The sequence below is a fragment of the Capra hircus genome, chromosome 3 (assembly GCF_001704415.2).
Source record: "Capra hircus breed San Clemente chromosome 3, ASM170441v1, whole genome shotgun sequence".
Classification (NCBI taxonomy): domain Eukaryota; kingdom Metazoa; phylum Chordata; class Mammalia; order Artiodactyla; family Bovidae; genus Capra; species Capra hircus.
This window is the reverse complement of record NC_030810.1, coordinates 108639224-108711312: the sequence shown is the minus strand read 5'-3', so window position 1 is coordinate 108711312 and position 72089 is coordinate 108639224. Positions and strand designations below refer to the sequence as shown.

Sequence of the window (72089 nt, the reverse complement as noted above, 5' to 3'; positions counted from 1 at the left end):
GAGAATCCCATAGACAGTGGAACTATAGGGTTGCAGAGATTCAGACACAACTTAAGTGACACAGTACACATACATGCATACAAAATATATTAACTATAAATAATTTATATAAACATTAATAAATGACAATACATATATATGTAATAAATATAAAAATATATAATTCACCTTTGGATACTTATTAATCCTTTAGTTTCACAATCCGTATAATTTCTTTATTATATAGTTACTATTAACCATCTTAAGAATTGCTCTCTAGATTTTTCACAATGACTTAGGAATAAACAGAGGCATATTGGGACTCAGTGTGTTCTGACTGGGAGAGGAAGTCTTTTGAAACAGTTCAGAGTCCTTCAGTAAGCTGTTTATATGGGAAAGTGCTAAAATTACCTGCAAGTCTGGGATTGGATCACTAGGAGACACATATTGAGTTTGAGTACTAAGGAAGCTTGCCTAAAGCCTCATGAGAAAGCCCAAATATCATGTAGACACTGTCTCTCATAATGTATCTTTAGGCACAAAAATACCCTAATCTTTTATTTGGGAAAAAATGCTCACAAATAAGAAAGTGTGGATACAGAGAGTGAGGGAAACAGGAAAGATGAAAAGGTTCATAGACAAGATTAGGTCTTGTGATTCATATATAACTCTGAAAGAATAAAGGCTTTGTCAGGTCCAAGAGGACAAGAGAATTCATGAGATTTCAATGGACCTACAAGGCAGAGTCCGAGGTAGATTAAGTCCTGGAAATATTTTAATTTAGACCATTTACCTGCTGCCTCTCAGTCTCAGTGACCAGACTGATTCTACCCAGAGAATGATTAATCTTCACTTCATTTCAGTCCCTCAGTCGTGTTCGACCCTTTGCGACCCCATGAATCACAGCACACCAGGCCTCCCTGTCCATTACCAACTGCTGGAGTTTACTCAAACTCATGTCCATCAAGTCAGTGATGCCATCCAGCCATCTCATCCTCTGTCGTCCCCTTCTATTCCTGCCCCCTTCCAGCATCAGGGTCTTTTTCAATGAGTCAACTCTTCGCATGAGGTGGCCAAGTATTGGAGTTTCAGCTTTAGCACCAGTCCTTCCAATAAGCACTCAGGATTGATTTACTTTGGGATAGACTGGTTGGATCTCCTTGCAGTCCAAGGGACTCTCAAGAGTCTTCTCCAACACCACAGTTCAAAAGCATCAATTCTTCGGAGCTCCTCAGCTTTCTTCACAGTCGAACTGTCACATCCATACATGACCACTGGAAAAACCATAGCCTTGACTAGATGGACCTTTGTTGGCAAAGTAATGTCTATGCTTTATAATATGCTATCTGTTTTTTAAAATAAAGTTGTTTATTTTAATTGAAGGTTAATTAATTTACAATATTGTATTGGTTTTACCACACACCAACATGAATCCGCCATAGGTATACACGTTTCCCATCCTGAAGCCCTCTCCCTCCTCCCTCCCCATACTATCCCTCTGGGTCGTCTCAGTGCACCAGCCCCCAGCATCCAGTATCATGCATCGAACCTGGACTGGCTATCTAAGTTGGTCATAACTTTTCTTCCAAGGAGTAAGCATCTTTAATTTCATGGCTGGATTCACCATTTGCAGTGATTTTGGAGCCCCCCAAAATAAAGTCTGACACTGTTTCCACTGTTTCCCCATCTAGTTGTCATGAAGTGATGGGACCGGATGCCATGATCTTCATTTTCTGAATGTTGTTTTAAGTCAACTTTTTCACTCTCCTCTTTCACTTTCATCAAGAGGCTTTTTAATTCCTCTTCACTTTCTGCCATGAGGATGGTGTCATCTGTGTATCTGAGGTATTGATATTTCTCCTGGCAACCTTGATTCCAGTTTGTGCTTCCTCCAGCCCAGCACTTCTCATGATGTTCTCTGCATATAAGTTAAATAAGCAGGGTGGCAATATACAGCTTTGAAGTACTCCCTTTTCTATTTGGAACCAATCTGTTGTCCCATGTCCAGTTCTAATTGTGGCTTAATCTTCAGTTCAGTTCAGTCACTCAATCATGTCTGACACTTTGTGACCCCATGAATCGCAGTATGCCAGGCCTCCCTGTCCATCACCAACTCCTGGAGTTCACTCAAACTAATGTCCATTGAGTAGGTGATGCAATTCAGCAATCTCATCCTCTGTCGTCCCCTTTTCCTCCTGCCATAATCCCTCCCAGCATCAGAGTCCTTTCCAATGAGTCAACTCTTTGCATGAGGTGGCCAAAGTAATGGAGTTTCGGTTTTAGCATCATTCCTTCCAAAGAAAACTCAGGACTGATCTCCTTGAGAATGGACTGGTTGGATCTCCTTGCAGTTCAAGGGACTCTCAAGAGTCTTTTCCAACACCACAATTCAAAAGCATCAATTCTTCAGAGCTCAGCTTTCTTCACAGTCCATCCCTCACATCCACACATGACTACTGGAAAAATCATAGCCTTGACTAGATGGACCTTAGTTGTCAAAGTAATGTCTCTGCTTTTCAATATGCTATCTAGGTTGGTCATAACTTTCCTTCCAAGAAGTAATTTCATGGCTGCAATCACCATCTGTAGTGATTTTGGAGCCCCAAAAAATAAAGTTGGACACTGTTTCCACTGTTTCCACTGTTTCCCCATCTATTTCCCATGAAGTGATGGGATCAGTACCATGATGTTCGTTTCCTGAATGTTGAGCTTTAAGCCAAATTTTCACTCTTCTCTTTCACTTTCATCAAGAGGCTTTTTAGTTCCTCTTCACTTTCTGTCATAAGGGTGGTGTCATCTGTATTATCACCCTGAGAACTTCTGCTATCTGTCCCTGCAGATTTTAGGATTCTGCCAATCAGTCACTAGGTGTTCTGACGTTAGATAAAGTGGGAAAAGCAAGATTGACAAAGTCAACACCTATGATCACTACACTAATAGATGGTATAAAATAATTAGAGATATAAAAGTGGAAGAATTTTTCTAGGTAATGTTGTGAGGCACTGGTTTGAACCTCCCACAAGATAAACCATTTCTAATAGAAGGTACACTGTAGAGTAATAAAAAACTTATATCCATGCATATCTGAATTGGTAATCTATGTTTTTTATTTCCATGCCATATCAACTATGAAAAGTTTTTGATAACACTGTTCATAACATTTTCCTTCAATGATACTCAGATGCTAGCTTCTAAATGTATATACAAGATATTTTGGAATATTGATTCAAATAAGTAGGACAGTAGAGCCTACATGTTCTTTCCTGGGGAAATTCATATTCAGGTCTAGAAATAACCTCTTTTTTCTGCAAGATGAAAGTGTTAAATAACAAATGTTTAAAAAACAGATCATGTCCTGTTGTTGCTGGTTACAGCAATAAAAGTTGCTTTGGATTAATTCTGACAGATATACAGTGTGTAATGAAGGAAACTAGATAAAAACAATATCAAGCCCTTGTATTATCCAGAGGAAAATAAGAAATACTGTGGGAGTTATGTATCACAGTTATATAGCAAATGATCTTTCTATGAATTTCTACAAGCCTTGAGGCCTTTTGAATCTTTTTCTCAGTTCTGCTGCTAATGTGTCTGCTCATGAAGGATACAACTACTGTACTTGTGGCTTGTATACATAAAATATATGTACAGTGTTGTAATAATTTCCAAATTCCATTAATTATGGGGTTGTTATAAAGGTAAGTAAGAAATGGATGAAAATTATTAGGTGCTTACCCTGATTAAGGTTACCTCTTGCCACAACTCTAATTTCTTCTCAGGGACCATTTTTGGGACACATATGTGGGCAGAATATTTAGCCTCTACATCTGTGGTCAGTAGCTCAGTAATGTATGTTTTTTCTACTTTTTTCCCACCCCTCAGAACTGGTTTTTCAATTTAGAGAGGCTGTAAAATCTTGTACATAAATGCTAGCAACCTACCTGCTCATGGTGAGAGTAGTATCTATGATAGTAAGTCTAGACTCAAGTTCCAGGACTTGAATCTGTACTAATTATCCTGCATATATTTGACATGGTGATTGTGGTAGGGATTCCCGGTTATATATTTAGTATGCAATTTTAAGCAAGGAATAAGTATTAACTGGGAAGAAGTGGAAGTTGGAAATACTTATATCTTTAGAAGTCAAAGTTCATTTCAGTTCAGTTGCTCAGTTGTGTCCGACTCTTTGCGACCCCATGACCTGTAGCATGCCAGGCCTCCCTGTCCATCACCAACTCCTGGAGTCCACCCAAACCCATAAACAATTAATTGAATAAGAAATTTCATGGATAGAAGAAAAACTGATTTGAACTGAAAGGACTGTCTGGATGAAAATATATAGCCTTCAAAAACACATATTTGAAACATTCATTGGAAATATCATGCAAATTTCCAAATTTCCACAAAATCTTTCATGGAATAAAAAGGAGTAAACACACTCCAACTTATTTTGAGGGGTCACTGTAATTCTGATATTTTGAAATGTCTCAGGGACATAGATGTATAACACTTAGGCAAAATACAGCCAAACTTTGCTTGTATACTCAATTGGATTTAGTTCAGAAGTGCAAGGATGACATATTTGGAAGTAGTGAAATGTAATTTACTACATTATCAAAAGAAAGAATATTATTCTTGTGATTGCTGATTGATGAAAAACCTATTTTGATGAAAATAATAGTCGTTTGGATAATGAAATGTGTTATAGTATAATAATTAAAAGGAAGTTTCTCAAATTAATAAAGGTTGCCAAACTTCTTATTTAATGGTGAAACATTCAAGTCTGTCCAAGTTAAGTCAGGAACAAGACGAGAAAGGCTTCTATCATCAATTCTATTTCATATAATTCTAGACAGTCAGTGCAGTAAGGAAGCAAAAGAAATAAAAGACACTAGGATTATCAAGGAAGGCAAATGATCATTTCTCATGAAATATATGATAAATAGAATATCCAAAATAGCTACTTATAAATTCATAGAATTCATCATCAGCATACTGCAGTATACATGAGTATGAATAAATTAATTGCATTCCATTTAATTAGCAAATGTTAGACTATGAGTTTTTAAAATGTACCATATATTGAAGTTTCAAAAATATAAAAACCCTAGAAATAAAAGCATGCAAGACCTAAATAGAGAAAACTTTAAAGCATGATTAAAATATATTTTAAAAGACTATGGAAATTATGACATATGTAATATCATGGGTTAGAAGACTCAACAATTTACAGATATCAGTTCTCTCCATACAGATGTATGTTCCAAAAATATCCCAATGGAGACTCCAATTGTTTCCTTTTTTGTATGTGTAAACTATGAGGTATTAATAATTTCAAATTTATATGAATTTGAAATAGCCAAGACATTCATGAAAAACAAATTAACATGAACTGTTTTACTAAATATCGACTAATTTTACAACTAATTGTGTAAGAAGTCAAGAGATAAACTGGCAAGTTTGGCCCTGGAGTACAAAATGAAATAGGGCAAAGTCTAACAGTTTTGTCAAGAGAACACAATGGTCATAGCACACACCCTTTACAAACAACCCAAGAGAGGACTGTACACATGGACGTTACCAGATGGTCAATACAGAAATCAGATTGATTATATTCTTTGTAACAAGATAGAGAAGCTCTATACAGTCAGCAAAAACAAGACCTGAAGCTGACTGTGGCTCAGATAATCAGCTCATTATTGAAAAATTCAGGCTGAAATTGAAGAAAGCAGGGAAAACCACTAGACCATTTAGGTATGACCTAAATCAAATGCCTTATGATTATACAGTGGAGATGACAATGAAATGCAAGAAGGCAAAGTGGTTGTCTGAGGAGGCCTAACATAGCTGAGAAAAGAAAAGATGCAAAAGGCAAAGGAGAAAGGGACAGATGCACCCAACTGAATGCATATTTCCTAAGAATAGCAAAGAGAGATAAGAAAGCCTTCTTAATTGAACAATGCAAAGAAATAGAGGGTAACAGTAGAATGGAAATACTAGAGATCTCTTCAAGAAAATTAGAGATACCAAGAGAACATTTCATGCAAATATGTGCACAATAAAGGACAGAAACTGCAAGAACCTAACAAGCAGAAGAGATTACAAAGAGGTAGCAAGTAAACACAGAAGGTCTTAATGACTTGGATAACTATTATGGTGTGGTCATTCTCCTAGAGCTAGACATCCTGAAGTATGAAGTCAAGTGGCCCTTAGGAAGCATTGCTACAAACAAAGCTAATGAATATGACGGAATTCCAGTCAAACTATTTCAAATCCTGAAAGATGATGCTGTGAAAGTGCCACACTCAATATGCCAGCAAATTTGAAAAACTCAACAGTGGCCACAGGACTGGAAAAGGTCAGTTTTCATTCCAATCCCAAAGAAGGACAATGCAAAATAATGCTCAAACTACCATACAATTGCACTAATTTCATATGACAGCAAGGTTCTGGCTTAAATTCTTCAAGCTAGGCTTCAACAATATGTGAATTAAGAACTTCCAGATGTTCAAGTTGGGTTTCAAAGAGGCAGAGGAATCAAGATCAAATCACCAACATCCATTGGATCATAGAAAGTCAAGGGAATCCCAGAAAAAATAAATCTGCTTCTATTTCATTGACTATGCTAAAAACTTTGACTGTGTGGATCACAACAAACTTCGGAAAATTCTTTAGAGATGGGAGTACCAGACTACCTTACCTGTCTCCTGAGAAACCTCTATGCAGGTCAAGAAGCAATAGTTAGAAACTGACATGGAATAACTGACTGGTTCAACATTTGAAGAAGAGCTACAACAAAACTATGCATTGTCACTGCTTACTTAACTTATATGCAGATTACATCACGTTAAATATCAGGCTGGGTGAATCACAAGCTGGATTCAAGATTGCCAGGAGAAATATCTCCCACCTCACATATGCAGATTATACCATCCTAAGTGCATAAAGTGAAAAGGAGCTAAAAAGCCTCTTGATGAGGTGAAAGAGGATAATGAAAAAGCTGGCTTGAAACTCAAGATTAAAAAAACTCAAATCATGGCATCTTGTCCCATTACTTCATGACAAATAGATGGGGAAAAGGTGAAAGCAGTGATAGGTATTATTTTCCTGGGCTCCAAAATCACTGCAGATGGTGACTGCAGCAATGAAATTAAAAGACACTTGCTCCTTGGAAAGAAAGAGATGACAAACCTAAATAGCTTATTAAAAAGTAGAGATACCATTGTGCTGGCAAAGATCCATTATAGTGAAAGCTATGGTTTTTTCAGTAATCATTAACAGAGGAGAGTTGAATCATAAAGAAGTCTGAGCACCAAAGAACTGATGCTTTTGAATTGCGGTCTTGGAGAAGACTCTTGAGACTCTCTTGGACTGTAAGGAAATCAAACCAATCAATTCTAAGGGAAATCAAATCTGAATATTCATTGGAAGGACTGATGCTGAAGCTGAAGGTTCAATACTTTGGCCACCTGATGTGAAGAGCTAGCCAATTCATTGGAAAGCATCTTAATCCTGGGAAAAAGGAAGACAAAGGAGAAGGAGGCAGCAGAGGATGAGATGGTTAGAAAGCATCACCGACTCAATGGATTTAACTTTGAACAAACTTTGCATGATAGTAGAGGTCAGAGGAACCTGGCATGTTGCAGTCCACAAGGTTGGAAAGAGTCAGGCATGACTTAATCAGCCTGAACAGCAAGAATTATGCAACTGCTGACCCAGGTGACAAACAAATCAAAAGACAGGAAGGGAGAGCTGCTGAACATGCACACCTGAAAACTTGCTTGAACAAATATAACTTTGTATAGCAATGAGAAAATAGCAACTTTTCAAAAACTTATTCTAGGAAAATAGAATACTCATATACAAAAAAAGAAAGCCTATACATACACAGCAAAAAATCACTTCTGAGTATCAAAGCTTAAATTTCAAGTGCAAACAATGAATTTCTTAAAGGATGATGTAAAAATATACCATCACAATAACATTAGATTAAGAAAAGTTTGCTTAAACTAGACAAAATATTCTTATTTGGAAATGAAAGAAATTACATTGAACTTGAGAAATTTTGTTCATCTAAAAAGCACCATTCAGCAAAAAGATAGGTAAGACTCATAAAACTAAAAAGAAATTAAAGAAACTAATTAATGTAAACTTGGGAGTAGTGGTTACTTTTGGAGGATGGGGGACTGTGATACAGAGGGATACCTGGAGGGATTCCTGGCTAGAAAAGTTTCTTTTCTTGTTCTGAGTTCTATTTATAGAGATGTTTGCCTCACAAAAATTCCCTAAGTTATGGACTTCCCTTGTGGCTCAGAAGGTAAATAGTCTGCCTACAATGCAAGAGACCTGGGTTCAATCCCTGGGTCAGGAAGTTCCCCTAGAGAAGGAAATGGTACCCCACTCCAGTACTCTTGCCTGGAAAATCCCATGGACGGAGGAGCCCGGTAGGCTACAATCCATGGGGTCACAAAGAGTCGGACACGACTGAGAGACTTCATTTCACTATGGATTTTTTGGTTGATGTTCTGTATCGATGTTTTATTTTACAATATGACAAGTAAATAAATAAATCCATAGAATGAGAGAAAATGGATGCCTCATCTATTATTGGGAAAAGGCTCTTACATAGTGTATACAAAAATCACTAGCAAAACTAAAACAATCGACAATCCAGTCAATAGTAAAAATGGTTAAGACTTATAAATAGATCCTTCATAAAAGAAAATACTGCAATGTCCAATAAACCTGTGAATATGTGTTTAATCTCATTAGCAAGGATGATAATGAACATTAAAATCCCCATGAAATACCACAACACAGCCTCTTATTTGTTTTATTTTTTTTATTTTTATTTTTTTTAATTTTTTATTTTTTTTAAATTTTAAAATCTTTAATTCTTACATGCGTTCCCAAAGACAGACATATAGATCAATGGAACAAAATAGAAAGCCCAGAGATAAATCCACACACATATGGACATCTTATCTTTGACAAAGGAGGCAAGAATATACAATGGAGTAAAGACAATCTCTTTAACAAGTGGTGCTGGGAAAACTGGTCAACCACTTGTAAAAGAATGAAACTAGATCACTTTCTATCACCGTACACAAAAATAAACTCAAAATGGATTAAAGATCTAAATGTAAGATCAGAAACTATAAAACTCCTAGAGGAGAACATAGGCAAAACACTCTCAGACATAAATCACAGCAGGATCCTCTATGATCCACCTCCCAGAATTCTGGAAATAAAAGCAAAAATAAACAAATGGGATCTAATTAAAATTAAAAGCTTCTGTACAACAAAGGAAAATATAAGCAAGGTGAAAAGACAGCCTTCTGAATGGGAGAAAATAATAGGAAATGAAACAACTGACAAACAACTAATCTCAAAAATATACAAGCAACTTCTGCAGCTCTTATTTGTTTTAAATTTCAAGAATGGATTCACAGGTGAATGAAGCTGCTGACTAACAAGAACTCTTTTATGGTTCTGGTGACAAGGTATACTGATCCAGGTACTTTAGAATGCACTATGCTATTATACACTTATTTTGTAGATACTCTTACCTCATAGCCCAGTTTTCTACTCTTAGGTATACCTTCTAGGTAATTGTATGCACAAGTGTACCATGAGACATGTATTATAGTGTTCATAGAAGGAATATTTGCAATAATTCAAATCTGAGAATTACTTAAATATTCACTAATAGTGCAATAGATAGATAGATTGCAGAATCTTCAAACAGAGTATTAGCATATGGCAATTAAATGAATAACTGTAACTCCATACTTCAGAATACATGTGAAACTCACCGTTTCCCCTTTAGACTATATGTTCCTTCAACAACCTAAGAGATGGGTTAAGATTAAAAGACTTTTTTTGGCCCTGTTTCTAATTAGACATTTCAAATTTTTCTTACTAGGAAAATCTTAATGGGAAACTGTTAGATATATACTCCTGTCAATAAAGTATTAAAATAAGGAATCAGTAAAGGGATAAAACAGAAGATAAGTGGCTTCTGTTCTCCACCTAATGCAAAAAGTGGCCATTTCTTTTTTCTCTAGATATTTAGAATTAAGTATTCAAGAATGTGCTGTACCATGGTGAAAACAAAAACACAAAATATAAAGATTTTACTCTTAAGAAACTCATATTCTTCTTGTGTAGGGACAGACAATTATGATATAACACAGATTAAATTTTTCACAGATCTATGAGAGCACAGAGGAGACTCTGAACTGATAAAAGACTGCTGGAAGTTTCAGTCATATTGTTGGTCAATGTCCCCAGATGTCTGCTCTACCTCAATGTCTCGGCCTCATCCAAGGAGCTATCTATATAAGGGAAAGAGACAGGCAGCTGGAGTCCTCCCTGGGTCAGAATAAATCTCAAACACTGATCTCAGGATCTATTCCCCCAAAGGGGGCAGAATTTGTTTTATTCTTTTATGGGGCAAATTATATTACAGGATAAAGTTGAAGAAATAAAGCAATCATCAAGTTAGTAGGTGTATATGGCTGGGAAAAAGACATTCAAAGTGAGTGTTATTAAAACCACTTTCATCCGAGGTGATCATGAGCTTTACCAAACTGTGTCCCTGAAGAATAACATCAGAGACCTAACACTTTAGGAGGGGCTATAATTTGATAAAATAATCAGGTCAGTCACTAACCAGATATAAAAGTGAATAACAGAAGAAAGGTGAAGTGTTTGTGTGTGTTTGAAGAAGGAGGACCAAAAACCAGAGTTTCTAAGATGTATTATCTAAAATTTTCAGTTTTCATCATCAACAACAACAACAAAAATAGGAGACATGGAAAGAAATAGGAAGATATTGCCCATTATCAGAAAAACAAATAAGATAAAAATAAAAACTGTCCATGAGTATGACTATATTTTAAAGTCAAAAACTTCCAAGTATCTATTATAAATACACTCAAATAACTTTAAAAAAGCTAAACAAAAACATAATTAAGGAAGTAAAGTAAGATACCATGACAATTTTGATAAACTACAGAATACCAATTAAAAAACTACAATAACAAAAAAGGAATAAATGGAAACACTGGACTTGAAAATTATAAGAACTGAAAATTAAATTAAAAATCATTTAGACATGCTAAACACTAGAGATGAACTGGTTGAAGAATTAGTGAACCTGGAGTTAGACTGATAGAAATTATGAACACCAACAATTACAGAGAAAAACAAATGAAGATATATGTAGAGACTCTCAGAGAAATGTAAGACACTGTTAAACATACCAAAATAAGACTATTGAGAGTATCAGAGGAGAGAAAAGAGATAAAGCTGAAGAAAAAGTTAAAGAAATATGGCTGAAATTTTCCCAAAATTTATTGAAAAAAAAAAAAACTGTACACATCTTGAAAGATCAACAAATTCAAGTAGGGTAAATATAAAGAGAACTAGGGAATTTCATGGCAGTCCATTGGTGTGGATTCCACAATTTCACTGCTGTGAAATCAGGTTTGATCCCTGGTTGGGGAACTAAGATGCCTTCAAGTCATGCCACATGGTCATATATATGTATGTACAAATATATGTATATATGCATTTATGTATATACATATGTGTGTGTGTATATATATATATAAACAGATACATCCGTAAGACAAAAAAAAAAGTATAAAAACATCTCATTCCATTTCATTTCATTACTGAAGTACTTTCTCTTGTTTCTCACCATCCTCTCCTTTCTGAAAATTTCTAACGCCTTGTTTGCTGTTTAGTCGCTCAGTCGTGTCCGACTCTTTACAATGCCATAGACTGCAGCACTGCAGACTTCCCTGTCATTCACCATCTCCCAGAGCTTGCTCAAGCTCATTAACATTGAATTCGTGATGCCATCCAACCGCCTCATCCTCTGTTGTCCCCTTATCCTCCTGCCTTCAGTCTTGACCAGCATCAATGTCTTTTCTAATGAGACAACTCTCTGCATCAGGTGGCCAATGTATTGGAGTTTCAGTTTCAGGATCAGTCTTTCCAATGTATAGTCAGGGTTGATTTCCTTTAGGATTGACTGATTTGATTTCCTTGCAGTCCAAGAGACTCTCAAGAGTTTCTCCAAATCCACAGTTCAAGAGCATCATTTCTTCAGTGCTCAGCCTTCTTCATGGTCCAACTCTCACATCCATACGTGACTACTGTAAAATCCATAGCTTTGACTAAATGGACCTTTATCATCAAAGTAATGTCCCTGTTTTTTAATATGCTTTCTAGGGTTTTCATAGCTTTTCTGCCAAGGAACAATCATCTTTTAATTTCATGGCTGCGGTCACCAGCTACAGTGAATTTGGAGCCCAAGAAAATAAAGTCTGTTACTGTTAGCATTATTTCCCCATCCATTTGCCATGAAGTGATGGGATCGGATGCCATGATTTTAGATTTTTGGATATTGAGTTTTAAGCCACTTTTTTCACTGTCTTTCACCTTCATCAGGAGGCTCTTTAGTTCCTCTTCTGCTCAAGAACACACTACTCTGTGATTCTCTTCCTGGCCATTCCCCCCCTCCCCCACCCTGCCACTTCTTTTCTTCACCAATGGACATTTCTCAAGCTCTTGTTTATCTTCTTTTCTTTTTATAGATTATATTCTTCTTGTTAAATCTATCATGTGCTCCTATTATATTTACTAATTTACTATATTTACTAATTTACTCCTAGTATATTTACTATATTTACTTCAGAGTTTGTAAACTGAAGATGGCTATAGAACCCAAGGCAGTATTTCTAACTTACTGCTGCAAATGTCTGCTTCTTCTTTGAGCTTGGTGTGTCAAGACTTAACTTGTCACTGATTTTCTCATGTTGGTTCACCTTTCATGTTTCCTAAGAATTAGTATCTCCTCACTCCTTCAGGCTAAAAGCTCAGGAATAACTAATTCTTTTACTCCTATAGTAACATCTAACCTGTTGCAAACACTATCGTTTAAAGCCTGTTATTTTTCAGTAACAACAATCTTTATTACAGAGAATACTGAACATTATTATTACAGTTCTTTTCCACACCAATATTTCATCCACCACGGGATATTAGTGACTTCTCCTTGAACATTCCAATTGATAAGCATAGCTTATGGTGAATGGTGCTGGATTAATGGTCTCCAGTGGAGAAGAATTTCTCTGGAACAAAATATGCCATGTCAGTCACTCAGAGAGTTGTGAAGCAGAGATTTTATTAAAATAAAAAGGTAGCAAAAGCTTCCAGCAAAAAATACTGGAAGGGGATAGGAGAATACCTGCCTCACTAGTTTAAGCAAGGCATTATATACTTTTCAACTGACTGCTGAGAATAGATAAAAAAGAATGCCTAAAGATTATGAAAGTTTTGCCAGATCTCTTTTCCCACAATATGCATCTTAAGCTTAATAAAAGGATGTCCTTGAGCAAGAGATATTGCTTGTAAGACCTATGTGACTAAGGCAAAAGAATGTGAGAAAGAAAGAATGTTCACCTCCTCATTAAAGGGCCCTTGGAATCCCTATCGGCCTGCCTAAGTTAAATCTCTCAATAAGAAGATTAACACATATCCCAGGAGATAACTTACTCCATTTGAGACAGCTCTAGTAGACTGAGAATAAAAGGGGTTGACTGTACGTGAATGGCAGTCAGGACACCCAAATTTATAAGTGAAGAAAAATAGATAATTTTCAAAATAAAGGTTCAGGTTTGTACCAGGAGACAAGAATCTTAAATTACTTCTCTCCCTATCTTCAACCAACTATCCTGAGTTCTTTCCTCCATGTTCTTTGAGCCCAAATCTATTCACAAAAGGATATTAAAAGAGTCAAACAATAAAAGATGTTTTCCTCACTGGAGCTTGTAGACTTATGCATGGGAAATAAAGTAGCTCTCCCTCACACATAAACAAAGACAGTGATATAAATGCAAAGGTTAACAGAGTCTGACAAATAATATTTTCTCAACAACATTTAGTAGCCTAAAGAGTCTGCAGAATTAACTTATCCATAACTCTCTTGTTTATTAATTTTTAAATTTTCTAAAATGAATTTTAGACTTGAAATATCTTTATATCTATCTGCCATTGGGCTTCTCAGGTGGTAAAATGGTAAAGAATTCATCTTCCAATGTAGGAGATGCAAGAGAGGCATGTTCATCCTTGGATTAGGAAGTTCTCTGGGAGTCAGAAGTGACAACCCACTCCAGTATTATTTCCTGGAAAATTCCATGGGCAGAAGAGCCTGGTGGACTACAGTCCATGGGGTCACAAAGAGTCAAACATGACTGGCACACACACATATATAAACAAAAAACTACTGTGCAGAAAATAGCCTCTTTGACACCTCTGAAAATAGGATTTTCAGAAGACTCTGACAATGAACTCCAGGACATTAATCTGCATCCTTTCAAAGTTTTGTCCGTCCAGATAATGGTCTTTCAATGTATCATGTATGCCATGGAACAAATAGTCCCTAAATTTCCTTGGACACAGTCTTGTTGGGTAGAGGTAAATCACCATGACAATGTGTCCTAAGGGGTAATATCCTAATGATGAGGTGACAGAGGCTGACTACTGCTGCTCCTGGGTGCTTAAGGGCCCATTTGCCAACCCCCTTTCCTGCTAGTTCAGTTCAGTTCAGTTCAGTTCAGTTCAGTTCAGTTCAGTTCAGTAGCTCAGTCATGTTCAACTCTTTGCAACCCCATGGAAAGCAGCACACCAGGCTTCCCTGTCCATCACCAACTCCTGGAGGTTACTCCGACTCATGTCAGTGATGCCATCAACCATCTCATCCTCTGTCATTCCCTTCTCCTCCTACCTTCAATCATTCCCAGCATCAGTGTCTTTTCAAATGAGTCAGTTCTTCATATTAGGGGTCCAAAGTATTGGATTTTCAGCTTCAGCATTAGTCCTTACAATGAGTACTCAGGACTGATTTCCTTTAAGATAGACTGGTTGGATCTCCTTGCTGCCCAAGGGACTCTCAAGAGTCTTCTCCAACATCACAGTTCAAAAGCATCAATTCTTTGGTGCTCGGCTTTCTTTATAGTCCCTCACATCCATACATGACTACTGAAAAAACCAAAGCTTTGACTAGACAGACTTTTGCTGGCAAAGTAATGTCTCTGCTTTTAAATATACTGTCTATGTTGGTCATAACTTTTCTTCCAAAGAGCAAGCATGTTTTAATTTCATGGCAGCAGTCACCATCTGCAGTGATTTTGGAGACAAAATATATAAAGGGGACTGGAATGTAAAAGTAGGAAGTCAAGAAATACCTGGAGTAACAGGCAAATTTGGCCTTCGAGTACAGAATGAAGCAGGGCAAAGGCTAATACAGTTTTCTGCAAGGCCACATATTTATTACTCAGAGACCAATATGAAACATAATATTTACAGAAGAATGGCTCGTGCTGGCCACACTTGCCCAAAAGCAAAAGGTTATTACTAAGCATCCAAAGACAAGGTATGTGAGTGAATGCAGAGGACTGGCGATCAAAAAACTGGTGACACTCTATGAAAACATTTTCATTACATAGGTTAGATACCTTCAGATCCTTCATCAATTCCCTTTGTTTACCTGATCTCTCATAATTTGGGGATTCAGAGAGCAGAGGTTGATGGCAGGAGAGTCAGGGGCCATACTTGATATGTTCAGAGAGTACCACGCCCTTGCCCTCAGATCAAGCCTCAAACCTAACCTAGCACATTAAGTCATTATCTGCAGAGGCCAAATTTAAATGAAATTTTAAAGAATTATTGATTGAACTTGGCTACCATTTACAGATGAGCTAAAAACAAAACAAAATGAACAAATCTCTATATTTACATAAGGGATTATACCTGTTTTTTTCCTTGAATGTTCTTATTTCCTTGGAGGAGGAGGTCTTAGAAATATTAGAAGAATTACCAAGTTTTCTGTCATTTCTCCTTGGCCAGGTTAGTTGAGTTTATATAGCTCTATAATTTCATATATATGTAATCTTTGGGGAAAAAAAATCATTCATCTCTCTTTGTCATTTATACAGAAAAAGATGCTTAACCTCATTAAGTTCTTTTGAGGATTAAGCCAGCATATGAAAAACACTCAGTCATTCTAATATAAATCACCAGTTGGGGTAATTCAAGTCACCCTATGCAATGGTGAAGTATAGGTCTTAGGCTCATATTTTGTCTGATGGCAAATAGTAACTAGATTTATTATGGTGATCATTTGAAATTGAAAATAATAAAATACTTAGGAATAAACCTACCTAAAGAAACAAAAGACCTATATATAGAAAACTATAAAACACTAATAAAAGAAATCAAAGATGACACAAATAGATGGGGAAATATACCATCTTCATGGATACGAAGAATCAATATAGTGAAAATGAGTATACTACCCAAAGCAATCTATAGATTCAATGCAATCTCTACCAAACTACCAAGGGTATTTTTCAGAGATTTAGAACAAATAATTTCACAATTTGTATGGAATTACAAAAAACCTCGAATAGCCAAAGCAATCTTGAGAAAAGAATGGAACTGGAGGAATCAACCTGCCTGACTTCAGGCTCTACTACAAAACTACAGTCATCAAGACAGCATGGTCCTGGCACAAAGACAGAAACATAGATCAATGGAACATAATAGAAAGCCCAGAGATAAATCCACACACCTATGGAGACTTTATCTTTGACAAAAGAGGCAAGAATATATAATGAAGAAAAGACAAAAGACAATCTCTTTAACAAGCGGTGTTGGGAAAACTGGTCAACCACTTGTAAAAGAATGAAACTAGAACACTTTCTAACACCATACACAAAAATAAACTCAAAATGAATTAAAGATCTAAATGTAAGACAATAAACTATACAAGTCCTAGAGGAAAACATAGGCAAAACACTCTCTGACATAAATCATAGCAGGATTCTCTATGACCCACCTCCCAGAGTAATGGAAATAAAAGCAAAAATTAGCAAATGGGACCTACTTTAACTTAAAAGCTTTTGCACAATGAAGGAAACTATAAGCAAGGTGAAAAGACAGCCTTCAGAATGGGAGAAAATAATAGCAAAGGAAGCAATGGACAAGGAATTAATCTCAAAAATATACAAGCAACACCTGCAGCTCAATTCCAGAAAAATAAATGACCCAATCAAAGAATGGGCCAAAGAATTAAACAGACATTTCTCCAAAGAAGACATACAGATGGCAAACACATGAAAAGACGCTCAACATCATTCATTATCAGAGAAATGCAAATCAAAACCACAATGAGGTGCCATCTCATGGCAGTCAGAATGGCTGCTGTCAAAAAGTCTAGAAACAATAAATGCTGGAGAAGGTGCAGAGAAAAAGGAACCATCTTATACTGTTGGTGGGAATGTAAACTAGTACAGCCACTATGGAGAATAATGTGAAAATTCCTTAAAAAACTGGAAATAGAACTGCCATATTACCCAGCAATCCCACTTCTGGGCATACACACCGAGGAAACCAGAATTAAAAGAGACCCGTGTACCCCAACGTTCATCACAAGCACTGTTTGCAATAGCCAGGGCATGGAAGCAACCTAGATGTCCATCAGCAGATGAATGGATAGGAAAGCTGTGGTACATATACACAATGGAATATTACTCAGCTATTTAAAGGAATGCATTTTAATCAGTTCTAATGAGGTGGATGAAACTGGAGCCCATTATACAGAGCGAAGTAAGTCAGAAAGAAAAACACCAATATAGCATATTAATGTATATATATGGAATTTAGAAAGGTGTTAATGATGACCCTATATGACAGACAGCAAAAGAGACACAGCTGTAAAGAACAGTCTTTTGAACCCTGTGGGAGAAGGCGAGGGTGGGATGATTTGAGAGAATAGCATTGAAACATGTATATCATATGTGAAATAGATCAAAAGTCCAGGTTCAATGCATGAAATTATATGGAATTTAGAAATATGGTAATGATAACCCTATATGCAAGACAGCAAAAGAGACGCACATGTACAGAACAGACTTTTTGACTCTGTGGGAGAGGGAGAAGGCAGGGTGATTTGGGAGAAACCTGTAAAATACCATATAAGAAACGAATCGCCAGTCTAGGTTCGATGCAGGATACAGGGCCTGGTGCACTGGGATAACCCAGAGGGATGGTATGGGGAGGGAGGTGGGAGGGGGATTCAGGAGTGGGAACTTATGTACACCCGTGGCAGATCCATGTTGATGTGCGGCAAAATCAATACAGTATTGTAAAGTAAAAAATTTTAAAAAAAATATAAGTACATATGTAAAATAAAAATATGTTTATAGTTTATACATATACATATACCAACAAAGTTCGTAGAGCAAATAAAGGACAAGTTTTAAATGTAAAAATGCAAGGAAACAAATTACTTCTGCATTTAAATTCCATTAAATATTTTTATATGAGCTACAGAAGTATATAAAATATCAATATATGCAATATAAAAAAATTCACACGAAGAGATTATTTACCTACTTTTACAAAGAATGGGTGACTCTCAATATAAAGGGCATTTCCCCAAGAGATATTTTAAATGACCTCAGACAGTGGGGAAAGGAGACTAGTTTGGCATTTTTATGACAACTTGAGGGAATACAAAATGAGTATTATCCATGCAGAAGATTTCACGGTTGGATCACTGGACTTTTTTTATCAGTTTTCCCAGATGTGTGGCAGAAGGAGAAGAGGAAGGAATGTAAAGGCTATGAACAACCAGAAAGCCAAAATATCTAAAATATGGAGTCAGAGTCTTTAATTAATTCTGCCAATAGCATTGTGTCTTGAATAAGTAGCTATACAGTAGGTGTTAGTATTGGATGCGGTGACTACTTTCCTTTTATTCTTCTTTTTCAAGTTATTGTAGATGTTCAAGGACTTATGACTTTCAATGTGAATTATAGAATAAATTTTATCTTTCTCTCAAAGAAAACTTATCTGGGAATTTTGAAAAGCATTGCATTAAATCTATAATGAAGTTGGGAATCAATTTTACTCTTTTCCTAGTTTCTGGACATAGAACTAGTGAGGGATAAAATATTAATAAAATATTTGGGGACTCATTGTGGTACCTTCAAGTCCTGAAGTCCCTAGCCAATTCATATTCTCCTTTTCACTTTTCAGAATCATTTATAGTTATCTGTTGAATTATTCCCAAGTTATTTGGTTGTATTTAGAGGGGAAAATAAATATATAACATTTACTCTAAGATGTGAGTAAACTGAACTTTTTAAAAATTTGTCAATATGTTCACCAAAATTCCTGTATATTTTGTCATTTTTATATTGATAACAGAAGTCGAGTTACAGCTTTTTCAAATCGTCACTAATACTAGTATGACCAATCATTTTTTAAAGACATTCTAATAGTTTTGTAGTAGAATTGCAATGTGCTTTTAATTCGTGTTTTCTAAAAACTCATAAAGCTTAGTATATTTTCAAATGATCCTTGATCCTCCATATGTATTCTTTAAAGGTTTTAAAAATCTCTGTGTCACTATATCAATATATATACATAGCCATACAACTTTGGAAATATGATTATTTGACCAACTTTATGTAGTTATAACACCAGTGGAAGTGTTGGACTACAAAAATATACTTTATTCCATCATGAATTAGAATACCAGCATTGCTTATTTTGCAAGTGTTCTCAACACTTCTCCATGGCACCTTCTCCAGTCACTCTGGTACATCTTCTCTTATTTTGTCTGACCACTGTTTGAGTCCTCAGCATACTGCAGCATAATTCACTCATGTTGGCTCTACCTTCATTCTAAGAATGAATCCCCCTAAAACCAAGTTCCTCTGCCAATTTATATTAACATCTCTATCCATACTTTTATTCTCTTTCTTGCCCTGTGTTTGTTTTCCTGAAGACTGGGGAATATCAAAGAAACTGGAAGATTGTAATCAAGCAGGACCATACAGGGCTTTCCCTCCCAGCATGTCCTCTGACTGCTTCTTATATGTAGGAAAGCTTCCCCGAGTTACAAAAGATGGCTCAATTGTTAATAATTGGAATAATATGAACATGTAATACCAAAAATAACAATTATGTCAGGAGAACTCATAATAATTTAAACAATATACTAGCCACATGGCAGAGTCAGAGATTATTTACTCGCTCCCTGAAGGACATAGATAACAGTGTCTGACATGTATTCCTGAGTTGTTTTACAGATATTAAAACTCCCACAATGTGGAAGAAGTTAATTGCATGGTGACCATAAGCATGTAACTCCCAAACTGAATGGAGCCTGAGGATTAATTATGTTAACTTTCATGATATCACCCTGTCATCTCACCATCAAAAAACCAGAGAATTGTTCATGAGCTGATCACATCCTCTGCAACCCTCTCCCTCAATTTGGCTTTAAAAATTCTTATCTGAAATCCGTTGGGGAGTTCAGGTTTTTAAGCACAGCCACCCACACTCCTTGCTTGGCTTTGCAATAAATGCTGCACTTTCCTTCATCACACTAAAAGTCAGTCCACTGGCTTTACTGGGAATGGGTGAGCAGATTCAATTTGAGTATATAACATTTCTCACACCAAGGTATAAATCCTTGTAAGAGAATACTATTCCTTCTAATTTTCTAAGTTTTCCTATAGTACAGTTTTTAAACACTGTAAGCTCTTAGTCAATACTCCAGGAAGAAGTCAATGACTAGAAGAAAAACATTAGAAAAACATCTACTTATGTTTTATGGACTATGCCAAAGCCTTTGACTGTTTGGATCACAACAGACTGGAAAATTCTTCAAGAGATGGGACTACAAGACCACCTTACCCACCTCCTGAGAAATCTGTAAGCAAGTCAAGAAGCAACAGTTAGAACTGGACATGGAACAATGGAAAGGTTCCAAATTGGGACAGGAGTACATTAAGGATGTATATTATCACCCTGCTTATTTTATATACATAGTACATCATGCGAGATGCCAAACTGGATGAAGCACAGGCTGGGATCAAGATTGCTGGGAGAGATAACAATAACCTCAGATATGCAGATGACACCACCATTATGGCAGAAAGTGAAGAACTAAAGAGCCTCTTGATGAAAGTGTAACGGGAAAGTGAAAAAGCTGGCTTAAAACTCAGCTTTCAAAAAGCGAAGATCATGGAATCTGATCCCATCACTTCATGGCAAATAGACGGGAAAACAATGGAAACAGTGACAGACTTTATTTTCTTGGGCCCCAAATCACTGCAGATCATGAGTATAGCCATGAAATTAAAAGACACTTGCTTCCTGGAAGAAAAGCTATGAGCGACACAGACAGTGTAAGAAAGCAGAGACACTACTTTGCCAACAAAGTTCCGTCGAGTCAAAGCTATGGTTTTTCCAGTAGTCATGTGTGGATGTGAGAGTTGGACCCTAAAAAAAGCTGAGCCCTGAAGAAGATGTTTTTAAACTACGGTTTTGGAGAAAACTCTTGAGAGTCCCTTGGAGAGCAAGGAGATCAAATCAGTTAATCCTAAAGAAAGTTAGTTAGTTCAGTAACTCAGTCGTGCCCAACTCTTTGCGACCCCATGAATCGCAGCACGCCAGGCCTCCCTGTCCATCATCAACTCCCGGAGTTCACTCAAACTCATCCATCGAGTCAGTGATGCCATCCAGCCTCTGTCGTCCCCTTCTCCTCCTGTCCCCAATCCCTCCCAGCATCAGAATCTTTTCCAATGAGTCAACTCTTCGCATGAGGTAGCCAAAGTATTGGAGTTTCAGCTTTAGCATCAGTCCTTCCAGTGAACACCCAGGACTGATCTCCTTTAGGATGAACTGGTTGGATCTCCTTACAGTCCAAGGGACTCGCAAGAGTCTTCTTCAACACCACAATTCAAAGCATCAATTCTTCAGTGCTCAGCTTTCTTCACAGTCCAACTCTCATTTCCATACATGACCACTGGAAAAACCATAGCCTTGACCAGACGTACCTTTGTTGGCAAAGTATTATTTCTGCTTTTTAATATGCTATCTAGGTTGGTCATAACTTTCCTTCCAAGGAGTAAGTGTCTTTTAATTTCATGACTGCAATCACCATCTGCAGTGATTTTTGATCCCAAAAAAGTAAAGTCTGACATTGTTTCCAGTGTTTCCCCATCTATTTCCCATGAAGTGATGGGACCAGATGCCATGATCCTCATTTTCTGAATGTTAAGCTTCAAGCCAACTTTTTCACTCTCCTCTTTCACTTTCATCAAGAGGCTTTTGAGTTGCTCTTCACTCTCTGCCATAAGGGTGGTGTCATTTATATATCTAAGATTATTGATATTTCTCCCAGCAATCTTGATTCCAGCTTGTGCTTCTTTCAGTCCAGCATTTCTCATGATGTACTCTGCATATAAGTTAAATAAACAGGGTGACAATATACAGCCTTGACATACTCCTTTTCCTATTTGGAACCAGTCTGTCTTTCCATGTCCAGTTCTAACTTTGCTTCCTGACCTGCATATAGGTTTCTCAAGAGGCAGGTCAGGTGGTCTGGTATTCCCATCTCTTTCAGAATTTTCCACAGTTTGTTGTGATCCACGCAGTCAAAGGCTTTGGCATAATCAATAAAACAGAAATAGATGTTTTTCTGGAACTCTTTTCCTTTTTCCATGATCCAGCAGATGTTGGCAATTTGATCTCTGGTTCCTCTGCCTTTTCTAAAACCGGCTTGATCATCTGGAAGTTCACGGTTCACCTATTGCTGAAGTCTGGCTTGAAGAATTTAGAGCATTACTTTACCAGCATTACTTTAATTTACTAGTGTGTGAGATGAGTGCAATTATCCGGTAGTTTGAGCATTCTTTGGCATTGCCCTTCTTTGGGATTGGAAGGAAAACTGAACTTTTTCATTCCTGTGGCCACTGCTGAGTTTTCCAAATTTGCTGGCATATTGAGTGCAGTGCTTTCACAGCATCATCTTTCATATTTTGAAATAGCTCCACTGGAATTCCATCACTAGCTTTGTTCATAGTGATGCTTTCTAAGGCCCACTTCACTTCACATTCCAGGATGTCTGGCTGTAGATGAGAGACCACACCATAGTGAATATCTGGCTCGTGAAGGTCTTTTTTTGCACAGTTCTTCTGTGTATTCTTGCCACCTCTTCTTAATATCTTCTGCTTCTGTTAGGTCCATACTATTTCTGTCCTTTATTGAGCCCATCTTTGCATGAAATGTCCCTGTGGTATCTCTAATTTTCTTGAAGAGATCTCTAGTCTTTCCCATTCTGTTCTTTTCCTCTATTTCTTTGCCTTGATCACTGAGGAAGGCTTTCTTATCTCTTCTTGGTATTCTTTGGAACTCTGCATTCAGATGCTTATATCTTTCCTTTTCTCCTTTGCTTTTCGTTTCTCTTCTTTTCACAGCTTTTTGTAAGGCCTCCTCAGACAGCCATTTTGCTTTTTTGCATTTCTCTTCCATGGGGATTGTATTGATCCCTGTCTCCTGTACAATGTCACAAACCTCTGTCCATAGTTCATTAGGCACTCTGTCTATCAGATCTAATCTCTTAAATCTATTTCTCACTTTCACTGTATAATTATAAGGGATTTGATTTAGGTCATACCTGAATGGTCTAGTGGTTTTCCTCACTTTCTTCATTCAATTCTGAATTTGGCAATAAGGAGTTCATGATCTGAGCCACAGTCAACTTCCGGTCTTGTTTTTGCTGACTGTATAGAGCTTCTCCATCTTTGGCTGCAAAGAATATAATCAATCTGATTTCGGTGTTGACCATCTGCTGATGTCCATGTGTATAGACTTCTCTTGTGTTGTTGAAATAGTGTGTTTGCTATGACCAGTGCGTTCTCTTGGGAAAACTCTATTAGCCTTTGCCTTGCTTCATTCCATACTCCAAGGACAAATTTGCCTATTCCTCCAGGTGTTTCTCTACTTCCTACTTTGTCATTCCAGTCCCATATAATGAAAAGGACATCTTTTCTGGGTGTTAGTTCTAAAAGGTTTTGTAGGTCTTCATAGGACCATTCAACTTCAGCTTCTTCAGTGTTACTGGTTAAGGCATAGACTTGGATTACTGTGATATTGAATGATTTGCCTTGGAAATGAACAGAGATCATTCTGTCATTTTTGAGATTGCATCCAAGTAATGCATTTTGGGCTCTTTTGTTGACCATGATGGCTACTCCATTTCTTCTAAGGGATTTCTGCCCACAGAAGTAGATATAATGGTCATCTGAGTTAAATTCACCCATTCCAGTCCATTTTAATTCATTGATTTCTAGAATGTTGATGTTCATTCTTGCCATCTCCTGTTTGACCACTTCCAATTTGCCTTGATTCATGACCCTAACATTCCAGGTTCCTATGCAATATTGCTCTTTACAGCATTGGACCTTGCTTCTATCACCAGTCACATCCACAACTGGGTATTGTTTTTGCTTTGGCTCCATCTCTTCATTCTTAATGAAGTTATTTCTCTACTGATCTCCAGTAGCATATTGGACATCTACCGACCCAGGGAGTTCCCCTTTCAGTATCCTATCATTTTGCCTTTTCATACTGTTCATGGGGTTCTCAAGGAAAGAATACTGAAGTGGTCTGCCATTCCCTTCTCCAGTGGGCCACATTCTGTAAGACACCTCCACCATAACCCTCCCATCTTGGATGGCCCCAAATGGCATGGCTTAGTTTCATTGGGTTAGATAAGGCTGTGGTCTGTGTGATCAGATTGGCTAGTTTTCTGTGACTATGGTTTCAGTGTGTCTGTCCTCCTATGCCCTCTCCCAACACCTACCATCTTACTTGGGTTTCTCTTACCTGGACAAGGGGTATCTCCTCACGGCTGCCTCTTCTGACCTGGAACTTGGAGTAGCTCCTCCTAGCTTTCCTGCTCCCGTGCAGCGGCTGCTCCTTGGATGTGGGGTTGCTCCTCTCGGCCGCCTCCCCTGATGTTGAAGCTGACGCCTGATGTGAAGAACTGACTCATTAGAAAAGACGCTGATGCTGGGAGGGATTAAGGGCAGTAGGAGAATGGGATGACAGAGGGTGAAATGGTTGAATGGTACTACGATTTGATGGACATGAGTTTGAGCAAGGGCTGAGAGTTGATGAAGTACAGGGAAGCCTGGCGTGCTAAAGTCCATGGGGTCACAAAGAGTTGGACAGGACTGAGCAACTGGACTGAACTAATTTGGGATAGACATGTACACTCTGTTATATTTAAAATGGATAGCCACGAAGGACCTCTTGTATAGCACATGGAACTCTGATGAATATGATGTGACAGCCTGAATAGGAGGGGAGTTTTGGGGAGAATGTATGACAGAATCCCCTTGCTGTCCACCCAAAACTGTCACAACATTGCAAACTGGTCATGCCCAAATACAAAATTATAAGTTTACATAACGAAAAAGAAGGAAAATATTATGGTGAGTGAAAAAGTGAATTGAATGAGCATTAAGGATGCAGTTTACTCCCCTCCTGCCAAAATAAAACTTATAAAGTTGCAGGAAGCTTTGGTTATGGGCAAAATATGAACTCTGCGAGCTTTAAATTTCCAAAGATTCCTAGAAGTGCTCAAGTCACATGTTATACAAAGCCTTGTAACTAATGAGAACAAATTACAAAGTTGAGAAAGTTCTCTCTCTCTCTCTCTCATGAAAGAAGAGAAAATCCCTCATGGTCTCAACCTTAATTGAACCTCTAGAGCTGAGGAACCTCAAGCCGTCATAATTATTAGACAATATTTCTAAAGAGATAGAAAGAAAGACTCTAAACTATTGCAATTTAGTGAGTGTGAGAAACTGATCATAGCACACATGGCCTAGCCTCACAACTCTTGTCAAAAAAACACAGAATAATAGAGAACTGAAGTGCACAAATCCAGGAACTCTTTTTTTACCTCCTAGGTGGGGAAACTCAGACCCGGAAGGCACAGGGACTTTCCTGAGGTCACTAAACTATCAGTGATAAAGTCAAGAATCCAGTGTTTGACAGTGATTTTCAAAATAAGCTGATCTTTGCTTCTTTTTGAGTGATGAACAAAGTACGTTTATATCAATGTAACGACTATCTTAGAAGAATGTAACTGTATCTCTGAATTGGCTTTGGAATTTGATAAAATAAACAAGGTAGGAAACTATTCTAGATGGTTTGACTCTCTTTTCATTGTAATTAATTGTCACTACATTTTCTTTAAATTATTTCTCTTAACCTCAGAAAGAGCACATATTTCTCTTGTCAGTGGATCCACATCCTAAATTAAATTAGAAAATAATGGATGTAATGACAACTTCAGAGATAGCTGAGGGTAAGGTGAGGTGTATGCAATATAATAAGTGCATACTGGATTCATGTTGATCTATGGTAAAACCAATACAATATTGTAATGTAATAAATAAATAAATAAAATCTGAAAAAAAATAAAAATAAAAGAGAACAGAGACAATGTCTATGATATAAAATATTAAAAAAAAAAGACTGATGATGGGAAAGATTTAAGGTAAAAGCAGAAGAGGGCAGCAGAAGATGAGATAGTTAGATAGCATCACCATCTTAATGGACATGAGTTTGAGCAAACTCTGGGAGATAGTGAAGGACTGGGAAGCTTGATGTGCTGCAGTCCATGGGGTTGCAAAGAATAGGACATGACTGAGTGACTGAACAAGAACAACAAAATTCTTTTCATGATTACATGTAATAAATGTAAATATATACATAAATTTTATATGTATATGTGTGTGTGTGTGTGTGTGTATATATCTATAAAATATGTGTGTGTATGTATTTTCCCATTTGGTGGTACTTAGTTAATCCTTCAGCGATTAACTAAATAATCTGAATAATTGCATTATTACATATTTACTGTGAATAGTCATGAGAATTTAAGAACCTTTGTATGTAGATTGCTCTACTGATGGAATTTTTCACAATGGCCTAGGGAGAAACAGAGGAAAGTGGCATTTTCTGACAGAGAGATAAAGTTCTTTTGAAACAGTCCAGAATGCTTCAGAAAGTTATTTATAGGGAAAATTATTTGCAAGTGAAGATTTGAATACCAAGGAAACTCATGCTGTGTTTGAATACTAGGAGGCTTACCTAAAAAGCTATATTGATGTAGCCCAAGGATGAATTCAATATTCTTCAACTTAATATATGCTTAGGAAAGAAGTCAGAGAAATACTCCAGTCTTCTCTTCGGAAGAGAGTTACTCACAGATAAGAAGGTATGGATAAAACGAGAGAAGGAAACAGGAATGGGAAAAGACTTCACAGAAAAGATTAGGTAGTGTGACTCCTGTGTGACTATGAAATAATAAAATTCTTGTCAGATCTAAAAGGACAAAAGAGTCCAAGGGACCTATGAGGTAGAGTCCATAGGTTGTGAATTATTCATGGAAACATTTGTAATTTAGACCATTGTGCTACTATCTTTTCTCACTCTTAGTGACCAGAGAGATTCTCTCATGAAAATCTTTAAAATAAAAGCAAAAAACATAATTTTTATTTTATATGGAATATAGTTGATTTACAATGTTGTGTTAGTTTCAGGTGTATAGCTAAGTGATTTGTTATATATAATCCATTCCTTTTCAGATTCTTTTCCCATATAGTTATTATAGAATATAATGTTATTATAGAATACAGAGTAGAATTTCCTGTGCAATATAGTAGGCTCTTGTTGATTATCTATTTTATTTAATTAGTATACGTTAGTCTAAAATTTCTAATTTATCCCTCCTCCTTCATGCTTCCTGTTTGCTAACCATAAGCTTGTTTTCAAAGTCTGTGAGTCTGTTTAATTTTGTAAATAAGTTCATTTGAATCATTTCTCTAAGATTCCATATATAAGTGATAATATGATATTTGTATTTTTTTTTTGTATGACTTTACTCATTTTGATAATGTCTAGGTCCATCCATTTGTTACAAATGGCATTATTTCAATCTTTTTTGAGAATGAATAATATTCAATAATATTGAGTAATATTCCACATATATATACATAAACATATATATATATATACACACACACACACACACACTCTACATCTTCTTTACCCATTTCTCTGATGAAAAACATTTAATTTGGTTCAATGTCTTGGCTATTGTGAATATTGCTTTAATGAACTTTGTGGTGCATGTATCTTTTCAGATTAGGGTTTTCTCTGGATATATGCCAAAGACTGAGACTGCTAGATCATATGGAAGTTCTATTTTTAGCTTTTTTTTTTTAAAGAACATTTATACTATTTTCCACAGTGGTTGTAAGAATTTACATTCCCACCAGCAGTGTAGAAGAGTTCCCTTTTCTCCACAAGCTCTCCAGCATTTATTACTTGTAGACTTTTTGATGATGTGAGATGATCTTTTTGGATCAGTGTGAGATGCTATCTTTTTGGATCTACCTTCTAGATTAATCAAAATAAAACAAAATAAGCAAATGGGACCTAGTTAAACTCAAACAAAGGCAGCCCCAGAGCCCATAGACAAAATGAAAATACAACCCACAAAATGGGAGAAACTATTTGCAAGCAAAGCAACTGACAAGGGATTAACCTCAAAAATATACAGATATTTCATACAGCTCTATATCAAAAAGCAAGAAATCCAGTGAAAAAATGGGTGGAAGGCTTAAACAGACATTTCTCCAAAGGGGACACAGATGGCCAAAAATCACATGAAAAGATGCTCTATATAACTAATTATTAGAGAAAAGCAAATCAAAACTATACTGAGAAGTCTCCTGTGAGAGTGTTTAATCTTAGCCTGAACCAAATTTAATGAATAATGAAAAGTTTATTCATCTTAATGACCAAGATCACACATTGTATATTGCTGATAACAAAGTGAAATAGAAATTTATTATATTCAGCACTTAAAAAAACTTACTTATTCAATAATTACTGTAAATTATTTTCTTCTTAAAATGCTCTCTATTATCCTAGAAATACAGATATATATGACTCATAGTCTGTTTCCCAAGGAGAAAATATTGAAAAATAGAAAGTCAAAACAGTTTGATTCCTGTTACAAATATGATGCATCAGAGATGCAATTTTCTTTTTCCTAAAGATAAATAAAATAATCACACCTGATTTATACATTTCATAGTTGTCCTATTTTATTTATTTTGTGCTGTGAAGAATAAATTTAATGAACATATGAAAGAATTCACAAAATATGTGCTATACAATTGAGTTACTAATTATGTTGATGTGTAGTTAAGGGAAAATCACAGGTCAATACAAACAAAGATGAGGAGATATATTAAATATAAAGAAAAACATGCTGTGGAAGTTCAAGGAGGATGAGGTTAAATAAGATGTAGAATTATCAAAGAACACATAAACTCATTAACATTTACCTTGTTCATATATTGAGCTTGGCATTGAAGACATGGGTAAAATGTCAATTGTTACCTGACAATTATACATATATTCTAATTAATCAGAAGTATTGTAATGGTTTTTATATTCTATCTTCCCTCCCTGTCTTCAAAGTAGAAGGAAGGGAGCATGTTCTTTACTTTTAACATTTAAAGACTTAACTCTCTTCTCCAAGAATTGCTAATAGCTTTGAACTTCTCTTACAATCATAAGCCATCAGCCAAATGTAGTCCACAAGTTCCTAAGCAGACAAATATCAACCTTCACTCATTGGATATTTATATACAATATTATATGTGTAATTTATTGTGTTAGACTCTGACTCTATTAACTACTGAGCAGTGATTTCAGGGTTCAGAATCTGATCCAACTCTGAGTCACCTTAGGCACATGAATTTCCTTTATTTGGACATGAATCATAGAAGTTTCTGTCCTTTTTAAGTTATCAGACAAGGAAATCCTTTTAAAAATAAGCCAGAAAAAGTCATAATAAATAATTGAAATTGGTTGCTCAACAAAGAAGAAAAAAGTTAATGAAAATACACCAGGTCCATACACAGTTATTTTGCTAAACTAAATAAACCAATAAATAACCAATAAATTAGTGCAGCCACTACAGAGAACAGTATAGAGGTTCTTTAAAGAAACTAAAATTAGAGTTACTATATGATCGTGCAAGCCCTCTCCTGAGCGTATATCCAGAGAAAAAGTTAATTTGAAAAGATTAATGCACTAATTACATTAGCCAAGACATAGAAGCAGCTTAAATTTCCATCAACAGAGTAAAGGTAAAAGAGTCAGATATGAGTGAGGTGACTTAGCACAACAGAGCACGTACATATATGCAATGGAATTATTAAGCCATTAAAAAAAGTGAAATAATACCATTTGCATCATCATGGATGGACAGAGATTATCATATTAAGTGAAGTAAGTCAGACAGAAATGACAAACATACTACTACTTATATGTGGACTCTGGAAAGTGATACAAATAAACTTATTTACAAAAAAATGAAACTCACAAACTTAGAAAACAAGCTTATGATTATCAAAAGGGATAGCAGGGTGGGGAAGAGAGATAATTTGAGTCTGGGATTAACATACACCCATGGGCTTCCTTTCTGGCTCAGCTGGTAAAGAATGCACCTGCAATGTTGGAGACCTGGATTCGATCCCTGGCTTGGGAAGATCCCCTGGAAAAGGGAAAGGCTACCCATTGGCCTGGAGAATTCCATAGACTATATAGTCCATGGGATTGCAAAGAGTTGGACACAACTGAGTGACTTTCACTTTCACGATTATATGTAAAGAAAGAATAGCAACCTACTCTATAGCACAGAGAATTATACTCAACACCTTATAATAACCTATGATGGAAAAGAATCTGAATAAGATGTGTTTATATAAATATACATATGTATAAAACTGAATCACTTTGCTGTACACTTGAAACTAACATTATAAATTGATTCTTTTTTTTAATGGACATATAATTAATCTGTAATTTTAACATTAACCATTTGCCTTATTCACAGAAAGAAATGTCAACTAATAATTGAAAATATAACATTTGTTTGTTGTTTCTTTTAGATTTCAGATGTCTAAACAATGAAGATCAACCAAACAGTCCAGGAAGAGTTCATTCTTGTTGGCTTTTCTGTTTACCCACATGCACAGACATTCCTCTTTGTGGTTTTCTTTTTCCTCTACCTTCTCACCCTCACAGGTAATCTGGCCATCATGAGTCTTACTTGGGTGGACAGACATCTCCACACACCCATGTACCTCTTCTTCAGTGCACTCTCTTTCTCTGAGATCTGCTATGCATTGACTATTATCCCCAAGATGTTGACAGATCTCCTCATCAAATACAGAAATTTCAGTCATAGTTTGTGGCTTGCAAATGAGTTCCTTCTTGGGACTTGCTGGCACTAATTGTTTCATTCTCACTTTGATGGGATATGATCGCTTCCTGGCCATCTGCAACCCTCTCAGATATCCTTTGCTTATGTCCAATATGGCATGTGGAAAACCTGTGGTCTCTGATTAGGCTGCTGGCTTCTTTATCTCTGTGACAGAGCCTGGAATGATATTCAGAGGCTCTTTCTGCAGTCCCAACCTTGTCAAACACTTCTTCTGTCACATGAGGGCTGTTGTAAGGCTGTCCTGTCTAGACAGCGAACTCACAGAATTCATTGTAACAGCAATCTCAGTGTCAGGCTTGATAGGCACCTTCCTGCTTATCATACTCATTTATGTGTTCATTGTCACTACTGTTCTTAGGATCCCTTCAGCTGAGAGCAAGCAGAAGTCCTTTCTACCTGTGCCTCCCACCTCACAGTGGTCATCATCCACTTTGGTTTTGCATCTATTGTTTATCTGAAGCCAGAAGTATCAGGGGGAGATGACACACTCAGCAATCCCCTACACTGTCATTACTCCTTTCTTCAGCCCTCTCATTTTCAGCCTCAGGAATAAGGACATGAAGAATGTTTTCAGAAAGGCACTTGGAAAAACAAATTCCTTGAATAAATAATCTTGGTTTATTGCTGCATGACTGGATATTCCTAGATGTCAGTAAGGGATTTACCCTGTGATATCTGAGAAGCCTGTACCATTTGCCTTTTTCCAGGGGCTGGCATATGGAGATCAAGTGACTGAGTCTAGGATCCAAGCATTTACTTATCTCGTTAAGGAAGTTGTCTATCTCTTTTCATTCTGCATCTTCTACATCTACTGTACTCAACTCTACTTTTACTAGTACTATCAGTTCTCTACTTCTACTTTAGTATCAGTCTCTGAAGATACTAGGCTTCTACCAATCAAACTGTGGGTTTATTGTACATTTGATGAAGTGGGATTAGAAAGACTGTGGAAGGGAAAAAAAAAAAAACACCACGAGTGACCACTATATTCAGAAATGTTTAAAGATATCTAGAAATGTAAAGGTCAAATAATTTATATAGGTAATGTTGTGAGGCACTGAATTGTGTCTCCCAGGAGATAAACCACTTTAATAGGAGGTTCACTATGTAGTAACCATCATCTCTTTATTTGTGCATATCTGAATTGACAACTATATTTGTTAAGTACCATATCATACTGATCATTAAAAAGTTTTAATAACACTTTATGATGGCATTCCTTAATGATTTTCAGATGCTAGCTTCTGAATTCACAGGATGTGTTGGCATGTTGATTCAAATAAGTCAACAGGTCAGTAATGCCTACTTGGTTCATAACTGGGGGAATCTATCTTGATAGCTGGAAATAACCTCCATTTTCTTTAAGATGAAGGCACTAAACAGCAAATGTTTGAAAAACTCTCATGGTATTGATAAGTGTGACATTAAAAAGTTTTTTGGAATAATTTTTACAGACATCTTATATGTAATAAAGGAAACTAGATAAACACAGCATCAAATCTTTATATTACTTAAAAGAAAGTAAGAAATACTGTGGAGGTTATATATCACAGAAAATTAGCAAGTGGTCTTATGGAAAATTCCAGCATACAAGCCTGGGGCAATTGCTGAATCTTTTTTCAGTTCTGCTACTAACCAAATTCATGTCCTCTCATGAAAGTTATAACCACTGTTCTTATGGTTTGTAAATATAAAATGTATACAAAGTCTGGAGTAATTTCCAACCTAGATTATTTATGGGGATCATGTAAAGATAGGTAAGATGAAAATGATTATGTATTTGCAGTGATTAGGTTAATTCTTGCCATGACTCTACTTTCTTCCCTGGGACCATTTTTGCAACACATGTGCAGGCAGAATATTTACCCCTCCTTCGTCTGTGATCACTGCTTCAGTGATGAAAGTGTTCCATCCCTGAGAACTGCTTAGTCAATCCAGAGAAGTTATACATCTTGCACATAAATACTAACAATCTGCTCACTCATAGTGAGTATAGAAGATAAAATGTTAAGTATAGACTCAAGTTCCTGACTTGAATTTGGACCAGTTAACCCATATACATCTGACATGGTGACCATGGCAGGGATTGTTAGGTGCTACTTAATACAGATTGTGAAGCTAGAAAAAAACAATTTGAGTAAATTAGTAGAATATCAGTTCAGTTCAGTCACTCAGTCGTGTCCGACTCTTTGTGACCCCATGATCACAGCATGCCAGGCCTCCCTGTCCATCACGAACTCCCGGAGTTCACTCAGACTCACGTCCATTGAGTCAGTGATGTTATCCAGCCATCTCATCCTCTGTCGTCCCCTTCTCCTCTTGCCCCCAATCCCTCCCAGCATCAGAGTCTTTTCCAATGAGTCAACTTTTCACATGAGGTGGCCAAAGTGCTGGAGTTTCAGCTTTAGCATCAGTCCTTCCAAGGAAATCCCAGGGCTGATCTCCTTCAGAATGGACTGGTTGGATCTCTTTGCAGTCCAAGGGATTCTCAAGAGTCTTCTCCAACACCACAGTTCAAAAGCATCAATTCTTCAGCACTCAGCTTTCTTCACAGTCCAACTCTCACATCCATACACAACCACTGGAAAAACCATAGCCTTGACTAGATGGAACTTTGTAGGCAAAGTAACGTCTCTGCTTTTCAATATGCTTCCAAGGAGTAAGCGTCTATTAATTTCATGGCTGCAGTCACCATCTGCAGTGATTTTGGAGCCCAAAAAATAAAGTCTGATACTGTTTCCACTGTTTCCCCATCTATTTCCCATGAAGTAATGGGACCAGATGCCATGATCTTCGTTTTCTGAATGTTGAGCTTTAAGCCAACTTTTTCACTCTCTACTTTCACTTTCATCAAGAGGCTTTTTAGTTCCTCTTCATTTTCTGCCATAAGGGTGGTGTCATCTGCATATCTGAGGTTATTGATATTTCTCCCTGCAATCTTGGTTCCAGCTTGTGCTTCTTCCAGCCCAGCGTTTCTCATGATGTACTCTGCATAGAAGTTAAATAAACAGGGTGACAATATATAGCCTTGACATACTCCTTTTCCTATTTGGAACAAGTCTGTTGTTCCATGTCCAGTTCTAACTTTGCTTCCTGACCTGCATATAGGTTTCTCAAGAGGCAGGTCAGGTGGTCTGGTATTCCCATCTCATTCAAATTTTCCACAGTTTATTGTGATCCACACAGTCAAAGGTTTTGGCATAGTCAATAAAGCAGAAATAGATGTCTTCCTGGAACTCTCTTGCTTTTCCCATGATCCAGCAGATGTTGGCAATTTGATCTCTTTTTCCTCTGCTTTTCTAAAACCAGCTTGAACATCTGGAAGGTGAAATAGAATCTAGAAATACCTATATGGTTAGAAGTCAAGAAACACACTTCTAAATAAACAATGAATCAAAATAAAAAATCCTGTGGCCAATAGAAAAGAAGATTTGAACTGTAAGAATTAAAAATACTACAGGACAAACTTTTTGTATATATCTTTTCAGTGTTTGGATGAACTATGTAGTGTTCAAAATACATATTAGAAAAGTATATAGGAAGCAAATTTGGAAGATAAATATTTGTGTCAATAATTTAGTAAAGGAACAGCTAAACAGAAAGATTGTGAAGAAAAAATAAATATAAGAGCAGAGATTAAATATATATTAGCATGTGATTGTTACTGTCTAATCATTAACCCATGTCCGACTTTTGTAACCCTATGAACTGTAGCCCACTAGATGCCTCTGTACGTGGGATTTCCCAGGCAAGACTACTGAAGTGTGTTGCCATTTCATTTTCTACGGTATCTTCCTGACCCAGGGATCAAACCCATGTCTCCTGAACTTTAGGCAGATTCTTTACTGCTGAGCCATCAGGGAAGCCACCAGTGATTCAAAAAAGTCAGAGGTTGGAGTATTGAAAATATTGGTAAATTATGTTATACTTTGATGAGATTGAATAGAGAATAAAGACAGATGACACAAATAAACAACTATGGGAATGGAAATGGGATTGTTTCTCAGGTCACAGAGACATTAAAGATGAGTGAATACTGTGAATGATTTCATGAATATAGATATGAGGATTTACATAAAATTGGAAAATTCTATAAGTTACAACATAAGATACATGCTAAAACAAACACAAAAGTGAAACATTTAATTGTCAAGAAATTTAATTTTAATTATATTTCACATTGCAAAGTCTGAGTCCTTTAGTTTCTATTTTTTTCTAAATTATTTTACTAATAAAATTTTTAATGGGAAGAAGCTAGACATTTATTCCTGTCAATGAGAAATATAGTATGGAACCAATGAAGGAATAAAGTAGGAGATCAGTGGCTTCTGTTTTCCAAAATGGGAAAGATGTTCATTTTTTCCCCTTTATGTGTAATGAAAACTTCAAGGAACAAATACAATTTGTTCTCTCAGGAAATGCAGATTCTTCTTGTGGTGAGAAAGACAATTAGTAAGAGTTGGACTGTGAAGAAAGCTGAGCACCGGAGAATTGATGCTTTTGAACTGTGGTGTTGTAGAAGACTCTTGAGAGTCCCTTGGAATGCAAGGAAATCTAACCAGTCCATCCTAAAGGAGATCAGCCCTGGGTGTTCACTGGAAGGACTGATGCTAAAGCTGAAACTCCAATACTTTGGCCACCTCATGTGAAGAGTTGACTCATTGGAAAAGACCCTGGTGCTGGGAGGGATTGGGGGCAGGTGGAGAAGGGAACAAGAGAGGATGAGATGGCTGGATGGCATCACTGACTTGATGGACATGAGTTTGAGTGAACTCCGGGAGTTGGCGATGGACAGGAAGGCCTGGCATGCTGTGATTCATGGATCGCAAAGAGTTGGACACGATTGAGTGACTGAACTGAAGGTTTTCGTAGATCTATGGGCAAACTCTTGTGGCTCAGATGGTAAAGCATCTGCCTGCAATGTGAGAGATCTGGGTTTGATCCCTGGGTTGGGAAGATCTCCTGGAGAAGGAAATGGCAACCCACTCCAGTACTCTTGCCTGGAAAATCCCATGGACGGAGGAGCCTGGTAGGCTAAAGTCCATGGGGTTGCAAAGAGTCGGACATGACTGAGTGACTTCACTTTCACTTTCACATGGGCAAACTCAGAAGACAATAGACACATAAAACATTGCTGAAAATTTCAGTCATATTGTTTTTCAGTGTCCCCAGATAAGGCTGCTCTTCCTGTGTTCTCAGCCTCATCTAAGAAGCTCTCTAAACAGGGGAAGGAGACAGCCAGGAGAAGTCCTCCCCAGGTCAGAACAAACTTCAAACACTGATTTCAGAAACTATCCCTTCAAAGGAGCCTGCACTTTGTTTTATACATCTGTGGAACAATTAATATTCTAGGGCAGGATTGAAAACACTAGAGCAACAGTCAGGCTAATAATTGCATGTGGTCAGAAAAAGGACATTCAAAGTAAGGCCTATTAAATGACTGCCATTCCAGGGTTAATTGTGGGCATAACCATGACTGTGCTCATGATGAGCAGTATCAAGAGACCTAACACTCTAGTATAGTAAGGGAGGATAGAGTTCACTAAATTATTTGATCCAATCACTAACCAAACATAAAAGCAAACAACAAACAAAAAAGGTCCCCAGTGTGTGTGGGTGTGTGTCTGTGTGTGTGTGTGTGTGTCTGTGTGTGTGTCTGTGTGTGAATGGGAAGGACCAAAAACCAGAAGTTTCTACACTATATCATCTAAAATATCTAGTTTCAACAGAAACAAAGATGAGGCATGCAAAGAAACATGGTTCGGTTCAGTTCAGTCGCTCAGCCATGTCCGACACTTTGTGACACCATGGACAGCAACAGGCCAGGCTTCCCTGTCCATCACCAGAAACATGGAGATATTACCAACTACCAGAAAAAAATATTAGGCAACAGAAGCTGCCTTGTGAGTGTGACTAGATTCTGTGTTTTAAAGACAAAAACTTTATTTAAAAACCTAAAAATAGAGTTACCATATAATCCAGCAATCCCACACCTGGGCATATATCCAGAGAAAAACTCTAATTTGAGAAGATATATACACATACCCCAATGTTCTTTGCAGCAGTATTTACAAAACCAGGGTGTGGAAACAATCTAAATGCTCAGACAGTTAAATGCATAAAAAAGTGGAGGAGAATCCTCAGCCATAAAAAAGAATGAAATAATGCCATTTGCAGCAATATGGATGGACCTAGAGATTATGATCTTAAGGGAAGTAAATCAGATTGCATTCCAGTCCCCTATAACAAAAAGGACATCTTTTTTGGGTGTTAGTTCTAAAAGGTCTTGTAGGTCTTCATAAAACAGTTCAACTTCAGTTTCTTCAGCATTACTGGTAGGGGCATAGACTTGGATAACTGTGATACTGAATGGTTTGCCTTGGAGATGAACAGAGATCATTCTGTCATTTTGGGGATTGCATTCGGACTCTTTTGTTGACCATTATGGCTACTCCACTTCTTCTGAGGGATTCCTGCCTGCAGTAGTAGATATAATGGTCCTCTGAGTTAAATTCACCCATTCCAGTCCATTTCACTTATCCTAGAATGTCGATGTTCACCCTTGCCATCTCTTGTTTGACCATTTCCAATTTGCCTTGATTCATGGACCTGACATTCCAGATTCCTATGCAATATTGCTCTTTACAGCATCGGACCTTGCTTCTATCACCAGTCACATCCAGAGCTAGGTATTGTTTTTGCTTTGGCTCCATCCTTTCATTCTTTCTTGAGTTATTTCTCCACTGATCTCCAGTAACATATTGGGCACCTAATGACCTTGGGAGTTCCTCTTTTGGTATCCTATCATTTATTGTGTGAATCACAACAAACTGTGGAAAATTCTGAAAGAGATGGGAATACCAGATCACCTAACCTGCCTCTTGAGAAATCTGTATGCAGTCCAGGAAGCAACAGTTAGAACTGGACATGGAACAACAGACTATTTCCAAATAGGAAAAGGAGTACGTCAAGGCTGTATATGGTCACTCTGCTTATTTAACTTATATGCAGAATACATCATGAGAAACGCTGGGCTGGAAGAAACACAAGCAGGAATCAAGATTGCCGGGAGAAATATCAATAACCTCAGATATGCAGATGACACCACCCTTATGGTAGAAAGTGAAGAGGAGCTAAAAAGCCTCTTGATGAAAGTGAAAGAGGAGAGTGAAAAAGTTGGCTTAAAGCTCAACATTCAGAAAACGAAGATCATGGCATCTGGTCCCATCACTTCATGGGAAATAGATGGGGAAAGAGTAGAAACAGTGTCAGACTTTATTTTTTGGGGCTCCAAAATCACTGCAGATGGTGACTGCAGCCATGAAATTAAAAGACGCTTACTCTTTGGAAGAAAAGTTATGACCAACCTAGATGGCCTATTCAAAAGCAGAGACATTACTTTGCCGGCTAAGATCCGTCTAGTCAAGGCTATGGTTTTTCCAGTGGTCATGTATGGATGTGAGATTTGGACTGTGAAGAAGGCTGACTGCTGAAGAATTGATGCTTTTGAACGTGGTGTTGGAGAAGACTCTTGAGAGTCCCTTGGACAGCAAGGAGATCCAACCAATCCATTCTGAAGGAGATCAACCCTGGGATTTCTTTGGAAGAAATGATGCTAAAGCTGAAGCTCCAGTACTTTGACCACCTCATGCGAAGAGCTGACTCATTGGAAAAGACTCTGATGCTGGGAGGGATTTGGGGCAGGAGTAGAAGGGGACGACAGAGGAGGAGATTGCTGGATGGCATCACTGACTCGATGGACGTGAGTCTGAGTGAACTCCGGGAGTTGGTGATGGACAGGGAGGCCTGGCGTGCTGCAAATCATGGGGTCGCAAAGAGTCGGTCACGACTGAGTGACTGAACTGAACTGAAATCAGATTGAATAAGACAAGTATCATATATCACTTAAATGTTGAATCCAAAATGTAATTCAAATGATCTTATTTACAAAACAAAAACAGGTTCACCGAGACAAAGAAAACAAACTAACAAAATTATGGTTACCAAGGGGAATGGGGGAAGGATAAATTAGGAGTTTGGGATTAGTAGATATAAACTACTATATATAAAATGATAAACAACAAGTTCCTACTGTATAACACTGGGAACTATATTCAACATCTTGCAATAACCCTTGGTTGTAAATTATATGAATATATATATATATATATCTCTGAATAACTTTATGCAAGGATCTAACACAACATTGTAAATCAACTATATTTTAACAAAAAAGATGAAAATTCAAAGTAGCCATTAAAAATATTTTCAGATACCTAAAATTAATGATTAAAGAAATAAAGGAAGCCATCATGAAATGATAAATACAGAATATGAATAAATATACATTTTTAAAAAGAACTAAATGAAATGCTGGACTTGAAAATTACAATAACTGAAATTTTTTAAAAGTCGGCTTTGGACTCAGCAATGATAACCGTAACTTGAAGATGGCAGAACCTATTCTCCCACCTGTGACTTGTATAACCTTGTGAAGTTTAACTGTCTTGCTAGCCCCACTAATCATGAACTGCTTGTCATTGCACTTTTATGAGAGAGCAGTATACTGCTTCATTTCAGCCACTTTAATTTTGGTGTCTTGGTAGTAAAGTTCTAGCTACATTGTATTGTTTAGATAATTAAATGATATATTTATAAACTTTTTCATAATGTGTCCAGTAATTATAAGTGTTCAGTAAAAGATAATTAGAAATACTTTTCTCCATCCCCAGGGAGAAGTACATAAGTATTTCTTTCTCTATCTCTATGTCTCTCTTTCATTTCTCATCTCCCTTCCCTTTCTGAAACCATCTAGTCTTTCCCCCTCAAGAACACTGTACTCTTTTGATTCTTTTCTTGGCCAGCATTTGGTCTTTTCTTTCTTTGGTCCACCAATGGCTATTTCTCAAGCTCTTCCTGTTCATGTTCTGCTGTTTTGGCAGATTATGTTTCTCAGGTGAAATCTATCAAATCTGCCCTCATAATATTTATCAATTTTTATGACTACAAGTTTCATCATCTGAAGACAGACATAAGACCCAGGCCAACAGTTCAAATTTCTGTTGCATATATCTGCCTCTTCTTTGAGCTTAATATGTCAAGACTGATCTTGTTATTGATTTTCTCATGATAAACAACCTTCTACATTTTCTAATATTTAGCATCTCCTCACAACTTTAGGCTAAAAATGAAAACAGAACTGCAGTTCCCCTACTCCTTAGAGTATCGTCTAAATTTTTAAGGTACAGTTGCTTGTAATCCTATTATTTTCTTGCAGAGAGAATACTTCTTCTCCATGGCATCTTCTCTGACCTTTGATCCAGTTCCTCTATCTTGTCTATTCAATGTTTGGGTCTTCAGCTCACTACAGTGCAATCCCCTTTTCATCTGTACTATCTTCTCTCCTCCATCAAAATATTAATCCTTGTAAGAAGAAACTATTACTCATACTTTTCTGAATAATTCACCCACTTTAAATACAGTGAACCTTTCTTAAATGCTCAGGGTTGACTGAAAAAAAATACACAACCCAAAAACTGAGAATATGCTTATTTTGGTGAACTTTCTGAGGATAATAGCCAGGTTTACAGCTTTTTAGATAGTTTTTAGATACTGTTCTGAAGAGGTAAGGGAGGAGCCAGTATGTAGAAGCTTTGCTGAAAAAAAAATGTAGCTGAAAAATCAAAAGATACTGCTAATCACAAAGAAATCCCAGACATCTGAAATCAATTTTAATGTCTTTCTGTAAATGGGAAGATGTAAGAGCCTGAGATCAATGAAATTATTCCTTTGGTATTCATCTTAACTATCAAGGGCCAATATCCTAAATTTCTTCATTTTGAATTCCTGTCAAGGTGCACCATTTGTGGGGTGAGATTCAGTGGTTCATGACTTGATGATCTGAAGGCAAGAAACATTCCTTATTTAGCAAAAAAAAAAAAAAAAGGCAGACAATATTTTTTGTTCACACCAGGAATGGACTCTGTGACTAGAGGGACAAAGTGTGTTTATGGTGAGGGGAAGAGCAAACTGAATGAGTATTAGGGATACAGTTTATTCCACTCTTCAGCAAAACAGAACTAAGGGAGTAGCAGGAAGCCTTGGTTATGAGCAGAATATAGACTCTGCAAGTTTTAAATCCCCAGAGACTCCCAGAAGACAAGTCACATATTATACAAACCCCTGTAACTAATGAGAGCAAATTACAAAGTTAAGTGAGAAAGTTCTTTTCCTCTCTCTGATGAAGAAGAGAGAAATCCCTGAGGGTCTCTTAACCAGAAACAAACCTCTAGAGCTGAGGAACTTCAAACAGGTGATTAGCAGATAACGTCTTTAAAGTGTTAGGAAGAAAAGCTCTAAGCCATTATAATACAGTGAGTGTTGAGAACTGATCACAGCTCATGTGGCCTAACTTCACACCTCGTGTCAGAAACTCTGGAACCATAGAAAGCTGAGGGGCATAGTCAGGGCCTCTTTCTTTACTTGCCAGGTGGGGAGATTTGAAACTGGAATGTACAGGAACTTTCCCAGTGTCACTAAACTAGCAATGATGAAGTAAAAAATCTGGAGTCTTTGACCAATGATGTTCATAGTAAGTTGATATTTATCTTTTTTGAGTTATGAACAGAGCATTTTTCCAACAATGTCAAGACTATCATATAAGAATATAATTGATACTGAATTGGCTTTGGAGCTGTGATAAAATACACAAGGTAGGAAACAATCTTGATATGGTTTGACTGTTTTCTTCATGATCAATTCACTACATTTTCTTCAAATTTACTATTTCTGTTTGACTTTAAATAATAGTGTATTATTTTGTCAGTGGATCCATATTCCAAGCTAAATTTGAGACAGTTTGATTTAGCAATAACTTCAGAGAGAACTGAGGGTAAGGTAGAGTACCCTCATCCCCTTCACAAACACAAACACGCAGAATATGCCAAAAATAGGAGATTCTGATATTCCTATTCTACTGAGGATGATTCTCCTCCAAGTAGTCATTTACAACACAGTTGGGTAAAGACTGGATAAGGAAGGGGCTACTTTGAATTTGAATCACTGATTCTTTGCATTTTCAAAATTCTTCTGGATTTAACTCTGTCTGTGAAAACAAATTTGGTGGGGGGGGGGGCGCTGTCTTGGAAGAAATATGGCCTACTGTGTGAAACCAGGCTGTTCTGCAAGTAGTGAGTTAGAAAAAGCTTGGGTTTACACCATGGAGCTATTAAAACAAATTCTTTTTCTGTCAATATATTTTCCCTTTGGGGAACCTAGGTAATTTTAGTGTACAAACCATAAAACTTCCTTTGTTATACAGTTATTGTAAAGAGTTCTGAGAATTTAAGAATCTCAGCTTATAAATGGCTCTACAGGTAGAAGGATTCTTAACTTAGAGATAAACAGAAGGACATGGTCTTCACTTTTCTTTAAGATTTCAGGTCCTAACCAATTTCTCCAAGAAGGGATAATGACATTGGGATTCTCTTGTAGTTGTAAGTCATTGTCCAAATATAGTCCCAAAACAGCTAGGAAGTTAGCTATTGACATTCACCCCTTAGATAGATAGACAACATTATACATAGGAAGTTTCTGAGTCAGACAGTGACTCTGTCTATTAACTACTTGATAGGTTTTTCAGGGTTTAGAGTCAAATCCAAAGCTTAATCACCAAATTCATCTGAATTTCCTTCATCTGGATATGAATTAGAATATTTTCTGTCCTGTTAATATTATGGACCACTAAAATCATTAATAAGGGCAAGAAAGAGCCATAAAAAGTAATGAGTATTTGTTTACAGAAACAAATAATATATTGGAAAAAAACATCACCTACATACACATGGTGAATTGCCAAACTAAATGATCTATCAGAAATTGTAAACTTGGACTTCTCTGATGGTCCAGTAGTTGGGAGTCCACCTGCCAATGCAGGAGACATGCTTTGATCCCTGGTCCAGGAAGATTCCATATGCCACAGGGCAAATGAACCCATGTGCCACAACTACTGAACATATGCCCTAGATTCTGCATGCCACAACAAGACAAGGTACCACAATGAGAAGTTCATGCATGCAAATACACAGTCGTCCCTGCTCGCTGCAACTAAAAAAATCCCATGCACAAAAACGAAGAGCCAGCACAGACAAACATAAATAAATAAATAAAATGATTTTTTTAAAAGAAATTGTAAATTTCACTATTTAAACCAACATTTCAAGGAATAATAAAAATTTTAATATTTATTTGTCTTTCTTTCATATTTTAGAAAATTCAACAATGAAGATCAATCAGACAATCTTGAAAGAGTTCATTCTTGTTGGCTTTTCTGTTTACCCACATGCACAGACATTCCTCTTTGTGGTTTTCTTTTGCCTCTACCTTCTCACCCTCACAGGTAACCTGACCATCATGAGTCTTACTTGGGTGGACAGACGTCTCCACACACCCATGTACCTCTTCCTTAGTGCGCTTTCTTTCTCTGAGACCTGCTACACCCTGACCATTATCCCCAGGATGCTGGCAGATCTCCTGGCCAAGAAAAGAAGCATTTCAGTCATAGGTTGTGGCTTGCAGATGTATTTCTTCTTGGGACTTGGTGGGACTCACTGTATCATTCTCACTTTGATGGGATATGATCGCTTCATGGCCATCTGCAACCCTCTCAGATATCATTTGCTTATGACAAACATGGTGTGTGGAAAGCTTGTGGTCTCTGCTTGGGCTGCTGGCTTCTTTATTTCTGTGACAGAGATTGCATTGATATTCAGGGGCTCTTTCTGCAGTCCCAACCTTGTCAAACACTTCTTCTGTCACATGAGGGCTGTTGTGAGGCTGTCCTGTCTAGACAGTGAACTCACAGAATTCATTGTAACAGCAATCTCAGTGTCAGGCTTGATGGGTACCTTTCTGCTCATTATCCTCACTTACATTTTCATTCTTTCCACTGTTCTCAAGATCCCTTCAGCTGAGGGCAAGCAGAAGGCCTTTTCTACCTGTGCGTCCCACCTCACAGTGGTCATCATCCACTTTGGTTTTGCATCTATTGTTTATCTGAAGCCAGAAGCATCAGGGGGAGATGACACAGTGATCGCAGTTCCCTACACTGTCATCACTCCTTTCCTCAGCCCTCTCATTTTCAGCCTCAGGAATAAGGACATGAAGAATGCTTTCAGAAAGGCCCTTGGAAAGACACATTTCTTGAATAAGCAATCTTGGATTATGGAAGATAATGAGAACATACATAACTGAATGTTCTCATAAGTCAGAAGGCATTTACCCTGTGACATGTGAAATCTGTACCATTTACCTTTTTCCAGAGGTTGACATATGGGGATCAAGTGACTGAGTCTGGAACCTATGCCTTGACAAGCACTCACTTAGCCTGAAAGAAAGGTGTCCAATGACTTCTATCCTCTGTCCCTGCAGATTTTAGGCTTCTATTAATGAATCTCTGGGTGCACTTCACTTTTGATGCAGTGGGGGAAGCAAGATTATGGAAAGAAAAAAGCAAAACCTTTGACCATTTCACTAAGAAATGCTTTAAGAGAGCTAGAGATGTTCCATTTGAAGAATTTTTCTAGGTTATATTGTAAGAAACTGATTTGTTCCTTCAGAATTAAACCATTTCTGATATGAGATATAGTATGTATAAATCTTCAACCAAGTATAAATAAATAAATAAATAAATATATATATATATGTACATATATATATGTACATATATATTTGTTAAGTTCCATGCCAAACTAGTCACGATTGTGTCCTTCTAATGATGGAATTAGATACTAGATTCTGACTACACAGGATGTTTTGGAACAATGATTCAAATAAGTAAATTGGACAATAAAGTCTATATGTTCTAAGTCTATGGGAACCTATCAAAGGCTGAATATAAACTCTACTTTCTTTATGAAGAGGGCATTAAACAGCTAACCTTAAAAAAAAAAATGCCTCAATATTGAGTGGTTTAACAAAAAAGTGTTTTTCAATAATTTTGGCAGACTATAGGTAATGAAGGTAATAAGGTATACACAGAACCAAACACTTATTTTACCTAGAAGAAAATAAATATCGTATGGGTTATATATCAGAGAGGTTTTTAGTAATCTTAGTGAAATTCCCAACATACAAGCTTAAGAAATTTCTGAATCTTTTCTCAGTTCTGCTGCTAACATGTCCTCTCATGAAGGATACAATTACTATACTAAGGATTGGTGTATATAAAATATATAAAAGCTTTGGAATAGTTTCTGATCTACATTATTTATGGCGATGTTCTAAAGATAATGGGTGAAGTAAGATAATGGGTGAAGTTAAAAAGATAATGGGATATAAAAAGATAATGGGATAAAGTTAAAAGATAATGGGTGAAGTAAGATAATGGGTGAAAATTATTATGCACTTACCCCAATTCAGGTTATCTATTGCTATGACTGTTTTCTTCCCTGGGACTATTTTTGTAATACACATGCAGGCAGAATATTTACCCTTTACATTTGTGGTTATTGCTTTAGTAGTATTTCTCTCACTTTTGTTCCATTCCTAAAAACTAAAACCTAGAAAATATCTAAATGTTTAGAAGTCAAGAAACACATTTCTAAACAAAAAGTAAATCAATCAAGAAATCCCATGAATATTAGAAAAAATATATGAACTGGAGGAAATAAAAATACTACAAGTCAAAGCTTGTGGATGCAGCTTTCCAGTGCTTGGAAGAAATACATAGCATTCAAAATATATAGCATTTAAAATGTTCATAAGCTGAATATTTATAAGATAAGCATTCACCTTTAAAACTTAATAATAGCTAAGCACAAAAAGACTGTGAAAAATAATATTCCTTGATGAAATTTATGAAGAAATAAAGACAGGAGATACAATCTTAAGAATGGAAATCTGAATGTTTCTCAGGTCATACAGACATCAAAGACAAGATAATTCTTTAAATTGTTATGTTCATAACATAATTTGAGAATTTGAATGAAATGGGAAAAATCCTATAAAATACATGCTAAAGCTGACATAAAGGAGAAAAAGTTATTTAATTCTCAAGAAAATGAATTTCAATTAATATTTTTTGTTAAGTTCTGCGCTAAGGCCACAGGTGCAAGGCCTTCAATCAATGTCACAGAAGTAGAGCCCAGAATCAAAGTTATGTCTGGAACTGACTAACAGTCTCTGTAAATGTTGCCAAAAGACCCCCTCATCATCAACAGCAGGCTTCCTGACTCCAAATTAGCAAAAGTGCCCACCCCAGTAGTCACCCAATAGTCCCCTAATCAATCACCTAATGACAGTCTCCCAGCAGGAACTTTCTTTGCCATGAGGCTATACAAATGGGCATTGCAGTTGGATTCTTTACCAGGTGAGCCCCCTGGGAAGCCCAAGAATACTGGGTAGCCTGTCCAGTCTCAAGAGGATCTTCCCAATCCAGGAATCAAACCAAGGTCTCCTGCATTGCAGGTGGATTCTTTACCAACTGAGCTATCAGCTTCTGCTGCGGCTGCTAAGTCTCTTCAGTCCTGTCCAACTCTCTGCGACTCCATAGACAGCAGCCCATCAGGCTCTGCCATCCCTGGGATTCTCCAGGGAAGAACACTGGAGTGGGTTGCCATTTCCTTCTCCAAATCATGAAAGTGAAAAGTGAAAGTGAAGTCGCTCAGTCGTGTCTGACTCTCTGCAACCCCATGTACTGCAGCCCTCCAGGCTCCTCCATCCATGGGATTCTCCAGGCAAGAGTACTGGAGTGGGGTGCCACTGCCTTCCCCGTGAGCTATCAGGAAAGCCCCCAAATTGGTTTAGTTCAGTTCAGTTCAGTTCAGTCACTCAGTCATGTCCGACTATTTGTGAGCCCATGAATCGCAGCATGCCAGGCCTCCCTGTCTGTCACCAACTCCTGGAGTTCACTCAGACTCATGTCCATCAAGTCAGTGATGCCATCCAGCCATCTCATCCTTTGTCATCCCCTTCTCCTCCTGCCCCCAATCCCTCCCAACATCAGAGTCTTTTCCAATGAGTCAACTCTTCACATGAGGTGGCCAAAGTACTGGAGTTTCAGCTTCAGCATCATTCCTTCCAAAGAAATCCCAGGGCTGATCTCCTTCAGAATGGACTGGTTGGATCTCCTTGCAGTCCAAGGGACTCTCAAGAGTCTTCTCCAACACCACAGTTCAAAAGCATCAATCCTTTGGCGCTCAGGTTTCTTCACAGTCCAACTCTCAATACGTGACCACTGTAAAAACCATAGGCCTGACTAGACAGACTTTTGTTGGCAAAGTAATGTCTCTGCTTTTGAATATACTGTCTAGGCTGGTCATAACTTTTCTTCCAAGGATTAAGCGTCTATTAATTTCATGACTGCAGTCACCATCTGCAGTGATTTTGAAGCCCCCAAAAAATAAAGTCTGACACTGTTTCTACTGTTTCCCCATCTATTTCCCATGAAGTGATGGGACCGGATGCCATGATCTTCGTTTTCTGAATGTTGAGTTTTAAGCCAACTTTTTCACTCTCCTCTTTCACTTTCATCAAGAGGCTTTTTAGTTCCTCTTCACTTTCTGCCATAAGGATGGTATCATCTGCATATCTGAGGTTATTGATATTTCTCCTGACAATCTTGATTCCAGCTTGTGCTTCCCAGCGTTTCTCATGATGTACTCTGTATATTGGCTACTAACCCACAAAAAGTGTCAGCTTTCCTTGGTCTATCAGGAGGTGTTGACCCAACGGACTGACAGTGCCCACATTATCTCTGTTCTTTGTTCTTAATAAACTGATTCCTTACTGAAATACTCTGTGTCTGGAAATTATTTTCCAACCCATGTTCAAACTGCCCCAATACTTATCACATTAATTATCTGGGCCCTTTAATGTCACTGATAGATTCTGCCAAAGTCTTAATGTGGAAATTGCTCCAAACTGCACAAAAAGATTACATGGAATAGATAAGAATAAACACCCTCAACTCATTTTTTTTTCTTTTTTTTGGCTCAGTTCAGTTCAGTTCAGTAACTCAGTCATGTCCGATTCTTTGCAACCTCATGAATCAGAGCATGCCGGGCCTCCCTGTCCATCACCATCTCCCGGAGTCTACCCAAACCCATGTCCATTGAGACAGTGATGCCATCCAGCCATCTCATCCTCTGTCGTCCCCTTCTCCTCCTGCCCCCAATCGCTCCCAGAATTAGGGTCTTTTCCAGTGAGTCAACTCTTCGCATGAGGTGGCCAAAGTACTGGAGTTTCAGAACCTCAGCATCAGTCCTTCTAAAGAACACCCAGGACTGATCTCCTTCAGAATGGACTGATTGGATCTCCTTGCGGTCCAAGGGACTCTCAAGAGTCTTCTCCAACACTCAGTCCAAAAGCATCAATTCTTCAGCACTCAGCTTTTTTCACAGTCCAACTATCACATCCATACATGACCACTGGAAAACCCATAGCCTTGACTCGACGGACCTTAGTTGGCAAAGTAATGTCTCTGCTTTTAAATATGCTATCCAGGTTGGTCATAACTTTCCTTCCAAGGAGTAAGCGTCTTTTAATTTCATGGCTGTAGTCACCATCTGCATCTGATTTTGGAGCCCCTCAAAATAAAGTCTGACACTGTTTCCACTCTTTCCCCATCTATTTCCCATGAAGTGATGGGATCAGATGCCATGGTCTTCGTTTTCTGAATGTTGAGCTTTAAGCCAACTCTTTCACTCTCTACTTTCACTTTCATCAAGAGGTTCTTTAGTTCCTCTTCACTTTCTGCCATAAGTCGTAAGTCATCTGCATATCTGAGGTTATTGATATTTCTCCCTGCAATCTTGATTCCAGTTTGCGCTTCTCCCAGCCCAGAGTTTCTCATGATATACTGTGCATATCAGTTAAATAAGCGGGTGACAATATACAGCCTTGACATACTCCTTTTCCTATTTGGAACCAGTCAGTTGTTCCATGCCCAGTTCTAACCATTGCTTCCTGACCTGCATACAGATTTATCAAGAGGCAGGTCAGGTGGTCTGGTATTCCCATCTCTTTCAGAATTTTCCACAGTTTACTGTAATCCACACATTCAAAGGCTTTGGCATAGTCAATAAAGCAGAAATAGATATTTTTCTGGAACTCTCTTGCTTTTTCTATGATCCAGCAGATGCTGGCAATATGATCTCTGATTCCTCTGTCTTTTCTAAAACCAGCTTGAGCCTTTTTTTTTTTTTTTTGGCCTGGCATAAACCATATACTGGGGCTTCCCTGGTGGCTCAGTCAGTAAGGAATCCACATGCAATGCAGGAGACCCAGATTTGATCCCCTGGAAAAGGAAATGGCAACCCACTCCAGTGTTCTCACTTGAGAGATCCCATGGACAATGGATCCTGATGGTTTACAGTCCACGTAGTTGCAAGAGTTGGACACAACTTTGCAACTAAACCACCACCACACCATACACTATATCTTGCAATCTCTCCCAGAAACATAGATGTAAAAATCTCAAGTAAAATAAAACCAACCAAATACATATACTCAAGTTCAATTTAGTTCTGAATTGTAAAGTTTTCACATTTAGAAATCATTCAGTGTAAGTATCAGAAGAAAAAATACTAATCATGAGATTATTAATTGGTACAAAAAATCTTTTGATAATATTTAAAATCCATTCAGGTGATAGAGAAAAAACCTTGTAGTGTAATAGAAATTAAAAGAAATTCCTTAAACTAATGATGATTATCAAACTTTTTACTTTATGGTAAAATACTTAAATCTGTCCAGGTTAAATTAAGAACAAGACAAGAAAAACTTATCTCATCACTTCTATTCTATGTTATTCTAAACTGTCAGTACAGTAAGAAAAGAAAAGAAATGAAATACATTAGCTTTATAAGGAAGACAAAGGGTCATTTCTTTATGATATGGTATGTTAGAAAATCCAAAATAAACTGCATGCAAATTATTAGAATTAATGATCAGTATACTGCTGGATACATGAACATAAATCAATTGTAGTTTCTTAAATTAACAATTATAATGTAATATAGAAGTGTATACTATATGTAAAAGCTTTAAAACTATTAAACCCCTTGGAATAAAATTAATAAAAGGCAAAGCCTCTACAGAGAAATTTGTAAAGAATTACTAAAATAATTTTTTAAAAATATGTAAATCATGAGATATATAGTTTCATGGGTTAAAAGACTCAGTGTTGTATAAATGCCCATTCTTTCCGTACAAATCTGTTTCAAGAAAATCCCAATGGAAATTCTAATAGTTTCCTTTTTTGTATCTGAAAATGATGAAGTATATTAAAATTTATATGGATTTACAAGTAGCCAAGATATTCTTGAAGAACAATTTAGCATGGTTTGTTTTACCAGATAACCATTCTCATTATGCAACTGTAGCATGCTCTTGGCAAAGGTGACAAATACAACAAAAGAATTGAACAATGAGTCCCCAAATTTACATGCACATGGGTATACCAGGTGGCTAATTATAATTGTTACAATATTTCTTAGCTTCTTTTGCATCCAGGATTAGCTAAGCAACTAAGTTTTTCCAATCATATGTAAGAAGAAATAATGGGTGCATGTCTACATGTCTTCCTTAAGAGCAGCATCTCTCTTTCTGCTTTCTTGATGGCTAGGAATGGGAAACCAGTACTTTGAACTCTGAAATAGAAGCCTTGTCTTGAGAATGGCAGAACCACTCTGTGGCTTGTACAACTTTGTGATGCTAAGCTGCAGTGTCAGCCTTGCCTACTGTGAACTGATTGTCACTGGTGTTATATAAGAGAGAAATAAATTCTGTCTCATTTCAACCACTTTAAGGGACTTGGTAATTGAGACTGTAGCTACACTGTGTGAAGATAATTAAATGAGATTTTTCTTAAAACTTAAGCAAAGTGTCCAGTGAATGACAATTGTATATATTTTCCAACATCCACTGGAAAAAGTATAAAAGCACTCCTTTCTGCTTCACTTGATTACTAAGGTACTTTCTCGTTTTTCTCATCTCCCTCTCCTTTCTGAAGCTATATACCCCTTCCCCTCAAGAAAACTGTTCTCGTGATTCTTTTCTTAGCCAACTTTTGATCTTTTTACTTCTCCGGTCTACCAACGGCCATTTTCAAGCTCTTGTTCATCTTTCTCTCTTTTTATAATATCTGATTTTCTCATTATATCTGTCAAATTTACTTGTTATATTTACCATTTTTTAGTACTTAAAAATTTATAAAGATTGGCAAAACCTAGGCCAACATTTCTAACTTATTACTGTATATACCTGCCTCTTTTTTTGCGCTTAGTGTGTTAAGACTGAATGCATCACTGATTTTCTTATGTTATTTCTCTTTTTGTGTTTTCTAAGAGTTAGCATCTCCTCACTCCTTCAAGCTGAAACTCAGAAATACACCTTATAGCATCATTTAATCTGTTGTAAAGACTGTTTAAAGCCCTATTATTTTGCTTCCCTCATAGCTCAATCAGTAAAGAATCTGGCTGCAATGCAGGAGACCCAGGTCCAATCCCTGAGTTGGGAAGATCCCCTGGAGAAGAAAATGGTAACCCACTCCAATATCCTTGCCAGGAAAATCCCATGGACAGAAGAACCTGGCAGGCTACAGTCCATGGGGTCACAAGAGTCGTACATCACTCAGTGACTAAACCACCATTTTGCAATAACAACAAACTTCATTACAGAGAGGAGTAAAAATTACTTATTAGGTGGGTTCACTCACCAATATTGCATTCTAAACAGGATGCTTTTGGCCTCTCTTTGAACATTTCCAGTGATAAAGAGATTAACACATACCTTTGGCCACCTGATCCAAAGAGCTGACTCATCTGGAAAGACCCTGACACTGGTAAAGATTGAGGGGAGGAGAAGAAAAGGATGACAGAAGATGAGATGGTTGGATGGCATCACTGACTCAATGGACATGAGTTTGGGTGGGCTCCAGGAGTTGGTGATGGACTGGGAGGCCTGGTATGCTGCAATTCATGGAGTCGCAGAGTCAGACACGACTGAGCGACTGAACTGAACTGAAATGATAGGAAATAATCTACCTCATTTGGGACAGTTCTAGTAGACCGGGAAGCAAAGGGACTGACAGGACATGAATGGCAGTCAGGACACCCCGATTTATGACAGAAGGAAAAAAAAAATGTATTTTCAACAGATTCAGGTTTGTACCAGGAATCATGAATCTGAAATTACTCCTCTGCATACCTTCATCTAATTATCCTGAGGTCTTCCTATATGCTCTCTAAGCCCAGTTCTATTCAAAAAAGAGTATGAAAGGGGGCAAATATACACAATGGAGTATTACTCAGCCGTTAAAAAGAATTCATTTGAATCAGTTCTGATGAGATGGATGAAACTGGAGCCAATTATACAGAGTGAAGTAAGCCAGAAAGAAAAACACCAATACAGTATACTAACACATATATATGGAATTTAGGAAGATGGCAATGATGACCCTGTATGCAAGACAGGAAAAAAGACACAGATGTGTATAATGGACTTTTGGACTCAGAGGGAGAGGGAGAGGGTGGGATGATTTGGGAGAATGGGAATTCTAACATGTATACTATCATGTAAGAATTGAATTGCCAGTCCATGTCTGACGCAGGGTGCAGCATGCTTGGGGCTGGTGCATGGGGATGACCCAGAGAGATGTTGTGGGGAGGGAGGTGGGAGGGGGGTTCATGTTTGGGAACGCATGTAAGAATTAAAGATTTTAAAATTTAAAAAATTAAAAAAAAAAAAAAAAGAATGCTTTCCTCTTTGGAGCCTGTAGACCTAAGCATGGGAAATAGAGAATCTCTCCTTCACACATACAGACAAGTTATATAAATGCAAAAGTGGACAGAGTTTGACAAATAATATTTTCTCAACATTTAATAGCTTAGAGAGATTGCCAGAATTAATCCTTAACTCGCTTACTTTATTTTGTAATTTCCTTAACAGAATTTTAGATTTGGGTTAGCTTTATATCTATCTAGTATGCAGACAAATAACCTCTCTAGCACCTCTGAAAATAGAATTTGTAGAAGTACTACACAGATGACACTCTGGCAATGAACTCAAGGACTTTATCCTGCATTCCTCCAGAGTTATGTCCCTCCAGATTGTGTTCTTTCATCGTATCATGGATTTCCTTGAACAAATGGTCCCTGAGGTGACTTGGAGATAGTCTTCTTAGGGAGAGGTAAATTACCATGACAATAATTCCTAAGGGACTGTATTCTAAAGATGTGATTATAAGGGCTATCTACTGCTGCTCCTGCTTACTTAAGAAGTATCCCATCTTAAGCCATCTGCCAAACCTTTTTCCTGTCATGCCACACATTACTCAGAGACCAGCATGAAACATCAACTTTATTGAAGAGTGGCTGGGGCTGCCCACCCCTGCTTGACAGAGAAGGGTAACTAATTTACTGATAAACACTCTAAGATGGGTATTTGAGTGAATGCAGAGGACTAGCAATCAGAAGAGAAAAAGATAAAACTATGAGGATATTATCTTTACTCAAGCTGCTGCTGCTGTTGCTGTCACTTCAGTCGTGTCCAGCTCTTAGCGACCCCATGGACTGCAGCCTACCAGGCTCCACCATCCATGGGATTTTCCAGGCAAGAGTACTGGAGTGGGGTGCCATCGCCTTCTCCTTACTCAGGCTAGATACCCTCAGATCCTTCCTTAGTTCCCTTTGGTTTTCTGATTCCTCGTAATCCTGAGAAATCTCTTCGTTTCTTCAGATGTTCAATTGGCTTAAAAATCTCAAAAAGCTTAGTTGTCCAAGCAGCTCATGCCTAGTACCCTGTTCTTTTACTCATCTCTGAATATTTATTATTAAGGATTTGGTGCCTGAGAAGTATACCTTTGAAATCTTCACAAATGTAAGAATGTTCTTAAGCTACATAGTGGAGAAATGTCGGAGATCTTGAATATGATAGAAAAAATAGGAAACTGTGTATGGAAAGGGGGATCCAGAGAGCAGAAATTGATAGTAGGACAGTCAGACATCAATTTTGTATGTATTCATAAAGTAGCACTCCTTGCCCTAAGACCAGGTCCAAAGCCGTACCTACTACTTTCAGTCCATATCTATATGTCCCAAATTTAAATGAGATTTTAAAGAACTTCTGGTTGAATTTTACTGTCATGCACAGATGAGCTCAAACACAATGCAACATAACATGGCAAAACAAAGCACTTTTTTTCAACCAGAAGGAGTGAGTTTATCTGGCTGTATACTGTACTTATGAACATCTACCAATTTCCATGGAAGGTATATAAGATAACGTGTTTTGTTTCCAAATATCCATGAACAGATCATCTGACTTTACCCCAGCTCCACAATTTTCTAGATGTATGATCTTGAAAAAAAAAGTCACTCATCTTTCTGCCGTTTATAGAGAACAAAGTGCTTAAACTCACTGGGCTCTTATGAGGATTAAGCCAGCATATAAAAAGTACTAAGTACCTTGAACACACTAATCAATTTTATTTTTATGTCTTCTCTGAATTCCATATGGACACAGACTATGATAGTCATGATAGTGATTCCAGACAGAAATCAGGACTCTCAGTTATTGATTCACCAAGGTCTTTGCTAACTGAGTTATGAGTATTCAATTTGTGATGATCAAAGAAAGACATCAAAGAACACAAAATAGATTTGATTTACTCTGAAAATGAGATATACCTGTGTATAGGTCTCTGCCCAATTTGTCTCTGGGCAAACATATATGTAGCTTCCTGAAGAACACCATTAGGAGTCAGACAATTTATTGTTCAGCTTCATTTATGCAAGATCTATGAAGTAGAAGTCCAGAGAAGGCAATGGCACCCCACTCCAGTACTCTTGTCTGGAAAATCCCATGGACGGAGGAGCCTGGTAGGCTGCAGTCCATGGGGTCGCTAGGAGTCGGACACGACTGAGCGACTTCACTTTCCCTTTTCCCTTTCATGCATTGGAGAAGGAAATGGCAATCCACTCCAGTGTTCTTGCCTGGAGAATCCCAGGGACAGGGGAGCCTAGCGGGCTGCGTCTATGGGGTCGCACACAGTCGGACACGACTGAAATGACTTAGCAGCAGCAGCAGCATGAAGTAAAAGTCAGACAGAAATCAAAGAAATTATGCTGGCATAAATAGACATTTGAGGTGATCCGAGTTACCCCATCCAGCTGAGGAAAACTGTGGATTTCAATTCTACAGACCTATAAAATCACTACTTTTTAAAAAATATTGAGGACATTTGACATTCTGGCCAAATCATTCTCACCTATATTGTCTCTTTAATTGTCATATAAGCCAATGATTTAGGAATGACAGATACTATGACCAGCAGTAACAGCATCTCTGTGATAAATGTAAAAAACAGTTTAAGCCTCCTACCTTTGAAATAGAAGAGGAACCTTAATTTTCCCAAATTATAAATTATTGGTTGCATATGATATGTAAAGCACTTAGTGAGGATAAAGAAGTGAGTTTTTCCTGTTCTTGAGGAGGAGGAATCCAGGAAACTACATAAATGCTCCATACATCTGTTAATAGAGTCATAGTCACAGCAACAGATGTGAGTGGTCTACTGGACAAAGTCGTCATTAAAGAATTGATATTTATAATGTTTATCGCATGCAAAGGACCAGAAGTAGAAAACAGAGTGGTGTCTTAAAGAACTTTGATGTGATTGGAGGACTAAATAAGACAAGTGGTTGATAGATGTGGAAGAGAAGGTAATCACGAAAGGGAGCATTTGACAGTAAACAAATGATGAATTGTATGATACCATCCATATAATTTAGTCCTGAGAGGACCTACGGATAAAGAGCTGCTCTTGTTTCTAACAGGAAGTTTAGTGAAAAAAAATCTTAGAACTCTTCCTCACTAATTATTTTTTGGAACCTAAGCTGTCAAACGAGAAGTGTGTTTAAACAGCTCACCTCTGTGTGATTGCTGAAGCTTCAGGTTCATCTGCCCTGTGCTGTCGTGCTGGTAGAATGCTACCCTGATGCCATAAAAATCCTGAAGTGTCAATAAAGTGTTTCTCCAAGAATGACAAGGGAGAAAACACGTTGCCCAGAAGTTAGAGTACATAGAAAAATGGTGGGGGAGGTGGGCAAATAACACAGGAGTTAAGAGCATGTATTACATTGATATAGTTATAGTTATCTGGGGGATCTGAATACTGTGGGTAGAGAAGGCAGATTGGAACAGGGTATAGAAAATGAGCAGAGACAATATCTGGCCAGGATTAGTGGCCAGAGTTGCAATGGCTAGAGAAGAAAATCCTTGGTAATAGCAATGCAGTCAGAGTAGCAAATAGTATTCAATTTTCAATAACTGAGCTAGAATGCTATGAAGATTATGATGTAAAGTAATACTGAGGAGTGGTCAGGAGTTAGGGTCATGGGCACCTCTGGGCAAAAGGTACCCTTCTTCAGGTTCGCATTTGAACCAGCAGACTATTTAAGCTCCTGTGGTCTGCAGAACAAGACAGGCTTCAGAAGAAATAAATAAATAAAAAAGGAAAAAGCTTCTGAACCAGATGACAATTTCCCAGAGTGCTTCCCATTCTCCACCCCATTTTCTAGCAACTCTCCTCTGTCCCTCAGGATTGCTCCTGGGGCAAATTGGAGCTTCAACCAAATTTCATGCAGTGCTGCAACTAACAAGAACTGTAGTTTGCATTCCATTTGTATAATTTATAAAATTTGTATCTGAATGATACAAATCTTGTATCATTGAGATACAAATCTTATTCAAGATTATACAAATCAAGACAAACTCATTCCACTAATATTTTTGAGTGTCTATTGATGCTTTTGAACTGTGGTGTTGGAGAAGACTCTTGAGAGTCCCTTAGACAGCAAAGAGATCAAAACAGTCAATACTAAAGGAAAGACTGATGCTGAAACTGAAGTTCCAATAATTTGGCCACCTGATGTGAAGAGCCAACTCATTAGAAAAGACTCTGATGCTGGGAAAGATTGAAGGCATGAGGAGAAGGGGACGACAGAGGATGAGATGGTTGGATGGCATCACCAACTCGATGGATATGAGTTGGAGTAAGCTCCGGGAGATGGTGAAGGACAGGGAAGCCTGCTGTGTTGCTGTCCATGGGATCTCAAAGAGTTGGACACTACTGAGTGACGGAACAACAACAACTATTTCCTAGGCACTGCTCTAGCTACTGAGAATAGAAGTGTGAAGAGAGGTCCATATTCAGACTTTGTCATTACTCAGTTTACTTCAGTTTCTGAATTCCCTTACCATAGCTCTTGGGCGTTTCCAGTCACCATTTTTTAATTTTTCCCATATTGGATCATCATCTAGCCCCAAGGCATGTTTTACTTCCTTCTTATCCAGTTCCCAAACTTCCCACCTCTCCAGACTCTCTTGGAAAATTACATGTGTGCTTAGTGGCTCAGTCATATCCTCCTCTTTGCCACCCTCTGGACTGTAGCCCACCAGGCTCCTCCGTCTTTGTGATTTCCCAGGCAAGCATACTGGAGTGGGTTGCCATTTCTTCCTCCAAGGGATCTTCCTGACTCACGGATAAAACCCATGCCTCCTGTGTCTTCTGCATTGCAGGCAGATTCTTTATCCCTGAGTCAAAAGTTTCTAACACATTAGATCAGTTTTCCAAACCTGGGTCATTGTGCACTAGAAGATGCAAAAAATATTCCAAGATCCAGACATGAATTGTTCCAAGGGAATCATTCCCTGATCTTCAACTCCACAGTCAGCTCTGCTTAAAATGTATTTGCTTGAGAAAGTATTTCTTCCCCTTTCACACTTTCCTTTCAAAACCTTATCTTTGCATAACTGAATTTTACTCAGTGGAAGTGCCCCACAATGAAAGTTTATCAATGCCAATGTCACTGATATGAACATGAATGACTGGATAGCACATCTGTGTGCAATTCATGATTTCCATTATGTTCCTTTCAACACAATTAAAATAGAAGCTAAATGAGTTGTCAACTAATAGGTCAAAAGACAATTTTGATAATAGATCTACTAATAGAAATTTAAAATAATTTAGTGTTTTTACTATAATAAAACAAATTCCATTCCCTGAGCTTTGGCATATGAATGTTATTTAATTGTGTAAATTAGTTTTTCAGTGTTTATATCTCCAAAATAAAAAGTAAGATTGGATTTGATGCTGACAATTTTCACATTATGGTAATAAGTATTGCATGAATGCATACCACAACTGCAAAAAAAATACAATTTAAATTATTATTAATATGTCAATAAATTTGTAAGTATTACTTTAAAAACATTATATTTTTATTGATTTGTGAAATTATATAACAACAGGAGGAAATCTTTTTATAGTTATAAAACAGTTATATAACAACAAGAAAAAATCTTCTTACAGTTTCAAGGGTATAGGAAACAAACAAACTAAAAAAAATATGTAAGTAGAAAGTGAAATCAAAAGTCTTGAAATTTAAAAATATATTCAATTCACTTCAGTCACTCAGTCATGTCCAATTCTGAGACCCCGTGGACTGCAGCATGCCAGGCCTCCCAATCCATCACCAACTCCTGGAGTTTACTCAAACTCATGTCCATTGAGTCAGCGATGCCATCCAACCATTTCATCCTCTGTCATCCCCTTCTCCTCCAACCTTCAATCTTTCCCAGCATCAGGGTCTTTTCCAATGAGTCAGCTTTTTGCATCAGGTGGTCAAAGTATTGGAGTTTCAGCTTCAGCATCAGTCCTTCCAATGAATATTCAGGACTGGTTTCCTTTAGGATGGACTGGTTGGATCTCCTTGCAGTCCAAGGAACTCTCAAGAGTCTTCTCGAACACCACAGTTCAAAAGCACGTATTCTTTGCACTCAGCTCTCTTTACAATCCAACTCTTACATCCATATACGACTACTGGAAAAACCATAGCCTTGACTAGATGGACCTTTGTTGGCAAAGTAATGTCTCTGCTTTTTAATATGCTAAGTTGGTCATAACTTTCCTTCCATGGAGTAAGCATCTTTTAATTTCATGGCTGCAGTCACTATCTGCAGTGATTTTGGAGCCCAGATAAATAGTCTGTCACTGTTTCCACTATTTCCCCATTTATTTGCCATGAAGTGATGAGACTGGATGCCATGATCTTAGTTTTCTGAGTGTTGAACTTTAAGCCAATTTTTTCACTCTTCTCTTTCACTTTCATCAAGAGGCTCTATAGTTCTTCTTCAGTTTCTGCTATGAGAGCAGTGTCATCTGCATATCTGAGGTTATTGATATTTCTCCTGGCAATCTTGATTTCAGCTTGTGCTATATCCAGCCTGGCATTTTGCATGATGTACTCTGCATATAAGTTAAGTAAGCAGGGTGACAATACACAGCCTTGATGTACTCCTTTTCCTATTTGGAACCAATCTATTGTTCCATGTCTGGTTCTATATGTTGCTTCCTGACCTGCATATATATTTCTCAAGAGGTTGGTCAGGTGGTCTGATATTCCCATCTTTTTCAGAATTTTCCACAGTTTATTGTGATCCACACAGTCAAAGGCTTTGATGTAGTCAATAAAGCAGAAATAGATGTTTTTCTGGAACTCTCTTCCTTTTTCCATGATCCAATGGATGTTGTCAATTTAATCTTTCATTCTTCTGCCTTTTCTAAATCCAGTTTGAACACCTGGAAGTTCTCGGTCCACGTACCATTATTGAAGGCTCGCTTGGAGAATGTTGAGCATTACTTTGCTAGCATGTGAGATGAGTGCAATTGTGTGTTAATTTGAATATTCTTTGACATTTCTTTTCTTTTGGATTGGAATGAAAACTGACCTTTTCCAGTCCTGTGGCCATTGCTTTTTTCCCAAATTTTCTGGCATATTGAGTGCAGCACTTTTACAGCATCATCTTTTAGGATTTGAAATAGCTCAGCTGAAATTCCATCACCTCCACTAGCTTTGTTTGTAGTGAAGCTTCATAAGGCCCACTTGACTTCACACTCCAGACATTCACAGGATGTCTGCCTCTAGGTGAGTGATCACATCATCATGGTTATCTGGATCATGAGGATCTTTTTTGTATAATTCTTTTGTGCATTCATGCCATCTCTTCTTAATATCTTCTGCCTCTGTTAGGTCCATGCCTTTTCTGTTCTTTATTTCACCCATCTTTGCATGAAATGTTCCCTTGGTATCTCTAATTTTCTTGAAGTTGTCTCTATTCTTTCCCATTGTATCATTTTCCTCTATTTCTTCACATTGATCACTTAGGAAGGCTTTCTTATATCTCCTTGCTAGTCTTTGGAGCTCTGCATTCAGATGGATATATCTTTCCTTTTCTCCTTTGCCTTTACAAGTGCTTAAGTTACACAAAAAATGAAAATGCTTGATGACATCTAACATGTGATCCAGTCTCGAATGCCAGGTTACTGGCAATTTTGATAGGAGACTGGAAAAGCACAGATGGATGACTAGGAGGCATAGGAATGCCTCTTTCACTTTCATGCCTTATGAGCAGCATCTGTTTTCTGTGACTGTTGTACAAATTACCGCAAATTAGCTGGCTTAAAACAATAGAAATGTATGCTCTTACAGTTCTGGAGGCAAGAATTCTGAAATCAATGCCACATGGCCAAATTCAAGGTATTGGCAGGGACATACTTCCCACAAGACACTAGCAAAAAGTCTATTCTTTAGCTCCTTTGTCCCTGGCACTGCTGGCATTCTTTGTTTCATGGCCACATCATTGCAGTTGTCAAGGTTGGAATCTTCAAAACTCTCTATTTTCCATCTTCATATTGCCTTCTCCTCTGTGCATCCATTTCAAATTTGCCTCTGCCTCTCTGTTATAAGGACCCTTGAAATTGCATTTAAGTTTTCTTAGGATGATCCAGGATAATCTCCTATGTCAATATCTTTAATTTAACCACATTTACAAAGACTTTGTCACAGATGTCATATTTACAGGTTCCAGGAATTAGGACATGGATAGCTTTTTGTGGTCCATTTTCAACCCATCACCTAGGAATGAGACAGTATAATTCTAGCACAGAAAATATACCTAAAAAACTTGCAAAATGAATGAAAAAAAATTGCTCCTTTTTCTGGTACGGAATTCCATTTTCTCTTTTATACTCAATTATTTCTCCAACTGTGAAAAAACAGTTCCTAAACCCACCACTCTTCTCCAATACTGCCTTGAACTGTAGCTCAAATAATGTCCCTGAGCTACTTCTTTGTTCAATTTCCCTTGAGAGATAAGCCCTCAAGCTCCATCTTGCTATCATTCTTTCTTTTATCCATTCCATAAACAAGTATTGAGTAAATATTCTGTGAGGGTTAGGAGTTTGTAGAAAGTAAAAAAAGAACCTATCATAAATAAGAAAACAAATACTGAAATACTAAGACTTGTTTTGAAATCACTCAGCAAACATTTATCAAATACTCAGTGTTGTTATAATTGCTAAGTTATTGAGCACAATCCTCAAGTCTTTGAGTTTTTCCCTGGAGGTGGGAGGTGATACAGGAAAGGGATGGAACAAAATGATGTAGGAATAATTGATAATATACTGTTGAGTATCTTCAAAAGGTTGTAATCTGGGGATGTCAGCAGTTTGATCTATTTGTCTTTCAACATCTTGCTCTTCCTGTTACTTTTTCAGGCAATCAAGTGGACAGAGATCATGAGAAATTTGAGTGGAGACGGCATAGTAGAGTTTGTTCTCGTGGACTTCCCTACCTCCCCACCCCTTCAGCTGCTCCTCTTTGTACTCTTCCTTGTAATTTTTTTGTTGACATTGTTGGAGAATGCACTCATTGTTTCCACCATCTGGCTCACTCCAAGTCTTCATCGTCCAATGTACTTTTTCCTTGGCCATCTCTCCTTCCTGGAGCTATGGTATATCAATGTCACTGTTCCCCGACTCTTGGGGGCATTTCTTACCCAGGAGCATAGAGTCTCCTATGTAGGTTGTATGACCCAACTCTATTTCTTCATTGCCTTAGCTTGCACCGAATGTGTCCTGTTGGCAGTCATGGCCTATGACCGCTACCTGGCCATCTGTGAACCTCTCCGTTATCCTAGTCTCATGCCCTTCAGTATGGCCACTCGTCTTGCTGCTTCCTCTTGGGGTAGTGGCTTCTTCAGCTCCATGATGAAGCTTCTTTTCATTTCCAGATTGTCATACTGTGGATCCAATATCATCAACCACTTTTTCTGTGATATCTCTCCACTACTTAACCTCACCTGCTCTAACAAGAAACAAGCAGAACTAGTAGACTTCCTCTTGGCCCTGGTGATGATTCTGCTCCCTCTAATGGCTGTGGTTTCATCATATGCTGCCATAATTGCCACTATCCTGAAGATTCCTACTGCCCAGGGACGTCACAAAGCCTTTTCCACATGTGCCTCTCACCTGGCAGTGGTTGTTATCTACTACTCTTCCACTCTCTTTACCTATGCACGGCCCCAGGCCATGTACATCTTCAACCACAACAAGGTCATATCTGTGCTCTATACTGTCATTGTACCATTTCTCAATCCAGCCATTTACTGCCTGAGGAACAAGGAAGTAAAGGATGCCCTCAGAAAGACAGTGCTGCGTAGGTGCCCCTATTCCAGGGATATCCCAGATTGATGTACAATAAAACCTGACAAAAAATGAACAGTATCCTAATAGTGACATATTAAAGAATCATAAAATAGACTTAACAGGACCAAAATATCAGTTATCACCCTGCTTCTTTAAATAGTGTCAGGAAACTTCTTGATACAAACAAAAAATTATGAATCATTGATCATATACAAGAGTTTCCAAACTATGATTAAAATGGTTATAGAATCTCTGGGGGGTTGTTTAAATGGATATTCTCAGAAAAATCTATGGAAAACCTCATAGAGTATGCATTGTTTGCCTAGTGGTAAAGAGCCCACCTGCCAATCCAGGAGACATAAGAGATGTGGGTTTGATCCCTGGGTAGGTAAGATACTCTAGAGGAGAGCATGGCAACCCACTCCAGTGTTCTTGCCTTGAAAATCCAATGGACAGATGAGCCTGGTGTACTGTAGTCCATGGGGTCTCAAAGAGCTGGACACAACTGAAGTGACCTAGCACACATACCTTGTTTGCAACCCTGACATGCATAATTTCCAACTTCTTAAGAATGTTTATTTCACAGCCAGTTTGAGATTTTTACTCTAGAATCTTTACTCAAGGCTGCTATTTTTTCAAGTGAGAAAAATAGATAATAAAAGGGACTTGCTGATGTGCATGTCAAGACAAAATGATGTAGAAGTTGTTGTAGCAGTTTCAAGGATTCAAATTCTCAAATCCTAATACTGTGAGAATCACAAAAGTATAATTAAACCCCCCAAACTGAAACTAATGTCACCTAATGCATACTCCTTATCTCTACAAGTCTTATACCCACTGCAAGTCAAAGGAGGAAGCAAATGCAGCACGGGTATTCAGCCATGTGTGCAACAATTAATATGGCTAAAGAGTCATCTGCATCTCCTACATGTTAACTGAAGAGTGATACACAGCTTATTGACCTAATGAGTGTTGGTTAGGTAGTAGATCAAACGCATTAGAAAACTTCTATATACCTTGGCCTCTGAATCTTCTCCAGCACTATGGGCAACTTCTGTTTCAACTAGCTGCTGCCTGAGCTATACCAGCTGTCAAATATTTTACATTTTGCCACTGGGGCAAATGAATACACGAACAGAAAATGTCTTAATAAAGAGGCAAGGGTGGGGAACAAGAGACATCTCTGCAGTGGGTGGTATGCTTCAGGTTCAAAACCAGGATGATAGACATTCTTCTAAGTTCTCTTTACTTTTGGAAACTGGCTTGAATTACTTAGAAAGTAATTCCAGTTCCAGGCTAATTTCCACACATTAGAACTGAAGTCAATGTTTCTTTGAGTGGGATATGTAAAAGAACAAAAAATACTATTGGACAAATACTCATAAACAGAAATTGTCTCTCAGTGGACATTTGCTTATTCTGAACTGGGCTTTGGAAAATAAGATAATTGTCCATTTAAAAAAAAACTGTTTGATCAATAATCATTTTAGGTTGTCTAACGTCTAAAATAACATAACCGCAAAATAATATATCTGACGTTTAAAAGTATAACCTGCTTTATTGTCATTAAGTTTCTGAATAGACTTTTAAAGAAACATCCTTGAGGGACTTCCCCTGTAGTCCAGTATTTAAGACACTGGGCTTCCAGTACAGGGGTTGTGGGTTAGCTCTCTTGTTGGGAACTATGGCACAGAAAAAAATAAAAAAGAAAATAGAAGCAAATCTTTGACTTTGGGCATAGACAATGGATTTTTACATATGATACTGAAAGAACAAGCAATAAAACAATAGATACACTGGACCAAATCAAAGTTTTTTAAAAAAATACATAAGAATTAAAAAACATCCTTGAGATTGGCTTAATTTATCTTACATTCAGTGCATTATCTTTTTGTTTCATACAGTTATGGAAAGCATAATTTTATGGTTAAGGATTCCACCCCTAGAGCCAAGAAATTTGGTATAATTCTGGTTTTACCCTTAACATGTCCCTCATAATGCAAGTTACGCATCTACCTCATATGCATCTTGTGAATATTAAATTAATTGTGACGGTAGGATTACAAAATCTTTTCTCTTTGTAAATAAATTTTACCTTGGGTTATTTTTTTTCTTCCCCAGCTTTATTGATAATAGAATTGAAAAAAATAAAATTATAAAATATTTAATTTTAATATGTCAGTGTGATGATTTGATATACATATACATATTGTGAACGGTTTCCCTGGTGGCTCAGATAGTAAAGAATCTGCCTGCAATGCAGGAGATGCAAGTGCTATCCCTGGGTCAGGAATATCCACTGGAGAAGGGAATGGCTACTCACTTCACTATTTTTACCTGGAAAACTCCATGGACAAACCAGGGGGTCACAAAGAGTTAGACACAACTGAGCAACTAAAACTATATTGACTATATATATTGTGAAGTGATTCACTTTGGGTTTACTTTCTGGTTCTAGTCTGTTGGAAGCTTACTAAATATTGCTAAGAAGCATTGCTCATGAGACAAATATCTTGATTAGTAAAAATCTGGACTGGGAGAATATGAAAGTATTATAAATATCCAGTGGTCATAGCTTCATGATGCTGAGAAAGATTGAAGACAGGAGGAGAAGGGGATGACAGAGGATGAGATGATTGGATGGCATCACTGACTCAGTGAACATGAGTTTGAGCAAGTTCTGGGAGATGGTGAAATACAGGGAAGCCTATTCTGCTGCACTCCATGGGGTTGCAAAGAGTTGGACATGACTGAGTGACTGAACAGCAACAATTTTTATACCTTGGCATGTCTTTTGCAGAAAACTCTGGTTGCCCAGGAAACTGTTATAAGAGATAATGGCTCTTGCGCGTCTTCAGGAGTTGAAGTCAAGCTGGCTCAAGCACCGCTTTGTGTGAATCACATGTCCTCACACCTGTGCTATGACTTTGCATCCAGATTAGGCCCTCGTCTACTTTCAGCACTCCTTCCACATAAGAGAAATCCCTCAATCTGTCATGCTGCCATGCTGTGTTTTTATCCTACAGTTCTCCAAGTAAAATTGTTGCCAAGTGTGACCTTTTGCAGTGTGTGAGTTTGATTGTTTGGTAAAGCCTAAGAAGGTCTGGTTTATGAATAGCTCACAGTGAGCACTCAGTTAATGTTAAGCCCCTGATATATGTCAATTATTTCTCAAAAATAAAAATTGGAAAAAATAAATGCTAAGCCCTCATGTTTATTTTCACTAACAATTTGATTATATACTTTCTAACAGATGTGCCTGTTCTAAATACTAACCATGCATCACATTCACTCATTCAAATGGAGATTGACAGATTGACATTATTCTCTAGGACATATGTGGAAAGCAAAACTGCAAACATCCTTGTGTAATTATGTGTAGATGGCAAGGAGTTTAGCATTTCCAATTATCTAATTTAAAATTATGCCAAGCTATCATTAGATTGAGTCACACCTGTCATTAGGTTGAAGTTCACACTCCTTTTCAAATGATCAGAACATATGACAACTCTTTGTTAGGATATTAAACATACAACATTTTTTTCCTCAATGATTTTGGTCTTTGATTTTGTCTAGATATTCATACATATTTGTCTACATATTAAAAGAGAAGAATTAGAGAATGTCAACTGATAATATCCTCTTTGTATGACTCTTGTCAAGTCACATTCTTTCTTGAAGCGAAGATGACACTCCTAATTTATTTTTTCCTACAGAGTGAGATTCCTACAGTGCGATAATTAGTGTAGATAGTTTATTTTTCAAGTTGATTTTTTTTTTCAGCTGAAAACATGCTGAACTCAAACAATCAATCTGTGTCTCTTTGCCAGGTATTAGATTTATTACCTCTTCTGGCAGTTAGGAGTGATCATATACCCCATTATCAAATAAAATATAGGTGGAATTCTGCCTTAGAGGCTTTCATTTTAAAAGAAATGTAGCTGGCACTGGGGCTTCCTCTTTCTTTATGTTGAACTTGGATATAATGCCTGAGGGTACACCAGCTCTTTGTAAGGTAATAAACATAAAGAAGAAAGGTCAATATATGGAGTCTGAAGATACAGAAATATACGAAAATCATGAGTCTTTGTTAGTACGATTGAGAATTTGAACCTACATCAGCAAATACTTATATGTGTGCTAGTCGCTCAGTCGTGTCCAACTCTTTGCAATTCCACGGACTATAGCCCTCCAGGCTCCTATGTCCATGGAATTCTCCAGGCAAGAATACTGGAGTGGGCTGCCATTCCCTTCTCAAGGGAAACTTCCCAATTCAGGGATCAAATCCAGGTTCCTGCATTGCAGGCAGATTGTTTACCATCTGAGCCACCAGGGAAGCCTTTTCTCTAAATTATTATGTGTGTGTGCTAGCTTCTCAGTCAAATACTTATACCCATTTTTAAAAATTAAATGATAAAAATTAACTGCCATTTGTGGAAGTTATTGAGATTTGGGCTTTTTAAACATTTTCAGCTAATACATTAATATTTGATATATTTATGTAAATTTGTATTGCATTCTTCTAGGAGTTTTTCAAATGATTTTTAGTTTTAGGTTTTTTATTTTTTTTCAAATGAAATATATTTTTCTAAGTTTCTAGAGAAAGATCATTACGCTTCTCACCAAATTTCTTATTTTGTCATTCCTGGAAGTCAGTTTTATTTTATTTTGCTACACTTAAGAATCTGCCTGCAATGCAGGAGACACAGGAGACATGCATTCCATCCCTGCGTTGGGAAGATCCCCTAGAGTAGGAAATGGCAACCCACTCCAGTATTCTTGCCAGGAAAATCCCATGGACAGAGGAGACTGGTGGGCTACAGTCCAGGGGGTTGCAAAGAGTCAGTCACAATTGAAGCAAATGAGCACAGCACACTTTATTTTGTTTTGTTTAGATTATAAATGTGTACTCAGTATAGCCAAGTTTTTACCAAAGAGGGATAATAGAAAGGGAACAAAGAAGTAGTAGTCAAGTTAATTATGATTTTTTATTTTATTTTTTTGTTTATGCTTTTTTTTAATTAAATTTTTATTTTTACTTTATTTTGCTTTACAATACTGCATTGGTTTTGCCAAACATTGACATGAATCAGCCATGGGTGTACATGAGTTCCCAATCCTGAACCCCCCTCCCCCCTCCCACCTCCCACCCCATATCATCTTTATGGATCATCCCGTGCACCAGCCCCAAGCATCCTGTATCCTGTATCGAACATAGACTGGCAATTCGTTTCCTACCTGATAGTATACATGTTTCAGTGCCATTCTCCCAAATCATCCCACCCTATCTCTCTCCCTCAGAGTCCAAAAGTCCATTCTATACATCTGTGTCTCTTTTGCTGTCTCGCATAGAGGGTTATCATTACCATCTTTCTAAATTCCATATATATGTGTTAGTATACTATATTGGTGTTTTTCTTTCTGGCTTACTTCACTCTGTATAATCGGCTCCAGTTTCATCCACCTCATAGAACTGATTCAGATGTATTCTTTTTAATGGCTGAGTAATACTCCACTGTGTATATGTACCCCAGCTTTCTTATCCATTCATCTGCTTATGCACATCTAGGGTGTTTCCATGTCCTGGCTATTATAAACAGTGCTGTGATGAACATTGGGGTACATATGTCTCTTTGGATTCTGGTTTCTTCAGTGTGTATGCCCAGCAGCGGGATTGCTGGGTCATATGGCAGTTCTATTTGCAATTTTTTAAGGAATCTCCACATTGTTCTCCATAGTGGCTGTACTAGTTTGCATTCCCACCAACAGTGTAAGAGGGTTCCCTTTTCTCCACACCCTCTCCAGCATTTATTGCTTGTAGGCTTTTGGATCGCTGTCATTCTGACTAGTGTGAAATGGTACCTCATTGTGGTTTTGATTTGCATTTCTCTGATAATGAGTGATGTTGAGCATCTTTTAATGTGTTTTTTAGCCATCCGTATATCTTATGTTTTTTAGCCGTCCGTATATCTTCTTTGGAGAAATGTCTATTTAGTTCTTTGGCCCATTTTTTGATTGGGTCATTTATTTTTCTGGAATTGAGCTGCATGAGTTGCTTGTATATTTTTGAGATTAGTTATTTGAGGAGAACATAGGCAAAACACTCTCAGACATAAATCACAGCAGGATCCTCTATGATCCGCCTCCCAGAAACTGGAAATAAAAGCAAAAATAAACAAATGGGATCTAATTAAAATTAAAAGCTTCTGCACAACAAAGGAAACTATAAGCAAGGTGACAAGACAGCCTTCTGAATGGGAGAAAATAATAGCAAATGATTTTTTTAAATAAAATCATCAATCTCCTTTAAAATGGCAGAACTGTTCATCACATTTGACTAAAAATGTTCCTATATTTAAAAAGAAAGCATAAATTGTGTGATTATTATTCATAAAATGCTGCATAGAAAGCACAAAATCTGATTATCTGCCTCAAAAATTTATAACTTAAAAGAGGAAATAGAAAATGTATAATTTTCAGAAACTATTATTAAAAATATGAGGAAAAATATTCCCCCAGTAAACTTTAACTTATTCATTTAACAATTACTCTATTTTTTCTTACTAAAGCTGAATACATGTTTATGTTGAATATTTCTCCATGGCCAGACACATTATAGAATATAAGCTCTGTACTTTTTCTCATTCAACTCAAGGTGTAATTTCTACCTTTTTTTTCAATATCTTTTTTTTTTTTCTAGAACAGGAGACAATAAAGAACAAACTTAAAATTCCATTTTTACTTTGAGTATTCAGAGCTCTAACTATATATATATATGTATGTATATTTTTGCACCAAGGAAGAGTGTTAGCTGCTCAGTTGTGTCCAACTCTTTGGGACCCCATGGACTGTAGCTGTCAGACTCCTCTGTTCATGGAATTTCCCAAGCAAGAATGCTGGAGTGAATTGCCATTTCCTCCTCCAGGGAATTTTCCTGACACAGGGATCGAACCCACATTTCTTGCCTCTCCTGCTTTGGCAGGAGAATTCTTTACCACTGTGACACGTGGGAAGCCCAAGCGCCAAGGAATGACTATAAACAATTATAATGAAAAAAGACATTTTTCTTTTTTAATCAGTTCTAAATTCACAATAGTAGCTACAAAGTTTTGTTTGTTTGTTTTGTTTTTTAAATTCTCATATAGTAATTTTACTTTTATCAATAAATCTTGCCATAATAGTATATAGTCAACCAAGTCCTTTGCTGCTTTCTCATTTTCCTCTGTATTAATGTTATACATTTATTATGGCATATAAATAAAATGGACAAATCAAATGGACAGTCTTCCCTAACTCAACAGAGTTTTAGGTGCTTACTAAGCACCAGACATGTATTAGGAACTGGACAATGTCTCTACCTTTGAGAACTCTTTAAAATCCAGGGATTTTTAAACAGATTTTTAATTTATTTTTAAGAAACTCTGTCTATCTTTCACTGCTGCTGCTGCTGCTAAGTCACTTCAGTCATATCTGACTCTGTGCGACCCCATAAACGGCAGCCCACCAGGCTCCCCTCTCCCTGGGATTCTCCAGGCAAGAACACTGGAGTGGGTTGCCATTTCCTTCTCCAATGCATGAAAATGAAAAGTGAAAGTGAAGTCGCTCAGTCGTGTCTGACTCTTAGAGACCCCGTGGACTGCAGCCTTCCAGGCTCCTCCCTCTAAATGTTGTCAATTAAATGAATAGAAGTTTTATTTAAGAAGTAACATACAGTGAGTTCTAAAACTAGCTTAAAATGAAGACTAGAAAGGTGAGACAATCCCTGAAGAAGCCAGTTAGTTCATGAGTCACTTAATTAGAAACAGCTTCATTATTTCATTCAAATATTTAGGAAATTCCAAAAATGCCCAAATTTCTTATGTTCCTGTGTAAGCATATTACAAAGGATATTGGAACTTATATTATTTAACATTTTGAATACTCTCAATTTGCTAAGAATGATACAAATGCTCACAAGCAAGATCATGAATTTATGTTACTTATTACATTACTTATTACATGGTGGTGTTTCAAACTCCTTACATATATTAATTCATATAATGATCACAATAAGTCTAAGATCATTAAATGCCAAGTGCTGAGTAAAACTATTGCAGTGAACTGTTTGGAAGACTGCTGATCCATAGATCCAGAATAGTTCTTGAAACTTAGAAGATGCTCAATAAATATTTACTAAATAAATAGATACCAAATAAGAGCAAGGATCATTCTAATCTGAAAATCTTTCTCCTTCTTAAAAAGGAATTTTGTCACTTTAATAAATATCCTAATTATGTATTAAGGAAGGTTGTTTTATCTTGACTGCTCCTCATCTATCCTAACTCCAGAAAATGATAGGCTCCTTCACTAGTCAACATTCTTCATAGTAAGGTATATCAAATCCCCACAGATACTGTTAACTTTCTGCCCTGCTCTTGGGCCTGTGGTTCTCTGACTAATCAATCATCTCTGGTGTACAGGTACTATAACCCATGTACAGCATATTAAACTGTATACATCTAAAGAGGTAACTTTCCAATTTCTATCCCAGTGTACTTTCTATATAATCTTATTGCTTTCTATCTTCTCTGAATACCCTTACATTATAGCTTCTGGATGTGTACTATTTACAGATAGTAAGAGTAAACATACAGGTATCCTTATTCCATTTAGAAAATACAGACTTTATACGAATATAATACTTTTGTTATATCTACTAAGTTACTTATGCATGAGAATCATGTCATTGTATGGAGTTGATATTTGTGTACACAGTATCTTAGTGTATTTGGAATTTGTATGTGTGTGTTTGTTCATATACTTGTGTGTTTGTTCATATATTCATCCAAGTAAGAATGGATGAATATCATTCTTATGTTATGTTGAATCATTTGGGTTATAAGCACTATCATCCCCAGAAGGATCTTGTGATTTGTGAGACCATTCCCCAGAAACAGAGGAGGACACACACACACACACACACACACACACACACACACACAAGCGCGCGCACACACACATGCACTTTCCCCACACTTCTCTTCCCCAGAGTCTGTTAAACAGAAGGGCAGTGTGCTTTAAGCCACTCGGAGGTCTCTCTTGTTCCTCCAGACTCCACTTAACTTGCCAGCTCTTCCCTTAACATTCCCCAAGTATCCCCTTGAGCCCTAGAAAAGCCAAATACTTTCCTGAGGTCTGTGCCTGTTGGGAAGCCCTCAGTGTGTAGAAGGGAGTTGTTTTTTTCAACAGCTTAGAAACAGGCAAAAGCACAAATAGATCTATTCTGTCCATTCTTCATGCTGAGCAGAGACACACCAGATTTTC

At 37.4% G+C, this 72089-nt stretch overlaps 2 protein-coding genes and 1 pseudogene across 2 annotated transcripts; all 3 read left to right on the top strand.

Annotated features, from left to right (window-relative positions):
- LOC102188272 lies at positions 30891-31845 on the top strand (annotated as a pseudogene).
- On the top strand, positions 43514-44485 carry LOC102188549 (olfactory receptor 10X1-like). Its single transcript, XM_005677312.2, has one exon. The coding sequence runs from the start codon at positions 43514-43516 to the stop codon at positions 44483-44485; it is 972 nt and encodes a 323-aa protein (XP_005677369.1).
- Positions 61878-62831, top strand: LOC102174522 (olfactory receptor 6P1). Its single transcript, XM_005677270.2, has one exon. It carries the CDS (start codon positions 61878-61880, stop codon positions 62829-62831), a length of 954 nt encoding a protein of 317 aa, XP_005677327.2.

Coding starts and splice junctions, on each gene's coding strand:
- LOC102174522 (XM_005677270.2), top strand. CDS start 61,878: ATGAGAAATTTGAGTGGAGACGGCATAGTAGAGTTTGTTCTCGTGGAC.
- LOC102188549 (XM_005677312.2), top strand. CDS start 43,514: ATGAAGATCAATCAGACAATCTTGAAAGAGTTCATTCTTGTTGGCTTT.